This window comes from Loxodonta africana, chromosome 12, assembly GCF_030014295.1.
Source record: "Loxodonta africana isolate mLoxAfr1 chromosome 12, mLoxAfr1.hap2, whole genome shotgun sequence".
Taxonomy (NCBI): domain Eukaryota; kingdom Metazoa; phylum Chordata; class Mammalia; order Proboscidea; family Elephantidae; genus Loxodonta; species Loxodonta africana.
This window is the reverse complement of record NC_087353.1, coordinates 85,055,344-85,107,226: the sequence shown is the minus strand read 5'-3', so window position 1 is coordinate 85,107,226 and position 51,883 is coordinate 85,055,344. Positions and strand designations below refer to the sequence as shown.

The 51,883-nt window shown below is 41.2% G+C and overlaps 1 protein-coding gene across 1 annotated transcript; it reads left to right on the top strand.

Moving 5' to 3' along the window:
- The first annotated feature begins 16,663 nt into the window (after window positions 1-16,663).
- On the top strand, window positions 16,664-49,776 carry LOC100677584 (eukaryotic translation initiation factor 3 subunit C). The gene is made up of 21 exons (XM_003418836.4): window positions 16,664-16,798; window positions 16,898-17,008; window positions 18,480-18,545; window positions 18,678-18,867; window positions 19,306-19,431; window positions 19,610-19,664; window positions 19,796-19,905; window positions 20,275-20,402; window positions 33,454-33,613; window positions 33,741-33,844; window positions 34,093-34,234; window positions 34,444-34,569; window positions 34,685-34,778; window positions 35,784-35,974; window positions 36,213-36,437; window positions 43,519-43,882; window positions 46,026-46,185; window positions 46,283-46,348; window positions 46,462-46,549; window positions 46,649-46,811; window positions 46,898-49,776. Exons 2-21 carry the CDS (start codon window positions 16,908-16,910, stop codon window positions 46,978-46,980), a joined length of 2,742 nt encoding a protein of 913 aa, XP_003418884.1. The 5' UTR covers window positions 16,664-16,798; window positions 16,898-16,907; the 3' UTR covers window positions 46,981-49,776.
- The last annotated feature ends 2,107 nt before the right edge of the window (window positions 49,777-51,883 follow it).

The window sequence follows — 51,883 nt, the reverse complement described above, 5'->3', positions numbered from 1 at the left end:
ATTGTTCCTCAAGCTGTGAAACTATTCTCACTCTCCTTTTCCAAGTTGTTCCTCATCTACTAACATAAGCTCACTGCCCCCTAAATTTCCTATCTAATCTTTAGAGTTGCTATTGTCAGTTTGATTGCATATAGATAGATCTTAAAAGAGCACAATGCTCAAGACAGACATTCTTTACTAGTTAAGCCAAACTATTGTTTGGTCCCTTGCTGGGATTTGGATAGGAACTGAGTTAAACATGTGTATCAGTTCGAGGAGAATTCACATCTTCACATCTCTGCTAAGCTTAATAGCTTTCCGATTAACATGGTATGTCTCTCCATTTATTTAAGTCTTCTTTGATTTCTTTCCTCAGTATTTTGTAATTTTCAGCATAGAAATCCTGTACAAGTTTTTATTAGATTTGTACCTAAGCATTTAATTTTCTTCATCATGATTGCAAATGGTATTGTGTTTTTAATTTCGGATTCCGCATGCTTACTATTAGCATATAGAAATGTGACGGTTTTCGGTATTGATGTATCCTGTGACCTTGCTAAACTCACTTATTAGTTCTAAGACCTATTCTGTAGATCTGTCGGGATTTACCACATAGTTGATCATGTCATCTGCAAATAGGCACAGTTTTATTTTTTGCTTTTTAACCCGTATGCCTTTCATTTCCTTTTCTTACTTTTTGCTCTGGCTAGAACTTCCACTACTATGTTGAAAAAGTGATGAGAGTGGCCAACCTTGCCTTGTTCTCTATTTTAGGGGAAAAATTTCAGTCTTTAACCATTAAGTATGACGTTTGCAGTAGGTTTTTAATAGATGCTCTTTACCAAGTTGAGGAAGTTGCCCCCTATTCCTACTTCGCTGAGAAGTTTTTTTTTTTTTAAATCATGAATGGGTGGTGAATTTGTCAGATACTTTTTTGCATCAGTTGATATGATCATATGATTTTTCTTCTTTAGCTTATTAATATGGTAGATTACATTGATTGATTTTTAAAAAAATTTTATTGTGGTGAAAATATATATAACAAAACATATGCCATCTCAACAATTTCTACATTTACAGTTTAGTAGCACTGATGGCATTTTTCTAGTTGTCCAACCATTCTCACTATCCTTTTCCAAATTATTCCACCACCATTAACATAAACTCAATTCCCCCTGAGCAAAAACTCTTCCTTTTCCTCCCCTTCCCATCCATGCTAACCACTAATAATCTTTAATTTCTATTTGCTTGTCTCATATAAGTGAGATGGTACAGTATTTGTCCTTTTGCAGCTGACTGACTTACTTTGCTCAGCATTATGGTTTCAAGGTTCATCCATGTAGTGGCTGCACCAGGACTTCATTTTTCTTAATGGCTGAGTAGTAATCCATTGTGTGTATGTACCACATTTTGTTTATGCATTCATCTGTTGATGGGCATTTCAGTAGTTTCCACCTTTTGGGTACTGTGAAAATTGCTACAATAAACACTGGTGTACATGTTTACTGTTTATGTTCCTGCTTTCACGTCTTCTGAGTATATTCCTAGGCTTGGGATTGCGGGGTCGTATGGTAGTTATATGCTCAACTTTTTGAGGAACTGCCAAACTGATTTCCTCAGTGGCTGTACCATTCTACATTCCCACCAGCAATGGATGAAGATTCCAGTATCTCCACAACCTTTCCGACATATGTTGTTTTGTATTTTTTTTTTTATCATTGCCGTTCTAATAGCAGTGAGGTGGTATCTTATTGTAGTTTGATTAGCATCTCCCTAGTGGCTAATGAGGAGCCCCATTGGCACAGTGGTTAAGCACTTGGCTGCTAACCAAAAGGTTGGCAGTTTAAATCTACCAGACACTCCCTGGACACACTATGGGGCAGTTCTACTCTGTCGTACGGGGTTACTACAAGGTGGAATTGACTTGACAGCAACGGATTTTGGTTTGGGTAATGATTAATGAAAAGGAGCCCTGGTGGACAGTGTTTAAGTGCTGGGCTACTAACTGAAAGATCAGAGGTTCGAATCCACCAGCTCCTCTGGGAAAGAAAGATGTGGCAGTCTGTGTCTATAAAGATTATAGCCTTGGAAAACCTATGGGGCAGATCTACTCTGTCTGTAGGGTTGCTATGAGTCAGAATCGACTCAATAAAAAAAAATTAGCAATGGGTTAATGGCCAATGATGCCGAACATTTTTTTCATGTGCTTGTTGGCCATCTGAATACCCTCCGGTGAAATGTCTATTCAAGTCCTCTGCATTGATTTTTTTTTTTTTGGAGGGGGGAGCTACCTTTTATTCCTAGTTTGGCTGCAAATTAGCAAAATGAACTTGGAAGGTCTCTTAACTTATCTGAACAGTTTTCCTCATTTGTAAAGTGGATTTTTTTTTTTAATCTTCTCATTCACTCTCCCGAGCTATGACCTTCTAACCCAGCATTTTTCAAACTGTGATGTGATCCTTTAGGGGATCATAAATTCAATTTAGGGGGTTAAGACCAGCATTTTAAAAAATGAAAAAGACTAGAACATACTACAGTATATTACATATACAAAGTTACATATTGTTTCATAAAACTTTCATCTCAGTTACATATGTATGTGTGGGCTGGGTTGAATTATAAAGCTTATTTCTCAGGATGGGTTATGGTCAAAACAGTTTGCAAAACAGCTCTACAATCCCCAGTGCTGCAGGAGAGCCAGGTGTGCTGCAGGCCTTGGCTTCCCTTTTGCCCTGGCACCTCTACCGTCTAGTTCCTCTGACTCAGTATTCCTCAGAGCCGGGCCCCACCATGACGGAAAGATACCAAGGTCTCCATGGTTGGGATCCTGTCCTACACAAAGGTCCCCTTAGCCCTGCCAGCAAAAAGCCAGAAGGTTCAACCAATTCTGAAGCATAGATGTTGCTAGACTTAGCAAGTAAAAACACAGGCACCTAGTCAAATTTGCACTTCAAACAACAACCCATAGATTTTAGTACAAGTATGTCTCAAATATTACACGTGACATACTTAAACTAAAAAATTATCAGCTGCTTACCTGAAGCACAAATTTAACCAGGCACCTGTATTTTGTCTGGCAACCCTAAAGTGTTAAACAAGTGGTAAACAGGTTTTTTTTTTTAAACAGGTGGGAAAGTTTCAAAAGGTTCTTGTTGTTAAGTGCCGTTGAGCTGCTTCCTACTCATAGTGACCCTATGTACAATGGAATGAAACACTGTCCCATCCTGCTCCGTCTTCACAGTCTTTGCTATGCTTGAGCCCATCACTGCAGCCATGGTGTCAGTCCATCTCGTTGAGAGTCTTCCTCTTTTTCGCCGACCCTCTACTTTGCCAAGCATGATATCCTTCCCCAGGGACTGATCCCTCATGATAACATGTCCCAACTATTTGAGACGAAGTCTCACCATCCTGGTTTCTAAAGAGCACTCTGGCTGTACTTCTTCCAAGGCATGTTTGTTCATTCTTCTGGTAGTCCATGGTATATTTAGTATTCTTCTTCAACAGGATAATTCGAAGGTGTCAATTCTTCTTTGGTCTTCCTTATTCACTGCCCAACTTTCGGATGTGTATGAGGTGACTGAAAATGCCATGGATTGGGTCAGGCACACCTTAGTCTTCAAAGTGACATCTTTGCTTTTTAACTGTTTAAAGAAATCTTTTGTAGCAGATTTGCCCAATGCCATATGTTATTTGATTTTTTTTTTCTTTTTCTAATTTTTATTGTGCTTTAAGTGAAAGGTTACAAATCAAGTCAGTCTCTCATACAAAAATGTATATATACCTTGCTGTATACTCCTAGTTGCTCTCCCCCTAATGAGACAGCACACTCCTCTCCACCCTGTATTTCCGTGTCCATTCAGTCAGCTTCTGTAGCCCTCTGCCTTTTCATATCCACTCCAGACAGGAGTTGCCCACCTAGTCTCATGTGTCTACTTGATCAAAGAAGCTCACTCCTCATCAGTATCATTTTCTATACTATAGTCCATTCCAATCCCGGTCTGAAGAGTTGGTTTTGGGAATGGTTCCAGTCTTGAGCTAACAGACAGTCTGGAGACCATGACCTCCGGGGTCCTTCTAGTCTCAGTCAGACCACTAAGTATGATCTTTTCACAAGAATTTGAGGTTTGCATCCCACTGCTCTCCTGCTCCCTACATTGACTGATTTTTGATAAAGACACAAAAGCACAACTTTAAGTCTTTTCAGCAAATGATGCAGAAGTAATTGAACATTCATAGACATACATAAATAAATAAATAAACCTTGACCTAAGCCTCTCATCTAATACTAAAATTAACTCAAAATGGATCATGGACTCAGATGTAAAACTATAAAATTTTAGAAGAAAACGTAGAGAAAATCTTCAAAACCTAGGACTAGTCAAAGAGCTCTTAGACACGGAACCAAAAGCACAGACTCTAAGGGAAAAGATTGAAAAAATAGACTCATCAAAATTAAAAACTTTTACTCTGTGAAAAATCTTGTTAAGAGGATGAAAAGACAAGCTACAGACTGGAAGACAATATTTGCAAGCCATACACCTGACGGAGGATTTTTATCCGGAATAGATAACCCCCCCTAAAAAAAACCAATAAGCAACTCTTAAAACTCAACAGTAAAACAGACAATCCAGTTAGAAAGTGAGCAAAACCTAAAACCAGATATTTCATCAAAGAAGATATACAAATGGCAAATAAGCACATGAAAAAATGTTCATTACTTGTAACTATTAGGGAAATGCAAATTACACCACAATGGGATATCATTACACAACTATCAGAATGGCTAAAATAAAAAACAGTGATAGTATTAAATGCTGACAAGGAGGTAGAGAAACTCATACATTACCAGTGGGAATGTATACTGATACAGCCACTCTGGAAAATAGTTTGGCAGTTCCCTATAAAACTAAACATGCACTATTCACAATAGCCAAAAGATGGAAGCAATCCAAGTATTCATCAACAGATGAATGATATACAAATTGTGGTATATACACGCAATGGAATATCATTTAGCCTTAAAAAGAAATAAAGTTCTGTTACATGGATACATGGATGACCCTAGAAAACATGCTGAGTGAAATAAGTCATACAAACCCAGTGCCGTCGAGTCGATTCCAACTCATAGTGACCCTATAGGACAGAGTAGAACTGCCCCATAGAGTTTCCAAGGAGCACCTGGTGGATTCGAACTGCTGACCCTTTGGTTAGCAGCTGTAGCATTTAACCATTACACCACCAGGGTTTCCAAGTCATACACAAAAGGACAAATATTGTATGATCTCACTCTCTTAGTTTCTTAGTGCTGTTGTAACAGAAATACCACAAGTGGGTGGCTTTAATGAACAGAAATTTATTTTCTTACAGTTTAGAAGTCCAGAAGTTCAAATTCAGGGCATCAGCTCTAGGCGAAGGCTTTCTTTCTTTGTTGGCTCTGGGGGAAAGTCCTTCTCTCTTTTCAGCTTCTGTTCCTCTGTGCCTTGGCAATCTTTGTGTGGCATGGCATCTATCTCCCCGATTTGTGCTTCCTTGTTTCTGTTTTGTTTCTGTGTCTATCCTGCTCCTTTTATATTTCCAAAGTGATCGGCTTAAGACATATCCTACATTGATATTGTCTCATTAATATAACAAAGAAAATCCTATTCCAAATGAGATTACATTCATAGCTACAGGGGTTAGGGTTTATGTAAGAACGGCATGGTGCAGGTATCTGACCTCCTCTAACCGCGTAAAGAGGGAAGGAGAATCAAGATCAACAACCCAAGGCTGATTCCTCTGAGGCTAAGGTCAGACGTGCCTTCTCCCTCTGTCATCTTTGCCGATTCTGACACTATCTGTCCCTCCCATGGCACCCTCTACTTCTCTGCTGGATTCAATCATTTGTTGCAACGGCCACACACAACTCATAGACCATACTCACAGTTATGGGGAAGTAAAAAAAAAAAAAAAACAGGTTACAATTTAGGTTTGAGAATGCTCAGGGCAGCCTTTCTCAGGTGTTTTAGCAGCTAGGTCTCTCTTTGGCCCTTGGCCCCTGGGCCTGGCCTCTGCCCTGCTCGGGCAAGTGTTACAAAGCTCTTTCAGCTCTGTTAATAAGTGCCTGGAGGCACCCCACTCCTCCAGTAAGCCTCAGGTTGGAAGGTGCTCAGCTTTCTTTCTTCGTAGTCTGCGAAGCCCACTGCGCTGTCTCTTGCCCCTCTCCTGGTTCTGCTGCCTCTGCTGCCACAGTTTTTCTGCTGCCGCTTCTTGCTGTCTTTGGTGTTACAGCTCTCCCTTTCTGTCTGTTCTGCTGCTTCTGCTGTCTCTGTCTTCTGTGTTATAGCTCCTCTCTCTCTGTCTCCCTTGAAGGCTAGCAGGATGGCTAAACTGACCAATTTCCTTGTTAGGGTTCCATAAAACTTATTTGCATGATTCCATCTCTACAACGGTGCCGTGCATTTACCACACGCACACACACACACACACACACACACACACACAAGTAAACATACACTTACCGTGTTGTTGTTGTTGTTAGGTGCCATCTAGTTGGTTCCGACTCATAGCGACCCTATGCAGAGCAGAAGGAAGCACTACCCGGTCCTGCGCCATCTTTACAGTCGTTGTTATGCTTGAGCTCATTGTGGCAGCCACTGTGTCACTCCACTTCCTTGAGGGTCTTCCTCTTTTCTGCTGACCCTGTACTTTGCCAAGCATGATGTCCTTCTCCAGGGACTGATCCCTCCTCACAACATGTCCAAAGTACGTAAGATGCAGTCTCGCCATCCTTGCTTCTAAGGAACATTCTGGTTGTACTTCTTCTAACACAGATTTGTTTGTTTTTTTGGCAGTCCATGGTATATTCAATATTCTTCGCCATCACCGCAATTCAAAGGCGTCAATTCTTTGGTCTTCCTTATTCATTGTCCAGCTTTCACATGCATATGATGTGATCGAAAATACTATGACTTGGGTCAGGCACACCTTAGTCTTCAAGGTGACATCTTTGCTCTTCAACACTTTAAAGAGGTCCTTTGCAGCAGATTTACCCAATGCAATGTGTCTTTTGATTTCTTGAGGGCTGCTTCCATGGGTGTTGATTGTGGATCCAAGTAAAATGAAATCCTTGACAACTTCAATCTTTTCTCCATTTATCATGATGTTGCTCATTGGTTCAGTTATAAGGATTTTTGTTTTCTTTATGTTGAGGTGCAATCAGTACTGAAGGCTGTGGTCTTTGATCTTCATTAGTAAGTGCTTCAAGTCCTTTTCACTTTCAGCAAGCAAGATTGTGTCATCTGCATAACGCAGGTTGTGAATGAGTCTTCCTCCAAACACGATGCCCCATTCTTCTTCATATAGTCCAGCTTCTCGGATTATTTGTTCAGCATACAGATTGAATAGGTATGATGAAAGAATACAACCCTGATGCACACCTTTCCTGACTTTAAACCAATCAGTATCCCCTTGCTGTCTATGAACAACTGCCTCTTGATCTATGTAAAGGTTCCTGATGAGCACAATTAAGTGTTCTGGAATTCCCATTCTTCTCAATGTTATCCATAATTTGTTATGATCCACACAGTCGAACACCTTTACATAGTCAATAAAACACAGGTAAACATCCTTCTGGTATTCTCTGCTTTCAGCACTTACCATACAATTCAGCAATTGGACACCTAAGCACTTCAACCAGAGAAACAAAAACTCATGCTCACACAAACGCCTGTACAAATTACCATAGCAACTTTATTTATAATAACCAAAAATTGGAACACGTTTTGGTTAACAAACCAAAAGTTTGTTAAGCTGACTGTGCTATATCCATATCACGGAATGAACCATTGATATATGCAACAACTTGGATGAATCTCAAGAAAATTATGCTGAGTAAAAAAAGCCATTCTCAAAAGGCTACATACTATATGATTCTAGTTATATAATATTCTTTTTTAAATGTATTGAGATATAAGTCACATACAAAAAAGATTCATCCTTTCACATGTATAATTCAGTGGTTTTAGTACATTCAAACTGTCATACAACCATCATCATTATCTAATTCCAGAAGATTTTCGTCACCCCAAAAAGATAGCCAATACTCATTAAAAGTTACTCCCCATTGCCCTCCCTTCCCCAGCCCTGACAACCATTAATCTGCCTTTTGTGTCTACAGATATGCCTACTCCTGACATTTCCTACAAATGGAACCATTCAATATGTGGCCTTTTGTGTCTGGCTTCTTCACCTAGCACAATGTTTTCAAGGTTTATTCATGCTGTAGCATGTATCAGTATTTCATTCCTTTTTATTGGTAAATAATATTCCATTGTATTGATATGCCACATTTCATTTATCCATGCATCAGTTGATGGACATTTAGATTGTTTCTACTGTTTGTTCATTATGAATAGTGATACTATGAACATTCGTGTACAAGTTTTTTGTGGGCATATATTTCATTTCTCTTTTGCCTATGCATATCTAGTGAAAGGATCACAAAATCAATAAATCACTGGCCAAATTGACAAAGGAAAAGAATGAGAAGATGCAAATAACCAAAATAAGAAATGAGATGGGTGACATTACAACAGAACCAACTGAGATAAAAAGGATCATAACAGAATATTATGAAAAATTGCACTCCAACAAATTGAAAACCTAGAAGAAATGGACAAATTTCTAGAAAAACAGTACCTACTTAGAGTAACAAAAGTTGAGGTAGGGAGCTTGAACAGATCCATAACTAAAGAAGAAATTGAAGAGGTCATTAAAAAGAAAAAAAAAAACTACCAACAAAAAAAGCTCCAACCCGGACCATTTCACTGGAGAATTCTACCAAACATTCAGAGAAGAGCTGACACCAATTCTACTCAAACTATTCAGAACATAGAAAAGGAAAGAAGTTTATGAAGCCAGCACAACCCTGATATGAAGCCAGGCAAAGACATCACTAAAAAAGAAAATAGCAGACCAATATCCCTCATGAATATAGATGCAAAAATTCTCAACAAAATTCTAGCCAGTAGAATTAAACAGCACATCAAAACAAATAATAGATCACGACCAACTGGGATTTATACCACACATGCAAGGATGGTTCAGCATTAGAAAATCAATCAATGTAATTTACCACGTAAATAAAACAAAGTAAAAGAATCACATGATCATCTCAATCAATGCAGAAAAGGCATTTGATAAAATCCAACACCCTTTCATGATAAAAAACTCTCAGGAAAATAGGAGAAGAAGGGAAATTTCTCAACATAACTAAGGGCATAGATACAAAACCCACAGCCAACATTATAGTCAATGGAGAAAGATTGGAAGCATTCCCCTTGAGAACAGGAACCAGAGAAGAATGCCCTTTACCCTCACTCTTATTCAATATTGTACTAGAAATCTTAGCTGGAGCAATAAGGCAAGAAAGGGAAATAAAGGGCATTCAAATTGATAAGGAAGAAGTAAAACTATCCGTATTCGAAGATGACATGATCCTATACACACAAACTTCCAAAGACCCCAGAAGAAGGTTACTGGAACTAATAGAAGGATTCAGCAAAGTGGCAGGGTACAAGATCAACATACAAAAATCAGTTGAATTCATCTACACTAACAAAGAAAACTCTGAAAAGGAAACCAGGAGAACAATACCTTTTACAACAACCCCCCAAAAGATAAGATACTTAGGAATAAATCGAATTAGGGATGTAAAAGACTTATACAAAAGAAGACTACAAAACATTACTGCAACAAATCAAAAATGACCTACATAAATGGAAGAACACCTTGGTCATGCATAGGGAGACTTAACATTGTGAAAATGTCAATACTACCCAAATCTATAGATATAATGCAACCCTAATCCAAATTCCAACAACATTCTTTAAGGAGATGGAAAAACTAATCTTCACCTTTGTATGGAAAGGAAAGAAGTCCTGGATAAATAAAGCATTATTGAAGAAGAACAACAAAGTCAGAGGCCTCACACTTCCCCATCATAGGACCTGCTATATAGCCACAGTAGTAAAAACAGCCTGGTAGTGGTACAACGATAGACACATAGACAGATGAAACGGAATTGAGAACCTAGAAGTAAGTCCATCCACTTATGGACAGCTGATCTTTGACAAAGTGTTGAAGTCCATTAAATGGGCAAGAGATAGTCTCTTTAACAAACGGGGCTGGAAAAACTGGATACCCATTGGCAGAAAAATGAAACAGGATCCATACCTTATACCATACACGAAAAGTAACTCAAAATGGATCAAAGACCTAAATGTAAAACCTAACACGATAAAGTTCCTGGAAGAAAACGTAGGGACAAAGCTAAAGGCCCTAATACAGGGCATAAATAGACTATCAAACATAACTAAAAATGTACAAACAACAGAAGATAAACTAGATAATTGGGACTTCCTAAAAATTAAATACTTACCCTTATCAAAAGACTTCTCCAAAAGAGTAAAAAGAGAACTACAGACTGGGAAAAAAAATTGGCAATGACACACATGACAAGGGTCTAATCTCTAAAATCTATGGAAAACTTCAAAACTCAACAACCAAAAGACAATCAATCCAATTAAAAAGTGGGAAAAGGACATGAACAGACACTTCACTAAAGAAGACATTTAGGTGGCTAACAAATACATGAGGTGATGGTTGCTATCATTAGAGAGATGCAAATCAAAACTACATTTACCCCTGCAAAAATGACACCGACTGATGCAGAAATAGAAAGCAAATGCTGGCAAGGTTGTGGGGGAGATTGGCACTCTTATACACTGCTGGTGGGAATATAAAATGGTACAACCACCGTGATCAAACATCCAATCAAGATGCATTGATAATTACTGGTAATTGGAATTCGAAAGATGGAAACAAAGGAGAAGGAACAGTAGTCGTAAAATACAGCCTTGGAGATCGCATGATAGAATTTTGCAAGACCAAAAACTTCTTTATTGCAAGTACCTTTTTCAACAACATAAACAGTGACTAAACACATGGACCTCACTAGATAGAATACACAGGAATCAAATTGACCACATCTGTGGAAAGAGTTGATGGAAGAGCTCAATATCATCAGTCAGAACAAGGCCAAGGGCCTACTGTGGAACAGACAATCAATTGCTCATATGCAAGTTCAGCCTGAAGCTGGAGGAAATTAGAACGAGTCCACCAGAGCCAAAGCATGACCTTGAGTTTATTCCACCTGAATTTAGAGACCATAGCAAGAATAGATTCGACTCATCAAACAGTTATGACTGAAGACCAGACGAGCTGTGGAATGACATCAATGACATCATATGTGAAGAAAGCAAGAGATCATTAAAAAGACAGGAAAGAAAGAAAAGACCGAGCAAAATGGATGTCAGAAGATACCTTAAAACTTGCTCTTGAATGTAAAGAAGCTAAAGCAAAAGCAAGAAATGATAAAGTAAAAGAGCTGAACAGAAGATTTTAAAGGGTGGATTGAGAGGATGAAGTAAAGTATTATGATGAAATGCGCAAAGAGTTAGAAAACCAAAAGGGAAGATCATGCTTGGCATTTCTCAAGCTGAAAGAACTGAAGAGAAAATGCAAGCCTTGAGTTGCAATATTGAAGGATTCCATGGGCAAAATACTGAACGATGCAGGAAGCATCAAAAGAAGATGGAAGGAATACACAGAGTCACTGTACCAAAAAGAATTGGTCCATATGCAACCCTTTCAAGAGGTGGCCTATGATCAAGCAGGAAGAAAGTCCAAGCTGCACTGAAGGCATTGGCAAAAAAACAAGGCTCCAGGAACTGACAGAATACCAATTGAGATGTTTGAACAAATGGATGCAGTGCTGGAGGTACCCACTCAGCTATGCCAAGAAATTTGGAAGACAGCTACCTGGGCAACTGACTGGAACAGATTTGTATTTGTACCCATTCCAAAGAGAGGTGATCCAGCAGAACACAGAAATAATTGAACAACATCATTAATATCGCACACAAGAAAAACTTTACTGAAGATCATTCAGAAGTGGTTGCAGCAGTATATCAACAAGGAACTGTCAGGAATTCAAGTCGGATTCAGAAGAGGACATGGAATGAGGGACATCACTGCTGATGTTGGATAGATCTTGTCTGAAAGCAGAGAATACCAGAAAGAGGTTTACCTGTGTTTTATTGACTGTGCAAAGACATTCAGCTATGTGGATCATAAAGTATGGATAACATTGTGAAGGATGGGAATTCCAGAACACTTAGTTGTGCTCATGAGGAACCTGTACTTAGACTAAGAGGCAGTTGTTCCAACAGAACAAAGGGATACCGCATGGTTTAAAATCAAGGAAGGTGTTCTCCAGGGTTGTGTCCTTTCACCATGCTAATTCAATCTGTTGAGCAAATAATCTGTGAAGCTGGACTATATGAAGAAGAACGTGGCATCAGGATTGGAGGAAGACTCATTAACAACCTGTGATATGCAGGTGACACAACTTTGCTTACTTAAAGTGAGGAGGGCTTGAAGCACTTACTGATGAAGATCAAAGACTACAGCCCGCAGTACGGATTATACCTTAACATAAAGAAAACAAAAATGCTCATAACTGTACCAATAAGCAGCATCATGACAACCAAAACCAAACTAAACCCATTGCCATTGAGTTGATTCCAACTCATAGTGACCCTATAGAACAGAGTAGACTGCCCCATAGGGTTTCCAAGGAGCAGCTATTGGATTTGAACTGCCAGTCTTTTGGCTGGTAGCTGAGCTCTTAACCACTGTGCCACCAGGGCTCCAACGTCAGGATAAACGGAGAAAATATTGAAGTTGTCAAGGATTTCATTTTACTTGTATCCACAGTGAACGCCCATGGAAGCAGCAGTCAAGAAATCAAACGATGCATTGCACCGGGCAAATCTGCTGTAAAAAAACCTCTTTGAAGTGTTAAAAAGCAAAGATGTCACTTTAAGGACTAAGGTGTGTGTGCCTAACCCAAGCCGTGATGTTTTCAATTGCCTCACATGTGTGGGAAAGCTGGACAATGAATGAGGAAGACCGAAGAATTGATGCCTTTGAATTATGGTGTTGGTGAAGAATATTGAGTATACCATGGACTGCCAGAAGAACAAATTTGTCTTGGAAGTACAATCAGAATGCTTATTAGAAGAGAGGATGGCAAGACTTGTCTCACGCACTTTGGACATGTTATCGGGAGGGACTGATTCCTAGAGAAGAATATCATCCTTGGTAAAGGAGGTCAGCGAAAAAGAGGAAAACCCTCAATGAGATGGATTGACACAGTGGCTGCAACAATGAGCTCAAGCATAACAATGATCACCAGGATAGTGCGGGACTGAGCAGTGTTTCGTTTTGTCATACATAAGGTCACTATGAGTCAGAACCAACTTGAGGGCACCTAACAATACCATTATTTAAAAAATAGAGACCATCCATATAAAAGAACCTGGTACATTCTAGATGATTTAAAGATTTTGTGAATGTATAGTGAACTTTGTTCATTAAGACCTCCATTTACCTAGGATGCTCCAAGTGTATTTTTAATTTTTCTTTCCTAAAAAAACAAAAGGGCTGCAGCAAATATTTATGTGGTATCATCTTAAGTTTTGACCGTGCGAGATTGTGGGTACACGTTCATTAGAATATTCTTTATTTTTGTCTCAATGTTTGAAATATTTCACAATATTTTATTTTAAGAAGCCTGCTGGGTAGTGACTGGAATGTTGTGTAAGAAGGGAGCTTTGGGGGCAGGGCCTGGTCACGTTCTGTTTCTTGATGTGGGCCCTGGTTATACAGATGTGTTCACTGAGTGAAAATCCATCAAGCTAGTCACCTATGGTCTGTCACGCACCTGAATCTATGTTATACTTAAATAAAAACTTTACTAAAAATCCCTCTGCGTTAATTTGAAATTTGTAGTAGTTACTTAATAAAGGATTATTAAAAAGCAAAGAGTTGGGAAAGACAACACACAATACAGGCAAGGTCAGCACAACTGGACTAAACCAAAAGCAAAGAAGTTTCCTGAATAAACTGAATGCTTCGAAGGCCAGCGTAGCAGGGGCAGGGGTCTGGGGACCATGGTTTCAGGGGACATCTAAGTCAATTGGCATAGTAAAATCTATTAAGAAAACATTCTGCATCCCACTTCGAAGAGTAGCATCTGGGGTCTTAAATGCTAGCAAGCAGCCATCTAAGATGCATCGATTGGTCTCAACCCACCTGGATCAAAGAAGAATGAAGAACACCAAGGACACAAGGTGATTACGAGCCCAAGAGACAGAAAGGGCCGCATGAACCAGCGACTACATCATCCTGAGACCAGAAGAACTAGATGGTGCCCGGCTACAACCGATGACTGCCCTGACAGGAAACACAACAGAGAACCCCTGGGGGAGCAGGAGAGCAGTGGGATGCAGACCCCAAATTCTCATAAGACCAGACTTAATGGTCTGACTGAGACTAGAAGGACCCCGGTGGTCACGGCCCCCAGACCTTCTGTTGGCCCAGGACAGGAACCATTCCCAAAGCCAACTCTTCAGACATGGATTGGACTGGATAATGGATTGGAGAGGGATGCTGGTGAGGAGTGAGCTTTTCGGATCAGGTGGACATTTGAAACTATGTTGGCATCTCCTGCCTGGAGGGGAGATGAGAGGGTGGAGGGGGTTAGAAGCTGGTGAAATGGATACAAAAAGAGAGAGTGGAGGGAGGGAGCGGGCTGTCTCATTAGGGGGAGAGCAATTGGGAGTATGTAGCAAGGTGTATGTAAGTTTTTGTGTGAGAGACTGACTTGATTTGTAAACTTTCATTAAAAGCACAAAAAAATTTTTTTTAAAAGCAAAGTGTTTGATATGATTTTTCCTTTGCAAATGATCAGGGTCTTGGGAAGAGCAAGAAATCACTCTGAAATCAGTAGCTGTTTCTTTAGGGTGAATTTGCATTCCTTCATCTTCACTGCCTTTGATGTTCCTGGTCACGCTCAACCTACTTTAGCCTTTACTCTTAGGCTCCCTTGGCAATTTCAGTGCCTTCCATTACTGTTTCGGGAGATGATGGGATTGATGTCAGAACTGAGTGCATCTGTAGGGCAGGGGAGAGAAAGACAGAGTGAATGAGAGAGAAAGAGAGACAGAGAAGAGACTATAGAAAAAGGAGAGAGAAGAGAGAACAGGGTGACAGACAAGGGTGTGTGAAGACCTGTCACATTCTACACTAGCCACAGAATGTGCCCCCAGGTTTTCTGCCTTCAGGACTTTGTTCATGAGGTTCCCTCTACTGGAAGTGGCCCCTTTCTCCTACCTCAATCTGCTAATTCCCTCTTTTCTTTCAGTGGAGCATTGGGCCTCAGGCCAGGCACAGTGGTGAGACCACCTTTAACAAAGTAAAACGGTCCCTGCCCTGCTAAAACCCCAGCTGACGGCTTCCCCAGATCACTTAAATTTAAATCCACAGGTTTCATCAGGGCCTACAATGACCTGCATGATCTGGTATTGCCTGCCTTACTACTCCTAATACTTTACTCACCTTGGTGATAGCACACTGGCCTACTCTGTATTACTAGAATAAGGCCAAACTCATTTCTGCCTCAGGGCTTTTGCATTTGCAGCTCCCTACTTTTGGAAAAGCTCTTTCCCTAGAAGATCTTCCTCATGGCTCCTTCCTTCTTGTCATTTGGATCTCAGCTCAAATGTCACCTTTTCAGGGAGGCCCTAATCTCCCTATTCAAAATAATCTTCCTCTCTAACCAGTCACTTTAACGTTTTTATGATGTTTACTCTGGTCTTGCAGTGCTTAAGCACTGAGCTGCAAACGGAAATGAAGGCAGCTCAAACCCATCAGCTGCTCCGCGGGAGAAAGACGGGACAGTCTGCTTCAGGAAAGATTTACAGCCTTGGAAACCCTATGGGGACAGTTCTACTGTGTCTTATACAAAAAAAGATCACTATAAGTCGGAATCAACCGCACAGCAATGGGTATGGTGCTTATTACTACCCGGAATTATCTTTTGTTTAGTTATTAATTATGTCACTCTAGCAGAACGTGGGCTTTGTGAAATCTGGAACCTTGTCTGTTTTGTTCACTGCTATAGCCAATGCCTAGGACACGGTTGGTTCATAATAAATGCTCAGTAAAAAATATTTGTGGAATGAGTGAATACTAAATCAAAAAACCAAATCCAGTGTCGTCGAATCGATTCCGACTCATAGCTAATATTTATTTTATGTTTATTTTGTACGAGGCGCTATCCTTGCTTCTCACGTTTCAGGTCATTTAATTCACATAACAACCCCATGACGCAGGTGCTATTAATGACTTTATTGTACAGCTTGGGAAGACGGAAGCATAGAGAGGTTAAGAAAATTTCCGAAGTTCACACAACAAATAAGTGGCGGAGCTGGGATTCGAATCCCAAGAGTCTGACTGGAAGCTTGTACTACTAAGCAGTAGGTACAAAACATCACGTGGGCTCTTTAAAAAAGTAAACTACTGGTCCTGAGATTGTGATTCTGTAGTTCAAGGCTGAGGACCAGGTGTCCCTGTACTTCTAAATAAGACGCCAATGACCGGCCGGCTCTAGTGACTTCGCAGCAAACACAGCCCCTCCTACTCAGGTTTCAGAGCCCTATCACTGAGCCTGTCCCCGCCCCCTCTGCGGCGCGAAGACCACTGGGAGTTGTAGTTATCCAGTGTGGTTTGGCGTCGCTTCCCGGAAGTGACGCAAGGGTCCCGCCTTATTCCTCTCTGTCCGCGTTTGCGCCGTTTCGGCATCGCGGTGGCTCGCGACTTCGGCCGGTCGCTGTTTGTTGGGTCTCGTGTTTCCAGGAGGGGAACCCAGGTTGGGGTACGTCTGGGGACGGTGAGTGGTGGGGGGAGTCGGGAGGTGGCGGCCCGGACCCTTCTCGTGGCCCGTGACGCTCCGGCTCTCCGGCTCTCTCCTCAGCGTGGTCGCCATGTCGCGTTTTTTTACCACCGGTTCCGACAGCGAGTCCGAGTCGTCCCTGTCTGGGGAGGAACTCGTCACCAAACCCGTTGGGGGTAACTACGGCAAACAGTGAGTGGCGGGCCTGCGGGGTGCTGGGGTGGTTCGGGAGTGCGGGGGTTCTGCAGGCTATGGAAGGCCGTGCATGTTAGAGGGGAGTGGGGGTGAGAGCAGGGGAGGTTCTGAAGGAAGCAGGAAGAGCGAGTCGTGAGGACGTCGGGAATTTAGGGACCGGAGCAGTACTGGAGGGACGACCTTCACGCTTAGAGTTTTGGCAAGTGGGATTCCACCCTCCGGGTACCAGGAGAGTCACAGGGAAGAGGTTTCCCGCTAGCCAGGTCCGTTGCATCAGCTTCTTAACTGGCCTCCATGTCCACAGCCTCTGTGCCACCCCCTTTCCCCCTCCCGCACGCCATCGGACTAGTCTTGACCAAAACACCAAAAGTCATAATTATTCTTAGCGCCAAGAAATCCTCGGTAGCCTCTCATTGATCACAGAAGGGAATCCAAAATATTTGTTTGGTATCTTTGGGCCTTTGCCTACAGCCTTCTGACTTTGCAGGCAGGCTCTTAAACATCCCTCACTGGGTGGTGGTTTTAAAACTTTTGTCATTTACATACCTTTTTTATTTTTGCTATGTGCAACTTTTACTATTATGCCGTATGTGTATATGAACGTGTATATTCATGAGGTCCTGGGTGGTGCAGACAGTTTGCACTAATCTAAAGGTTGGTGGTCAGATGCACCCAGCGATGCCATGGAAGAAAGGTCTGGCGATCTGCTTCTGTAACTGTGCAGCCAAGAAAACCCTATGGAGCAGTTCTACCCTGTAACACGTGGGGTGGCTGTGAGTCGAAATTGACTCCACGGCAACGGGTTTGGTTTTTTGTTCTGTTTTTTAATATTCATACAAACAAAATTTCATATTACTGCCACAAGTGGAAAACCAATGATTTTATTAAAATAGAAAATAATTAGAAAAAGAATAAAATGGAAACAAAAGAATGGAGTCTGTTGCTTGTTCTGTCATTATTAAAGAAAAATATTAGTAAGGGAGGTCTTGAAGCTATTGAGGTTTGCAGTTGGCCTTCCATAGTTTGGGAAATGTTGCTTTATTATACCTCATTCCGGTTCCACCTCCTTGAAGCCTTTCCATTCATTCCACCCAAAGTACCCTTTTTCTCATTTATTTAAAGAACTCAGTACTTTTTAGCAACTTGTGTTCTCACATAATTGGTTTTCTCACTATGCAATAAATACCTTCATTTGTTTATTTTTGAGAGGTTTTTTTGTTTTGTTTTTTTAAGAGAATGTCGTTGTTACATACTCTACATTTAACAAAAGGCCTGATTGAAGTCGATTTAAAAGCTTGAGTTGTATATGATGAGGCTATGAAGAAGAACAGTCAAAAAGAAGACAGATGTGATATGTATGACCTGAGTTACTCAGTGACACCTACGTCATCTGAGAAGAGAAATAGGGATCACTTGGAAAGACTGGAACTAGGTAGGGATGTTAATGGTCTCTGTTCCTTTTAAACAGGGCGCTATTGCTGAGTGAGGATGAAGAAGATACCAAGAGGGTTGTTCGAAGTGCCAAGGACAAGAGGTGAGACTGGTGGTTTTAAAATTGTGGTAAGGCCATGGGCAAGCTGGATTTTAGGAAAGCTTAGAGCAGTATAATAGCTTGTGGGGGGCAGTCTTGTGGGCTTGTCCAATGTGTGTTGGGCTCCCAATTCAGGTTTGAGGAGCTGACCAACCTTATTCGGACCATCCGGAATGCCATGAAGATTCGAGATGTCACCAAGTGCCTGGAAGAGTTTGAGCTCCTGGGAAAAGCGTATGGAAAGGCCAAGAGCATTGTGGACAAGGAAGGTGTCCCCCGGTTCTATATTCGGATCCTGGCTGACCTGGAGGACTATCTTAATGAGGTGTGATATTGGTGGGTGAGGGGAGATCAGGATGGGGGAAGTGGGCCTGGGGCCCACTCATCATCCACTTCCAAAGGTCCTCTTTCGTCAGGGTTGTTTGCCTTATCTTCAGTGTTTTCTAGAGCACAAGAAATGGGGGGGATAAAGCAAGGAGAGGAACTTTTTATTTTATTTATTTATTAAAAAAAATTTTTTTTAGGAACTTTTTTAAAGCCAGGAATTTGATTGTTTTATTATTATCTCTTATATGGTATTTTGCACTTTTAATGGCTGTTATAGAAAGTGTCTTTAAAAGATGAGTTCGCAGATGTAGTTAATAAGTAGAACAGGTGGCGTATAACACAGCAGGATTCATTGAAGTGATGGTTGAAGCCTAAAGTTCAGAAAATATTACTTAGTCTTGGGTCACTGTTTTTCCTTTTTACCTCTTTCCTTTAGTTATGGGAAGATAAGGAAGGGAAGAAGAAGATGAACAAGAACAATGCCAAGGCCCTGAGCACCTTGCGTCAGAAGATCCGCAAATACAACCGTGATTTTGAATCCCATATTACAAATTACAAGCAGGTGGGGATACTAGAGGCAGATTATTTTGAGGCAGTGACTCTATGACTAATACTTAAAAAGCATTTGCAAATGGGAGGTGTGATTGGAGAAAGGATCATGACAGGAATGTCTGGGGTGGAGGGGTGAGATGGTGACTAGCAGGCAGGCATCCTTAATTCTCTCATTTCCCTCTGTCCAGAACCCTGAGCAGTCTGCAGATGAAGATGCTGAGAAGAATGAGGAGGATTCAGAAGGTGAGAGGGTAAACCCTTAGTGCAGACGGTTAGCAAGTCCAAAGTTAGAGTTTCCCTTGGCCTGATTTCTTAGTTGCCCTGCAGCCTTGCTCTTCCGCTGTTCTAGCTTTTACTCTTCTTTTTCTCACCAGGCTCTTCAGATGAGGATGAGGATGAAGACGGAATCAGTGCTGCAGCCTTCCTGAAGAAGAAATCAGAAGCTCCTTCTGGTGACAGTCGCAAGTTCCTCAAAAAGTTGGAGGTAAGAGCCCGGGTTAGACTGCGGGATTATTTGCCTGCCAGGGACCATTCCTCAGTGCAGGGAGAAGGAAAGATTCAGGACCCTAGGGTTGGGAGGGATGGGATTTCGTGAAGTCTAGTTTGAGGACAGACTTCCTGGTGTATTAGAGCACTAAGTGACCTAGAATCCAGAGAACTAGATTCTGAGCCTAGCTCTGTTCTTTGGGAGCTATGTGTCCTTGGGGCAAGTCATCACTTTTCTCTGGGTCTTGGTGGGCCATTCCAGCTCTTGACATCCTGATATCATGAATAACCATTCTTCTGCTCCTGAATATTCTTAGAACTAGTCAAGTCTCCCTGTCTTCCTGCTGATCCTCTCTTTTTCTCTGAGGATGAAGATGAGGACTCAGAAGATTCAGAAGATGATGAAGACTGGGACACAGGTTCCACATCTTCTGATTCAGACTCAGAGGAGGAAGAAGGGAAACAGGCTGCGCCAGCCTCAAGATTCCTTAAAAAGTAAGAAAACTGGTGGGACCTATGGCTATAGTAGAAAGGGTGAAAGGTCATTAATTATTTTGAGAGTTGTTACTGTTTCTGTGGAGTTTTTTTAGTTTGTAGAGGCCAACTGCTCCCATTTTACAGGATCTCAGTTGAGTAATTATTAGCGAAGGTCACGAAGTAAATGTGCCCTGGAGATGAGATTTGGAGGCTTCATAGCCCAAAATTTAACCGTGACTGTATTTACTGTGTGTGGACTGATTGTGAATCCCATTTTGGCAGCTGTTAGCTGGGTGGTACTGGACAAGTTACTTAACCTTTTTTGTCTTCAAATTTCTCATCTGTAAGGTAGGATGATACTCGGTAGCTGTGAGCTTTAGGGAGGTTATGCAGGAAAGGGGCTTAGCTCAGGACTGGCATGTAGTGAGTTCTCAGTGGTAGCTGCTACTGTTGTCACTTTTCCTGAGCAAGTTTTAAAATAATAGTATATAGATTACAGCAGACCTTCCTGAAATTTACTGGGATAGTCACGGAATGGGAAGGATCCTGATTTGGTTTCTGGTCCCAGTCCTTAGTCCTTTAGTGGTGTGTGACTTTGGGTAAGTTACTTAACTTTTTTAGGTCTCAGTTTTCTCTTTTCAAGTAAAGGTGATATGTGCCCCTGTGCTCACAAAAACAGGGCTCTGTTAGTAGGCAGAACTACTGCTGTTCTTTGGGTTGCTTTTCAGCTGTCAGAAGTTCAAATTATGCTGCTTCAGGAGGTAGTGAGTTCCCTGACACTACAAAGGTCTAGGCGTAGAGTGAACAACCAACCACTTGATGGACATCTTGTTGTGAAATATTTTTCACCAAGTGTTCCAGGGAACACTATGATACAGTCTGGGAAGGACTGCATATTGTATCCCCTTTTTGGAGTTCTGCATTAGAATTTGAAAAGTTCCACCAAAAATAGGTCTGCTTAACTTAGTTTTATTAACTGTTTTCTTAAACTTGCTTGATCATGAAATTCTTTTTTTTAAACCTGTTGACACCCTATAGAACTGTCAGCCTTATTGGTTCAGATCTTTTGTATCTACTTTATAATGTGGTCTTTCAATAATTGTGCATATAAGTGTCTCACCTTTGGGCTATCATACATACTATATAAAGGTTCTTAACTGAGAGAACAAGTGAGAACTTAAAATTAAATATTTGATATCACCAGAAAAGAAAACTATAGATCAGTATTTTTATGAATACAGACACAAAGATCCTTAGCAAAATGCTAGCAAATGGTATCTACAACATATAAAAGGAAGTATACATCGTGACCAAGTAGGATTTATTGTAGAAACGTAAGATTGATTTAATATGCAAAGCGAATTAATGTAAAACACTGTTTCAGTAGCTTAAAGGACAAAAACCAAATGATCATCTCAATAGATGCAGAAAAAGCCTTTGAAAAAGCCAACACCCTTTCATGATAAAAGCACTCAGCAAACTAGGAATAGGGGGAGCTTTTTCAACCTGATAAAGGGTACCTATGAAAAGGCCGCAGCTAACATAATGATGAAACACTAAAAACATTCCGTCTAAGATGAGGAACAAGGCAAGAATGTTAGTTTTTGTCATTTCTGTTCAGCATTGTACTGGAGGTTCTCACCAGGGCAGTTAAGCAAAAAGATAAAATATAAGGCGGATATCGAGATTGGGAAGGAAAAAGTAAAACTGTATACAGAGAAGATGTGATCATATATAAGAAATGCTAAGGAATTCCCAAAAACCTCTTAAACTAATAAACGAGGTCAGCAAGATCTGAGACACAAGATCAATATACAAAGATCAGTTGTATTTCTATACTTTAGCCATGAACAATCCGAAAATAAAAGAAAAATAATTCCGTTTACAATAGCATCAAAAGCAATAAAATAGAAGTTTAACGAAATGCAAAACTTTTACTCTAAAGGCTACAAAACGTTGTTGGAAGAAGATAAAGATCTAAATAAATGGAAAGACAACACATGTTTGTAGATTGGAAGACTTAATATTGTTAAGATGACGATACTTTCCAAATTGATCTGTAGGTTCAACTCAGTCCCTATCAAAATCTGCTTGGCTTCTTTGTAGAAATGGACAAGCTGATTTTGAAACTTAGATGGGGATGCAAGGAACCCAGAAAAGTCAAAACAGTCTTGGAAAAGAAGAACAAAATTGGAGGGCTTACATGTACTTCACAGTTTTAAAAACTTACTACGAAGTTAATAGTAATCAAGATAGGATCAATAAAAATGAATTAAGAGTCCAGAAATAATACCTCACGTTACGGTCAGTTGATTTTCATCAAGATGCCAGGACAATTCAATGACAAAATAATAGCTTTTTCAGCAAATGGTACTGGTACAACTTGATGCCCATAAGCAAAAGAATAAAATTGGACCCTACCTCATATCACAAAAAATTAATTCAACATTGATAAAATATCTAAACGTTAGATGTAAGACTTAAAAAGTTCTTAGAAAACATAGTTTTAAATCTTCATTATCTTAGAGTAAGCAGTGGTTTCTTAGGTATTGTAAAAATGACATGGCGGAGGCATCTGACCACCTCTCTCCCACTTTTTTACCAACGCTGACACCAGCTGTCCTTCCTACAGCACTCTGTTTCTCTGCTGGGTTCGATAATTGTTGCAGTGGCCACACAGAACTCAACAGGTCATACCCACAGTTATGGAGTTTATTAATGCGGGGCCGTGAATTACTTCATATACCCCTTCTAGTCATAGTCTTTGTGATTTCCACACAGTGTTGGGGTGCGACCGTGCAAATAAGGTGTATGGAACCCTAACAAAGGGATTGGTCAGTTTTGCCATCCCGGTAGACTTAAAATGACCCATCCCAGAGTTGGGAAGAGAAGATCTCACCACCAGGGAGCCAGTAGAGTACGCCTTTGGACCCAGGATCCCTGTGCTGAGAAGTTCTTGGAACAAAAAGACCGACAGAGCCGTAACACTGAAGATGGTAAGAAGTGGCAGGAGAAAAATGGCGGCATCTGAAGCAGGAGCCAGCAGGAGATGATATGTTGGGCTTTCGCGCCCATGGAATGAGAAAGCTGAGCGCCTTCAGGCAGGAGGCTTGCTGGTGGTAGTAGGGTGCCTCCAGGTACTTGGTGGAGCTAGAGTTGAGTGCCTTCGGGCTGAGGCTTACTGGTGGAGTGGGATACCTCTGGGTACTTACCATGAGAGCTAAAAGAACTTTGTAACACTTGCCCGAGCAGGGCAGAGGCCTGGCTGAGGGACTGAGGGCCAGAGAGAGACCTGCCTATGGGCAGGGCTAAGAAGAGGCTGTCCTGATGGAAGAACTGAATCCTGAGTGTTTCTGAACCTGAACTGTAACCTATTACTTTGCTAATAAACCCCATAACTGTGAGTATGGTCTGTGAGTTCTTTGTGGCCATCGCAACAAATTAATCAAACCCAGCAGAGAAGTAGAGAGTGCTGTGGGTGGGACAGTTGCTGTCAGAAATTGGTAAAAAGGTTGGAGAGAGGAGGTATGTCTTACCTCTACCTCATAGGAATCAGCCTTGGGCTGTTAATCTTGGTTCTCCTTCCCCCTTGCGAAGTTAGACCAGGAGATCAGATGCCCCTGCGACACCATTCTTACAGTTAGGGAAGTAACAGGTTACGATTCAGGATCAGAAACAACTCAGGATACGGTTCTTAGAGTAGGACAGTCTCTTCTCACCCATACCCACAGGTAGGCCTCACTCAGGCTCTTGGCCTCATGGCCCCTTTGCCTGCCCTCTGCCCTGCTCAAGCGTTACAGAGCTCTTCAGCTATACCAGTAAGTGCCTAGAGGCACCCCACTAATAACCCTCGGCCCGAAGGTGCTCAGTTCTCTATCTCTGTGGGTCTGCGAACCTAGCTTCACCAACAAGTGCCTGGAAACACCCTACTCTATCATCAAGCCATCTGCCTGAATGCCCTCATCTCTTGCTCTGTGGGCCAGCAAGACTAGCTCTGCTAAGTACCTGGTGGCACCCCACTCCACCAGCAAGCCACCAGCCCAAAGACACTCAGCTTTCTCACTCTTTGAGCCAGGAAGCCCACCACACTGTCTCCTGCCAGTCTCCTGGTTCTGTTGCTACCATTTCTCTATGGCTGCATCTTACTGTCTCCAGTTTTACAGTGCTCTCACTCTTGTCCCCTGAATCTAGGAGGTTGTCAGCATGGGGATCCCAGGTCCAAAGGATGCGTCCCACTCTATTTCTTCTTTTTTGGTGGCAGTGAGGTCCCCCTGTCTGCCTCGGGATGGCTCATTTTAAGCCTCCTGGGATGACAAAACTGGCCAGTCCACTTGTTAGGGTTCCATATACCTTATTTGCATGGTCTCTACCACAAGAGTGCCATGTACCTTATTTGCATTATTAGCCAGCTATCCAGTTCTATTGGTGGTCCATAAGCACCGTATTTGCATAGCCCCACCCAGTCATTTGGTGGGAGGTACAAGACCATGGCAAGAAACGCCAAATAAAAGCCATCTATTGTGTGAGCAAAATGCATGAGCAACCAAAACAAAAAATAGACAAATCGGACTTCATTGATGGACACCACCAAGAAAATGAAAAGGAACAATAAAAATTTTAAAAAGTGATAAGATAACCCACAGAATGTGAGAAAATATTTAAAGACAATTAAAAACTGGACAAAGTATCTCAGACATTTCTCCAAAGAAGTTACACGTATTGCCATTAAGTACGTGAAAAGATGTTCAACATCAGTAGCCACAGAAAAATGCAAACCAGAGCCACAATGAAACACCCACTAGGGTAGTTAGAATCAAAAAGACGATGTTGGTAAGTGTGTGGAGAAATTGGAACCCTCATAGCTGGTGGAAATGTAAAATGGTGTAGCTATTTTTTAAAACAGCCTGATAGATAACCTGAAAGTTAAACATAGTTACCATGTGATCCAGCAGTTCCACTCTTAGCTATAAATCCAAGAGAAATGAAAGCATATGTCTAGATCAAAATTTGTTCATGAGTGTATAGCAGCATTATTCATAATAGCCAAAAGATGGAAACAACCCAGATGCCCATCAATGTATTTGATCATAATGGGTGGGTAAATAGAATGTAGCATATCCATACAGTTCAATATTATTTGGCAATAAAAAGGCGCTGATGAAGAGTGAGCTAATTATATCAGGTGGACACTTGAGATTGTGTTGGCAACTCTTGTCTGGAGGGGGGATGGGAGGATAGAGAGAGAGGGAAGCAGGCAAAATTGTCAAGAAAGGAGAGACTGAAAGGGCTGACTCGGGGAGAGCAAGTGGGAGTAGGGAGTGAGATGTATGTAAACTTATATGTGACAGACTGATTGGATTTGTAAACGTTCACTTGAAGCTTAATAAAAGTTATTAAAAAAAAAAATTTATTGCAAATTTTCAATTTGATCAGGTTATGTCAAGGGTTCCAAGGTATGTATTTTACTATTTTACTAAAGTCATGAAGAATGTTGCAGCATTAGACATCATCTGGGTCAGGTAACCCAAATTCAGATGACCACGGAAGCTAGGCAAATTGCATAAGTGAATAAAGCAGTCTGGGTGTGAGAAAAATTTGTATGAAAAAAAAAAAAGAAAGAAATGAAGTGCTGATACATGCTACTATATGCAAACAAGCCAAGCACAGAAGACCATGTGTTTTATGATTCCATTTATTTGAACTGTCCAGAATAGGCAAATCCACAGACAGGAGGTAGATTAGTGGTTACCTAGGACTGGCAGTTTTGGGGAAATGGGTGACTGCTAATGAATATGACATTTCTTTTTGAAATGATGAAAATGTTCTAAAATTGATGGTGATGGTTGCACAGTTGTGAATATACATTGAAAAAAAAGAACTGTACACTTTAACTGGGTGAATTGTATGGTATATAACTATCTTAATAAAGCTATTTACTAAAATAAAAATGTAGGAAAAAAAATCCAACATATATCCAATTTGAATCACACAATCATATAGTCTACTATGCTGGGAATGGCAGCTTGAAGAGGAATGGTGTTGTATTCATCGTTACAAAGAATGTTTCAAGATCTACCCTGAAGTACAATGCTGTCAGTGGTAGGATAATATCCATACGCCTACAAGGAAGACCAGTTAATACGATTATTATTCAAATTTACCACCAACCACTAGGGCCAAAGATGAAGACATAGAGGATTTTTATCAGCTGCTGTAGTCTGAAATTGATTGAACATGCAATCAAGATGCATTGATAATTACTGGCGATTGGGATGCGAAAGTTGGAAACAAAGGATCAATAGTTGGAAAATATGGCCTTGGTGATAGAAACAATGCTGGAGATCGAATGATAGAATTTTGCAAGACCGACCACTTCTTCATTGCACATACCTTCTTTCACCAACACAAACAGCGGCTGTACACATGGACCTTGCCAGATGGAACACACAGAAATCAAATGGACTACATCTGTGGAAAGAGACAATGGAAAAGCTCAATATCATCAGTCAGAACAAGGCCAGGGGCCGACTGTGGAACAGACCATCAATTGTTCATATGCAAATGGAAGCTGAAATTGAAGAAAATCAGAGCAAGTCCATGAGAGCCAAAATATGACCTTGAGTAATCCCACCTGAATTTAGAGACCATCCGAAGAATAGATTTGACACATTGAACACTAGTGACCGAAGTCCAGACGAGTTGTGGAATGACATCAAGGACATCATACGTGAAGAAAGCAAGAGATCATAGAAAAGAAAGAATAGACCAAGATGGATGTCAAAGGAGACTCTGAAACTTGCTGTCGAACATCAGGCAGCTAAAGGAAAAGGAAGAATTGATGAAGTAAAAGCACCAAACAGAAGATTTCAAAGGGCGTCTCGAGAAGACCAAGTATTATAATGACACATGCAAAGAGCTGGAGATGGAAAACCAAAAGGGAAGAACACGCTCGGTGTTTCTGAAGGTGAAAGAACTGAAGATAAAATTCAAGCCTTGAGTTGTAATAGTGAAGGATTCTATGGGGAAAATATTAAGTGATGCAGGAGGCATCAAAGGAAGACGGAAGGAATACACAGAGTCATTATACCAAAAAGAATGAGTCAATGTTCAACCATTTCAAGAGGTGGCATATGGTCAGGAACCGATGGTACTGAAGGAAGAAGTCCAAGCTGTTCTAAGGCATTTGCGAAAAACAAGGCTTTAGGAATTGATGGAATATCAATTGAGATGTTTCAACAAACTGATGCAGCACTAGAAGTGCTCACTTGTCTGTGCCAAGAAATATGGAAGACAGCTTCCTGGCCAACTGACTGGAAAAAAGAGATCCATATTTATGCCTATTCCCAAGAAACGTGATCCAACTGAATTTGGAAATTATAGAACAATATCATTAATATTACAAGCAAGCAAAATTTTGCTGAAGATCATTCAAAAACAGCACAGCAGTATATTGACAGGGAACTGACAGAAATTCAGGCCGATTTCAGAAGAGGACGTGGAACCAGGGATATCATTGCTGATGTCAGGTGGATCCTGGCTGAAAGAGAATACCAGAAGGATGTTTACCTGTGGTTTTTTGACTATGCAAAGACATTCGACTGTGTGGGTCAGAAAAAATTATGGATAACATTGCGAAGAATGGGAATTCCAGAACACTTAACTGTGCTTTACGTAGATCAAGAGGCAGTTGTTTGGACAGAACAAGGGGATACTGGTTGGTTTAAAGTCAGGAAAGGTGTGTGTCAGGGTTATATCCTTTCACCATACCTGTTCAATCTGTATGCTGAGCAAATAATCCAAGAAGCTGGACTATATGAAGAAGAACGGGGCATCAGGATTGGAGGAAGACTCATTCACAACCTGCGTTATGCAGGTGACACAACCTTGCTTGCTGAAAGTGAAAAGGACTTGAAGCACTTACTAATGAAGATCAAAGACCACAGCCTTCAGTATGGATTGCACCTCAACATAAGAAAACAAAAATCCTCACAGCCAGAGCAATGAGCAACATCATGATAAATGGAGAAATGATTGAAGTTGTCAAGGATTTCATTTTACTTGGATCCACGATCAACAGCCATGGGAGCAGCACTCAAGAAATCAAACGACGCATTGCATTGGGTAAATCTGCTGCAAGTGACCTCTTTAAAAGTGTTGAGGAGCAAAGACGTCACCTTGAAGACTAAGGTGCGCCTGACTCAAGCCATGGTATTTTCAATAGCATCATATGCATGTGAAAGCTGGACAATGAATAAGGAAAACAGAAGACAAATTGACGCCTTTGAATTGTGGCGTTGGTGAAGAATATTGAATATCCCATGGACTGCCAAAAGAGCAAACAAATCTGTCTTAGAAAAAGTACAACCAGAATGCTCCTTAGAAGCAAAGATGGTGAGACTGTGTCTTCCATACTTTGGACATGTTGTGAGGAGGGATCAGTCCCTGGAGAAGGACATCATGCTTGGGAGAGTACAGGGTCAGCGGAAAAGAGGAAGACCCTCAGCGAGGTGGATTGGCATTGGCACTGGCTGCAACAATGAGCCCAAGCATAACAATTGTGAGGATGGCTCAGGACCGGGCAGTGTTTCGTTCTGCTGTGCATAGGGTCGCTATGAGTCGAAACCGACTCGATGGCACCTAACAACAACAACATAGTTCACCAAATTTGGGCTTGCTTTTAAATTTGCATAAAGGTTTCTTTTTATTCTTTATAGGTTATTGGAGGCCTGTCCTCCACAGTGATGGTGTTGGTGTTTTCTCCCTGTAATTGATCAGTTTTTGCTTTAAGTATCTCATAGCTAATGGTTTAGATGCTTGCAGTGTTAGAATCTTCCTCATGTATGAAGCCACTTTAATCATAATGTAAGAATTCTCTTGTCCCTTAAAATGCTTTTTGTGTTGGTATCTAGTTTGCCTGATATTAATAGTTATTCCAGCTTTCTTTTGGTTAATACCTTTTCCTGTCCTTTTATTTTGAACCTTTTCATGTTCTTATGTTTAGGGGTGTCTCAAACACAGCTGGATTTTTTTTTTTTTTTCGTTCTTTTAAAACCTTATATGATGAGCTCTGCTTTATATCTGGCAAATTAGTTTATTTATATTGTGATTATTAACATATTTGCACTTAATTTTTTCATCTTATGTGCCTTTTATTTATCTTCTGCTTTTTTATTTTTCATGTTAATAGCTTTATTGAAATATAATTGACATATACAGTAAACTACATATATCTAAAGTATACAGTTTGGTAAGTTTTGACATACCATTACACATATGAAACCATCACCATAGTCAAAATAATGCCCCTTTTGTAAACCTTCCCTCCTGCCCCTTCCCAGACAACCATTGATTAACTTTCTATCCTTAGATAAGTTTTCTTGACTTTTAAATAGACGGAATCGTACAGTATGTAATTTTTGGTGGAGCCTGGTTTCTTTCACTTAGCATAATTACTTTGAGATTAATCTTCTGTTTTTTTATTTCTCACCTTTTGGGGGGAAGTAATTTTGGATTATATTCTTTTTTCCTCTTACTCAATTTGTTCCGCTAGTTTAGAGATTACCCTTGAAAAAAATTTTCTAAACATTTGAAATTTTGCCTTGGATACCTAGAACTTTAAAAAAAAAAAAAAGTCTTAAGTTTTGTAAACCAGTGTTTTGAGGTAAGTTCTTTGAGGAAATCACATTGGAATTTCAGGCGTTGCAGATTCGGTTGACCATATGATCCTCAGAGCCCTTTGAGGCCACTGAGAGTTTGTGGCTTCTTAGTGTCAAAGAATAATTCAGAAATACTCTTACTGGTATACAAGGGAGACCAATTTTTAGATCAATTTCCAACCAAGGCAAAAGCAGGACTTATATACAAGAATAAGGGAAAAATCACAGGCAGTGTGAGAACAGTGAGTTTTGTTTGAATATTTTTGATATAAACTCATTAGCTATTCTTGAGTAAGGTAACCAGGGCTAGTGTCCATTGTCAGTGGATTTCTAGAAAACATGACAGGCTGTTCTGTAATGTCTGCTTGTATCCATGTTTAGCATCTCCATATTAAGCCAGTCTACCCTGTCCATTTTCAGCCCTCATCTTTTGGTCAAAACAAGCTCATTAAAAGGAGTGGGTTTGATCTTGAGAGCGTCAGTGTCTAATGTGGGGTTAATGGCTGTCTAGCAACATTAAAGCACCTGGATATTAGGTAGTGGATTTGGGCAGAATCTCTGAAGACAGTCACAGGTATTATAAAAAATATTTAAAACTTATATTGTATTTAATTTTGTAACCAGGCTTAACCTATCAGGGAGAATATCTTTAAGAATGAGTTTAGTGAACTTTAATCAAATGGCTTTTTTCTTAATTGGTTTATTTTTTCAAAATTATTTACCTAGGTACAATAAGATGTTAGTTACTGTACAGATTTTGTCTTGACTAGCCGGTAGTTGAGGGCAGATTTATTTAGGATTAGTTTTTAGCTAAGGAATTGACAGTAGTTTGGGACTAAAAAATTTAAACTGTTTTGTTATTTGGACCATATCAGAGGTAAATTGCAGGTTACAAATTTAGGAACTTAGAGTTGAAGTAGAAATTCTTGGACAAACTAGTTTAGTGTCTTGTACCTTTCCTGAGGAAATGCTGGTGGCATAGTGGTTAAGTGCTACAGCTGCTAACCAAAGGGTCGGCAGTTTGAATTCGCCAGGCGCTCCTTGGAAACTCTATGGGGCAGTTCTCCTCTGTCCTGTAGGGTCGCTATGAATCAGAATCGACTGGATGGCAGTGGGTTTGGTTTTGGTTTTTATGCTTCCTGATAAATTACCAATGTTGGACTCTTAATCAGGTATGGGCAACTGAGATTTTTGTTTTGAAACATGGATAATGTTTAACTGTTGAAAATATTAGCAGTGGAGAAAAGGGGGAAAAAGATTAAAATGAAAGAATAAAAGAGGAGGAAGACATAATGAAGTGTAAATCAGTTGTCTCAACTATGGATCTTGACCTGAAGATCTTTGGAGAAAGCTCTACATGTCACAAATGACCTATGGAATCTGGCAGAGATCCTGTCTACTTTAAGGCGTTATCTGCTTCTGGAGGACTCTCTTTGTGCTCCTCAGAATAGATCTCTAGTGGGACCGTATGTCCAAGTTGTTCTGTCTTAAGCAGGGTGTGTGTCCAGAATCTTAAGATTAGTAATTGTGGTTAAGAGTTCATGGATTGGAAAAAAAAAAAAGAGTTCATGGATTGTTCCTTTTCAGTGTCATTTTATGCCTAACTTTTGCTTAAGGTGTCTCTGTCACTATTAGTCAGAATCGACTAGACGGCAGCGGGTTTGGTTTGCTTAAGGTATCTCTTAATATCTTTAGTTTCCTAGCTATGTGTTTAGTAGAGAAGTATCTGGTGAAGTCCTTTTGAAAATGTAGCTTTTATTTGTTGGGTATGTAACTGACAGTACAAGCATTGCTTTCTGATATTTTCTAATAAGATGTGAATATACCAAGGTGTTAGCTATCTTTAGAGAAGTCAAGCCAATCCTCAGGTTTTTCCGTTAAAATTTCATTGTGCTTTCGAGTTGCAGAGCTTAATGTGCTTAGGGCTAGGAGTAAAACGTGAGGCCTAGGAAGATTCAGTTCTTTTGAAGTTGACAGCATTGATTTTAAGATAGCATTACCTTGTTTTATCTTCTTAGAGTTTTGAAGATGAAGTGGATCAAGAAGTTTCCATTTAGTGAACATACTTTGCATATTTACAAAGTATTTTACCTGTAAAGTGAGCTTTTACCATCAGTAATGAAGGTAAAGGAGAAAAAAAGTCCATAAACTTTTATTAAGACTTAGGACATTAGCCTTTGAGCAAGGGGAAAAAATTAGTTCAACTACCATATTTACAAATTATCACTAAAATATTCAAGTTTCAATAAAATGCAATTATAAATGTTTAAGTGGTGGCTTATGAGAATTATAAATAAGAATTAAAATATCTGTTGAGTCTTTCTGCAGAGATTTTTCACCAGCATTTATGGAAAGTTTGAAATAATTTGTTCCTGTTATTTGGGCTGTATTTGGTTACCAAACTCATTGCCGTCAATTCCAAATCATAGTGACCCTGTAGGACAAAGTAGAACTGCCCTGTAGTGTTGCCAAGGCTGTAATCTTAAAAGAAGCATACTGCCATATCTTTCTCCCACAGAATGGCTGGTGGGTTTGAACTGCCAGGTAGTTAGCCACTGATCCACCAAAACAAAACCAAAAAAACAAACCCACTGCCGTCAAGTCGGTTCCAACTTACAGCGACTCTATAGAACAGAGTAGAACTGCCCCATAGGGTTTCCAAGGAGTGGCTGGTGGATTCTACCTGTAGACTTTTTGCTTAGCAGCCAGGCTTTTAACCACTGGGCTACTAGGGCTCCTTACATTTTGTTACATAAGTATTCAAATCTAGAGGTAGTTCTTGGCAACATCAAGTGACCTAAGATGGTTTTTAGAAAGTAATAATTTCTTCCTCTCTTGTGGGGACACTTTGCTGTGTTGCACAGTTTTTTTAAATTCTGATTTTAGGTGAATCAACTGTCATGAGAAGAGAAGAGAGAAAAAAAAGCACAGTCTGGGAACAATAATTTTTTTGTGTGCAGTTTTTCTTTTTTTGTAAATTAGTTTGTGACTGGTAAAAATGTCAGTCTGGATGGGCCAACTAGTATCAAAGAAAAACAATTTTAGTTGCTTATGGATTTTCTGGAAAACCTTGGGGAGTTAGCTACAGAGCAATATGACAGATTGTTTTTGTGTCTACAGTAGCCTCGTTCGCACCTCTGCGTTATTAGATCTGATCATGTCATTCCCCTTGTAAGAATTTCTTAGTGGGTATAATGAGACAGTCCTTGGTAAGTAGCCTAGCAAATTCAGTGCTTCCTGGTTCTTGCCTCGGTTATGGTACTGGCTATGGTTAATTCTGATCTGTAGGTCATCTTGTATAGTGTAACTTGGACCCAGGACTTGGTAGAGGAAGAGAGGAAGTTCATGGGAGGAAGAAGCCTCGGAAATGGGGAGGGGACTGGTCTTTCATCTTTTCCTGTGTCTCCTCACAGGGCCCCCACCACAGAGGAGGACAAGAAGGCGGCTGAGAAGAAGCGGGAGGACAAAGCCAAAAAGAAGCATGATAGGAAATCTAAACGCTTGGATGAGGAGGAGGAGGACAATGAAGGCGGGGAGTGGGAACGGGTCCGGGGTGGAATGCCTCTTGTTAAGGTGAGGATTTTGAAGGTGAAATGTATTGGGAGAGCATACAGGTGCCTTCCTAGTCAAGTTGGGAGAAAACCTAAGGTGAGAAAGGGGGTCTTGTTGAGCTGTACAGGATGGGATGTGTTTTGCCTAGGAAAAACCAAAAATGTTTGCCAAGGGCACTGAGATCACCCACGCTGTTGTCATCAAGAAACTGAATGAGATCCTACAGGCACGAGGCAAGAAGGGAACTGATCGGTAAGATTTGTGAATCTGGGCTGTGGGATTACAGGGTAAAAGCTCTTCTTTAAGATACGGGGTAGAGGTTGGTGGGGAAATAGTCCTGCTATGGAAGGATCTGTGTGTAGCCTCAGTAGAAGAACAGTGTGCTTAGTTTATACCAGTCCAGTTTCTGCCATTTACTTTCGTTGTGACCTTAGGCTAATTACTTAACCTTTGGGGATTGATTTGGCTCCAAAGCCTCACCCAGCGCTGTGTCCCTCTAGTGCAGCACAGATTGAGCTCCTTCAGCTGCTGGTTCAGATTGCTTCAGAAAACAACCTGGGGGAGGGTGTCACCGTCAAGATCAAGTTCAATATCATCGCCTCTCTCTATGACTACAACCCCAACCTGGCCACATACATGAAGGTGAGGGCAATGAGGAGGAGCACCTGAGGGTTGCATTGGGTAGGTCAGAGGAAGGGTCCTAATGTCTTAAAACTGGGGAGCGGGGAGAGAAGGCTGTGAAAATAGTCTTGGTAGTTGACGGCGCATGGATTCCTGGTAAAGAGACTCTTGGGAGGCCTTTGGTTATTTCATCCTCACACCTCTTACTCTGTTGTCTGATCTCTTGGCAGCCGGAGATGTGGCAGAAGTGCTTGGACTGTATCAATGAGCTGATGGACATCCTATTTGCAAATCCCAACATCTTTGTTGGGGAGAACATTCTGGAAGAGAGTGAGAACCTGCACAATGTTGACCAGGTAAAGGATAGTTGGAGGCATAGAGAGGTGTTTGTTGTCTGCTTTGGGAAGACCTAGGGATTTGGGACTAAGTTCTGGGCTAATTTATTTATTCCTGCTTTGCCTTGCTCTTCAGCCATTGCGAATCCGTGGCTGTATCCTAACTCTGGTGGAACGAATGGATGAAGAATTTACCAAGATAATGCAAAATACCGATCCTCACTCCCAAGGTGAGCCTGGGCAGGTGCGGGCTTTGGTGAGAGGAAGAGTGCAGGGAATGATACTGACTTCAGCATTTTTGTAAGGATTATACTAAATGAACATGTTTGGGAAGTCAGCTTTTACCCCAGCATTCATACTGGAGGACCTGCTAAGATGGACGTAGCTGGGCCCCACTCCCATAGTTTCTGATTCAGTAAGTCTGAGTGGGGCCCAAGACTTTGCATTTCTAACAAGTTCCCAGGTGATGCTACTGATCTGGAGACCACATTTTGAGAACCACTGGAGTAAGGCGTCTGTCCACTCAGCTTGTTTAGCTTGGATCAGAGACATTGGAGTGGGAAAGAGCAGGACATTTAATCAATAAAAATGTGAGTGCCTGATGTGGCCACCAAGTCAAGGTTATAGGGAAGAACAAGGTAACCAAAGGTCTTCATGCTCATGGAGCTTACATTTTGATGCTGAAGAAAGGCAGCTCAACAGATAGCTAAAGATGATTTTAGATAATGTGAAGTGCTAATTAGAAATTCAAGTATGGGTGCTGTGCTAGAGAGAGACTAGAATGGTGGTGGCTTTAGATAATGGTTGAGGAAAGCATCTTTGAGTAGGGGCTATTTAAGGTGAGACCCAAATGATGAGGAGAGGTTAACCAGAGGAAGAATTTACCGAGGAGAATACCTGGCAGGGGAACAGAACATGAGCTTGGCATGCCCCAGGAATAGAAGGGCCAGTGTGGGTTGGAATGTGGTAAGGGAAGGGGAGGTTCCTGGGAGATAAGGGCTAAAACCACTCAAACCCTTACTGGCTAACTGAGGAATTGGGATTTTTGTTTGGGCATTGGGATGCGGGGGGGTTGTGAGCCCAGGGAGAGGATATTTTCAAGGCACAGTGAGTAAGTAGGCTTTTCAAAGGGGTGCAGAAGACACACATAGGAGTAAGGGGATTGATTAGGACAAATGGCTGGGAAGGGAGCCTGGAGGCCTGACTGAGATGAGGGTGGGTGTTCTCCCTGCCAGAGTATGTGGAGCATCTGAAGGATGAGGCACAGGTGTGTGCCATCATTGAGCGCGTGCAGCGCTACCTGGAGGAGAAGGGCACGACAGAGGAGATCTGCCGAGTCTACTTGAGGCGGATCCTCCATACCTATTACAAGTTTGATTACAAGGCCCATCAGCGGCAGCTTACCCCACCTGAGGGCTCCTCAAAGGTGAGTACTTAGCAGTGATGTCAGAGAGAAGAGGAATGTGTCTGTGTGTCCTACCTGTCTGTCAGGACTTGATAGTGAATCTCCTATTCTGCAGGGACTTCCTGAGGTGGAGCAAGGAGGGGCACTCTGAGGGATTAGAGTGAAGTTGGATGGAGTCTCATCTTTGGTTGCTAGAACCTGAGCATTCAGGGCCATTGTCTTTGCCATATGTGCTTCAATAACCTCTGCCCTCCCCCAGTCTGAGCAAGACCAGGCAGAAAATGAGGGCGAGGACTCAGCTGTGCTGATGGAGAGGCTGTGCAAGTACATCTACGCCAAGGACCGCACAGATCGTATCCGCACATGCGCCATCCTTTGCCACATTTACCACCACGCTCTGCACTCCCGCTGGTACCAGGCCCGTGATCTGATGCTCATGAGCCACCTACAAGACAACATCCAACATGCGGACCCGCCAGTGCAGGTACAGTGGGAAGGGCGTGCTCTGGGGGTGGTGTAGAGAGACAGGCTAGGCTTCTGTCCTTTCTGTGGGCAAACCAGTTCAACCAGAATAGCCACCTGTCTGGCTAGTGCAGACGTAAGTAGAGATTTGGTGTTTCAGCATTCTTTGATTTTCCTGTACGTTAACACGTGCAGCTGGCTCTCCGTATCTGTGGGTTCCGCATCCTCAGATTGAACCAACCGTGAATCGAAAATATTCTTAAAAGAAAGTTCCAAAAAGCACAACTTGAATTTGCCACAAAGCACCACACTGAACGCACGCAAATGACGTGATACATGGGCCGTAGCCACCCGCCATTTCACAGATCCTTGGTCTCTCTCCAGGATTTGCTCTTGGAGCATTGTTCATCTCTTGTCATTAGCCCCTAAACAGTACAGTACTGTACAATTATTTACATAGCATTTACATCGTATCAGGTATTATAAGTTATCTAGAGGTGATTTAAAATATACGGGAGGTTATATGCAAATACTACACCATTTTACATAAGGGACTTGGAGCATCTGTGGATTTTGGTATCCGCGAGGGGTCCCGGAACCAGTCCCCCATGGATATCAAGGAACAGCTGTGTTTTGTACTGTTCCAACAGCATTAGATTCCTCGGGAGTACAGGTTTAGATTTAACCAACGTTTGTTAAACCTACTGTGTACGTGGTTGGGATCATCATGAGCTCACCTTACTGTAAAAATAGGAAAAAGACCCATTCCTGTCTTTAAAAAGCAGTTAAGAGGAAAGGCAGGCACCCAAACGCAGTGTGATTTGTTGGGACATGATAGTGGAATAATGGAATAACGAATCTTCTTGGGGAGTGGGGGAGGTTTAATACCCTCCTATTTGTTCAGTGTAGTTAGGAGCACAGCCTCAGGACTTAGCTTGTCATGACTTCTGTCACTTACAAGCTGAATGGATTTAAATGATTCCTTTCAGTTTTCTTATCTGCACAATGAAGATGCTAATTTAGCTCCCTCAAAGTGTTGTGAGTACAAAGTGTTGTTGAGCTGTAACAGTGGGCTCAAACATAGCAACAATTGTGAGGATGGCGCAGGACCAGACAGTGTTTTGTTCTGTTATACGTAAGGTCACTGTGAGTCAGAACAGACTTGAAGGCAACTAACAACCACAAAGCACTTAGAACTGTGATCTGGTACATGATAAATATAAGCTGTTAATATCAAGAGAGAGTGTATCCGTTACATACAGTTTTTGTTAAATTTGTTCAAACAAACATTTATTGAGTAGCTTACTACATGCCAGAGAACACTGTGCTCAGCACTAGGGACATCCAGTCAGTGGCTTCCTGTCTTCCACAAGGTGCCAGAGCCTTTGAGGTACTCCAAGGAAGTGCTGCCATCAAATACCTGGCTCTCTGGTTTTACAGACGTATGTGGGGTTTTTTTCCAGTTACTGTAGTTTAAGGAGCACCTTCACACGCACTGTCTCCTCAGTCCTTAAACCAGCGGGTAGTCTTGTACTGCTCAGGTTTTAAAGTTGGCAGCCTGTGTGCATGCGTTTGTATTTATGCCTCTGAGTTGACTTTCTTTGGATGGTCATTGTGTGATGGTTCATTTGTAAAGGGCACTTTTTAATTGTAAAGCCTCATGCCAGTATTTCTCAAAACCTTAGACATGGTGCTTACCACTTCACAATTTTTGGCAATATCTACATACAGCCTGTACTGTGATGTACTAAACATTTTCTTTTAAATTGACTCTTTATACTTTCATATGTATTTGTAAAGGATACCTGATATCTCTAGTAAATGAAGAGCCACCCACCAAAAATGAAAATTAACCATAAATATAATGAAAAAAAAATTATTCTAAGTTGTTTCAAGCCTGGTTGCTTAAAAATGGAGTTATCAAGGTGTTAATTATGTATTTGTACCAAGCACGTGATCTCCAATCGTAGGAAATGCAAAGGAGCTCTTTATTTGAGTCAGTGGTATGTAATGCCCTGTCTGCCACTACCTGAAGTTACACATTTGGCACTGGTCGTGTTCTGTTCAGCTCTATAGTTACACATTATCCCTTGGTGATAGCCCTGAAGTACCTGACTCTCAGTAACATCCAGCCATGGGTGTTCCTGTGAACTCCATGCTTAAACATACCAAGCTGCTGCTGGACACAGCTGCTTGGATCCTATGACTTGTTCAAGCCTGTACTGCTAGTTCCCCCCCCCCCAACATCTTATTATGAAAACTTCAAAAATATAGAAAAGTTGGAAGAATTTCATAGCAAATACCCACTACCACAGTTCTACTATTTACATTTACTATACTTATTTTGGGAGCCCTGGTGGCGTAGTGGTTAAGAACTTTGCAGCTAACCAAAAGGGTGGCAGTTCACATCTACCAGCTGCTCCTTGGAAACCCTGTGGGGCAGTTCTGCTCTGCCGTATAGGGTCGCTATGACTCCATGGTGCCTAACTACAACAGCATACTGATTTTGGAGGCTCTGAATGGTGCAAACAATTAAACACTGAACAGCTAATCAAAAGTTTGGCAGTTCGAACTAATCCAGAGGTGCCTTGGAAGAAAGGCCTGGTGATGTGTTTCTGAAAGGTCACAGTCTTGAAAACCCTATGGAGCACAGTTCTTCTCCGCAACACGTGGAGTTGCACTGTGGGTTAGAAACAACTCATCCACAACCAGTTTCTGCCTTATATTTATTTTATCATATAACTATGCATCTGTCCTCTATTCATGCATTGATCAGTCTTATATTTGGATGCATTTCAAAGTAAACTGCAGACATAATTACATTTCTTAAATATTTAAGCATGAATATTAGCTAGAGTTCAGAATTTGTTTAGTTTGTTTTTGTTTTGAGATAGAAGTTGCCATGAAATGCACGGATCGTAAGTGAATTAGTGAACTTTTGACACAGATGGTTATGTATACCCATAGGTGGGTTATACCATCTGTGTAACCCCAAACCTCTATCAAGATGGAGAACATTGTCATCACTCAAGAAAGTCTTCTCTCCTGCCCCTTGTGGCAACCACTGTTCTAATTTTCTCCACCATAGATTAGTTCGGCTTTTCCTAGAACTTCGCATAAATGGAATCATAGGGTATGCACTCTTTGTGTTAAGGTTCTTTCTCTCACTCCGAATGGTTTAGAGATTCATCCGTGTTGTCTGTATCATTGTATTTGTTCTGTCTGCTCGCATTGTATGTGTATATCACAGAGTCTTTATCTAGTCTCCTCTTGGTGGACACCTGGTCTTTTCTCAGTTTTTGGCTATTACGAATAATGCTGCTGTGAGCCGTCTTGTATGAGCCTTTGTGTATATGTTTTAATTTCTCTTGGGTAAAAACTTAGCAGTAGAATTGCCACATCATATGGTAACTTTATCTTTAACCTTTTGAGGACCTACCAGCCTGTTTTCCAAAGCGGCTGCACCCTTTTACATTCCCACCAACAGTTCAGGTGTATGTTCAGTTTTATAAGAAATTCTGAAGTGGTTATACTGTTTTACATTCCTGTCAGTAATGTATGAGATTTCCAGTAGCTCTACATCCTTGGCAATACTTGGTGTTGTTATTCTTTAACTTCAGCCACACTAGTGGTAGTGTAATGGCGTTTCGTTGTGACTTTAGTTGGCACTTTTCTGATGACTGTTGGTAATTGTCTACTTTTTTCTGGGTTTATTGGCCACTCAGATCTTTCACAAAATGTCAAACTTTTGCTCTTTTTAAAAATATATTACTAAGTTATAGGTGTTGTTTTAATCAGTCCATCTTGGATACCAGTCCTTATTCAGATATATGTTTTGCAGATATTTTCTCCCAGTCATGATTGGCATTTTCTTAACCTTGCCTTTTGACAAAGTCTACTTTATCAGTGTTTTCTTCTGTGGTTATTATTTTCTGGGTCCTGCCTAAGAAAACTTTGACTACTCAAAATTCATGAACATATTCTTGTTTGTTTTTTTCTCTGAAAGTTTTTGTGGTTTGAGCTTTTTTGTTTAGGTCTGTGATTCATCTCAGTTTAATTTTTTGCACGTGGTATTCGGTCAGGGTCAAGGTCCCCCCGCCCCCATGGTTATCTAATTGTTACAGACCATTTATAGAGAAGATTTTCCCTTTTGGATTACTTTGGTGCCTTTGGGGAAAATGGCCTCGATGTATATACCTGGGTCCTCTGTTCCATATCACTCACCCATGTGTCCTCACACCAGCCCCACACTGTCTTGATTGCTCTGCTGTCACAGTAAGCCTTAAGGTCGGGCAGTGTGAGGCTTCCAACTTTGTTCTTTTTCGAGATTTGCTTTGGATAGTCTGGATACTTTGAATTTCTATATAAATTTTAGAATTATCAATTTCTAAAAAAAAAAAAAACCCTGTTTGGGATTATGCTTGTTTATATTGAATCTGTAGATCAATTTAGGAAGTATTAACATCTTAACAATAGTGAACCTTTCAGTCTTCACATTTACTAGGTCTTCTTTTATTTCTCTTTGCAATGTTTTAAATTTTTCATTGTAGAGGTATTACAAATCTTTTAAAAAATTATTCCTAAATATTTTATAATTTTTGATGACATTGTAAATGCAGTTGATTTTAAGTTTTATTTTTCAATTGTTTAGTTACATACAAAAGTGCTATTTTTGTAGCTTTGGCCTAAATATATTGTATATCTTGTAATCTTGCTAAATTCCTTTCTTAGATTCAGTAGTTATCAATTCAGTAGTTAGGATTTTTGACTTAAATAGTCATGTCATCTGCACATACAGATAGTTTTACTATTTTCCAATGTTTATGCCTTTCCTTTTTTAGTTTTTCCTATTTTTTTATTATTTTTTATTGTACTTTAAGTGAAAGTTTACAGCTCAAGTTAGTCATACAAAAATTTATACACATGTTGTTACATGACCCTAGTTGCTCTCTCTGTAATGTGACAGCATGCTCCTCCTCTCCACTCCGTATTTCCGGTGTCTACTCAACCAGCTTTTGTCCCCTTCTGCCTTCTCATTGCACCTCTGGACAGGAGCTACCCGTTTAGTCTTGTGTATCCACTTGTATGCCTTTTTTTTATTATTATTATTTCTCTTACCTGTCATATTGCAGTGACTCAAATCTAAGCCACCATTGTCTTCCTCCTGGTCTCTCTGCTTCTGCACTGGTCTCCCTTCAGGCTGTTCTTAATACAGCTGCCAGAGTAACTCTGTTAAATTAAGTCATATTATATCACTTACTTGCTCAAAATCTTCCAGTAATTCTTATCTTAAAATGGCTCATAGAACCTCTACTTGCCAGTACCCCAGCTTTTGTTTTTGTTTTTTGGTGTTCACATGTGTTTGTTTTTTTAATTTTATTGTGGTAAAGCATATGCAACAAAAAAATCGCCTTTTAACATCCCACCTCTACCTGTGGGTTTGGCTAGACTTTTTTTTTCCTTTTTCCTTTTTGTGGTGAGATATAATAAAAAGCTTGCCACTTTAACTTTTTAAAAATATTTATTTTATTTTTGGTGAAAATACACGCAGCAGATCCTACACCCATTCATTGGTTTCACCACGTAGCAGTCAGTGACATTGGTTACCTTCTTCACATTCTACCAGCGTTCTCGTTGTCTCTGCCCATATTGCTTCACCACCATTGACTTAGATTTACCGCCCCATAATGGCGTAGTGGTTAAGTGCTATGGCTGCTAAACAAAGGTTCGGCAGGTCCAATCTGCCAGGCGCTCCTTGGAAACTCTGTGGGGCAGTTCTACTCCGTCCTATAGGGTCGCTGTGAATCGGAATCGACTTGACGGCACTGGGTTTTTTTAAACTACTCCTCTATACTTCAGAGTTACTGTTGTGAATTTGATATAAATAATTTTTTTTTTAAATAGCACAGTGCTCAAGGCAAACATTCTTTATTAGATCAGCTAAACTGTTCATTAGTTTGAAGATGACTACAGGGGATAGCTTCAGTTCAAGATTCAAAAATTTTCTCAGGGCAACAAATCCAGGGGTTCCTCCAGCCTCGGTGGGTCCATTAAGTGTGGATTCTATAAGAAATCTGAAATTCTGTTCCTCGTTCCCCCGTCCCTTTTGATTAGGACTCATCTGTTGAGTCCTTGATCAAAACGTTCTGTAATAATAGCTGGGCACCATCTAGTTCTCCTGATTGCACGGCAAAGGAGGCAGTAGTTCATGGAGGCAGCTAGACCTGTGGCTCTGTTCCTTCTCTGATTCCTGGGTCTCTGTCTTCCTCTGCTCCCATTTTAACCATTTTTAAGAATGCAGTTCAGTGACATTAGCTACATTTACCACATCATGTTACCATACCATTATTCATTTCCAGACAGAAGTTCAGTACTCCTTCAGCATTATCTCCCATTTCTTTCTTCCCCTCAGCCCCTGGTAACCACTAATAAACTTCGGTCCTTAGGCATTTGCCTATTCTGAAGCTTTAATATAGGTGAGATTGTACAATTTTTGTCATTTTGTATCTGAGTGATTTCACTCAGCATAATGTTTCTAGTGTCTCCCAGCTTTTGACCCTGTCTCTAGCCACATTGCCCTCCTTGTTCCTGGAACACACCTGGCAGCAGTAGACCTTTGCATTACTTTTCCTTTTTTCTGGAATGCTCTTCGTCCCCCATATATCTGCATGACTTGCTCTCTCTAGTTCGATATTCAAACAATTCTATATAGAATTGCAAACTGCCACTACCACTACATAAACCCTCTTCCTAACTCTCTTGCCTGCTTAATTTTCTTCCTTAAGTTAAAGGGAATAATTATGCCAGTAGATTATTCAGTTTGATTTATGACATCCCTGTGTATAACTTAAAGGCATCTTTTACTCAATAGTCTCGGCAATTTCTCCCTAAACACCATTTTCATAGGTTAGTTATCTTGCCCTCCACTCCCCCACCCTAGAATTTAAGCTCCATAGAGAGCAGGGACTTGGCTGTTTTCTTCTCTTTCCCAGCGTATAGCCTAGTGCTGCACTCATAGGAGGTGCTTGGTGTATACTTGTTGTGTGAACAAGTGCCTTGCTTTGTGGCTGCTGCCTCTCAGGACAGTACGCTTTTGCCCTCAGATCCTGTACAATCGCACCATGGTGCAGCTGGGGATCTGCGCTTTCCGCCAAGGCCTGACCAAGGATGCGCACAATGCCCTGCTGGACATCCAGTCGAGCGGCCGGGCCAAGGAGCTCCTGGGCCAGGGTCTGCTGCTGCGCAGCCTGCAGGAGCGCAACCAGGAGCAGGAGAAGGTGGAGCGGCGCCGGCAGGTGCCCTTCCACCTGCATATCAACTTGGAGCTGCTGGAATGTGTCTATCTGGTGTCCGCCATGCTCCTGGAGATCCCCTACATGGCTGCCCACGAGAGCGATGCCCGCCGGCGCATGATCAGCAAGCAGTTCCATCACCAGCTGCGAGTGGGCGAGCGACAGCCCTTGTTGGGTGAGTAAAAGTTAAAGGGAATAACTTCGTCACTGGATGATTCAGTGTGACTTAATGAAATCTTTGCGTATAACCTAAAGGCATCTTCTACTAACGGTGCATTGTCTCTTATGTCTCAGACTATTGTAACACTCCAGATTGAGCTCTCATTCTCCCCTTCAGTCTGTATTTGTCAGTCTTCTCATGTTTATGATGTTATGACACCTTTAAAAGTTCTTCATCGCCTATAGATTAAAGTCTAGACTCCTTAGTCATTTAAGTTAAACTCTTCGTGATCTGACCCCAACATTATTTTTATTTAATATAAGCTTATATAGCACCTTTTTTCTGCTTGGCATTGTTCTGCATGCTTTACGAATAATAAATCATTTAACCTTCATAATCTTCGTTAATAACCCTGTGAGGTAGATACTATTATTATCCTTTTTCCTGATGAGGAAACCGAGGCACAGAGAAGTTAAGCGACTCATTCAGGTTTGCTGTAGCTAACTCCTATTTTTTGTACCTCTTTCACCGTTTTTCCCTTTCATGTACAATTATATTCCAGCCAAACCAAACTGTAGTAGACCCTTGGCATTCAGGAATCTAACATTGGCTCTTTTGATCATTTTTATGAAAGACCTGATCATCTGTGGGGCTGACTGAGATGTGATTTCACCAGGAAGGGAATTTGAATTGTGCTCTTCCCGTGAGCTTGGTCCATGGAAGTACCTGTGAGCCAAGCTTACTGCCCACAGCCACATCACATTGCAGATTTGCCCTACTGGTTATAGGTATGGTTGTGCTAAAGTGCAGAGGCCATAAATGAGTGTCCCTTAGGCAGATTTTGTTTTGCTCACGTAGTTAGCTTTTATTTTTTGTTTTGTTTTAATTGGAAAATCTCCAGTGAAGACCTGGATTTCCAGCATCTCTTAAAATTTTGGTGAATCTGGCATCCCTGGGCCTGCCTTTCCATGGGGCCGAAGTAGCAGTTGTGGGGACAGGCTCTCTGATTCATCCCAGTTCCTACGTTTCTCTAGTACTCTCTGACAATGAAACCAAGAAGCAGTTTCTGTTTATCCGCAGACCTGCACTATTGTTTGTTTGGTTTGTGGAGAATTATCTTTTGAACCTCTTAACTTTACCTGTTTCAAATGGGATAAACTGAAAACTAATCCAAAATGGTTGTGTACTTTTTGCTTATACTTGGCCTTATTCATGTTTTTGTTTGGCCTGATCTGTGTATCCATTTGCACTTGCTATCCCTGTTCTAAACCAAAAAAAACAAGCCTGTTGTCGTTGAGTTGATTCCATCTCAATAGTGACCCTGTAGAACAGAGTAGAACTGCCCCGTAGGTTTCCAAGGAGCGGCTGGTGGATTTGAACTGCTGACCTTTTGGTTAGCAGCCGAGCTCTTAACCTCTGCACCACCTAGGTTCCATCCCTGTTCTAGGATCTGCGATATACATGTTTCTTTACGTCTACCAAGCATTTCCTGTCTTAGAGCATTTGTACTTTATTGTGTACCGTGGCTTCCAGTTACTCATTTGTCACGTCTTATCTTCCTGCCTTGTCTCTCAGACCCAAGTCCGTAATCAGCACAGCAAACTTGTGATCTCATAGATGTTGTAATTTAGGATGAGGCTAAAAAAATTTTTTTGAGGAAAGCGAGTGAGCCACTTTAAAGAAAAATAAGCTGAGAACAGTGTAAGTGATGAATGAATATGGCAAAAATCATGAAGGTGGTATAAGAATGAGTGAAGTTTGGTAAATATTCTTCCAGTTCAGTGTTAGATATTTTTGTAGGTAAAGGAACCTTATGAGAATCTGATGAAAGCTATGGACCTTTTTCCTAGGAAAGTGTACATAAGGAAACATACAGCAATTTGTCAACGTTTTCAAGGGCTTCACCAGTCCCCTAAAGCACACTTGTGGCCTGATTTAGTCTAAAGCAAAGTAAAATAACCTTATTCACGTATTAACTTGTATAATCACATAGCTATTTTAGTGGAGAATTGAGAATAGAAGTAATCCAAACCCTTTTGTCTCTAGTCGCTTTTTTTTTTTTTTTTTTTTTGGCCGTTCTGGATTGTGGTTCTCCTTAGACAGTGCTTCTGAGAACAGGATCCCTGGTGCCAGGCTTTCCTCATTCCCAATCTTTCAGGTCCCCCGGAGTCAATGAGGGAACATGTTGTTGCTGCCTCTAAGGCCATGAAGATGGGTGACTGGAAGACCTGCCACAGTTTTATCATCAATGAGAAGATGAATGGCAAAGTGTGGGACCTTTTCCCGGAGGCTGACAAAGTCCGCACCATGCTGGTTAGGTGAGCAGAGAAGGGAGGCCATTGTGGGTGGGGGGAGGAAAAGACTGCTTGGTCTCCTTCCCTGAAGCACTTCACTTCTCTCCTCGCTCATGAACAGGAAGATCCAGGAAGAGTCACTTCGGACCTACCTCTTCACCTACAGCAGCGTCTATGACTCCATCAGGTAGGGTGGGCCTTGGGAGGGAAGAGGGGCCCCAGCTTTGTGGCCGAGAGGGGCCCCAGCTTTGTGGCCAAGGGGCCTGATTACTGCTTGCTCTCTGCCTTGTCTCTCCCCAGCATGGAGACACTGTCTGACATGTTCGAGCTGGACCTGCCCACTGTGCACTCCATCATCAGCAAGATGATCATCAATGAGGAGCTGATGGTGAGGGCCAGGCTGGTGATTGGGCAGGTGGGGTCCTGGGGAGGGTGAGATGGAGGGGTCTGATCTGTGTCATGTCCTTCCTCCGCCTCACCCCATCAGGCCTCCCTGGACCAGCCGACACAGACAGTGGTGATGCATCGCACGGAGCCCACTGCCCAGCAGAACCTGGCGCTGCAGCTGGCTGAGAAGCTGGGCAGCCTGGTAGAGAATAATGAGCGAGTGTTTGACCACAAGCAGGGTACCTATGGTGGCTACTTCCGAGGTGAGTGGTTCCATCCCAAGTTCCTGGCCCCCTCACTGTCTCTCCCCTGGTGCTGACTCTTCCCCCCTTCCTTATCTCTCCTACAGATCAGAAGGATGGCTACCGCAAAAATGAGGGCTACATGCGCCGTGGTGGCTACCGCCAGCAGCAGTCTCAGACAGCCTACTGAACTCTCCACCTCTGTCTCCATGGCCCAAATCACTCATCGTTTTAAGTCCTAAGCTATATGCAGTCATTAAAGGTCTATTTAGAGTTGCTACAGTTTCTCAACTGCACGTCACCACAGGTGTGTGTTGGACTCATTCATTTGCTGAGCGTTTGCCACATGACATGTAAAAGGCCCAGGTTGCAGAGATGATTCATACACATGCCTGACTTAAAGACCTTGCTGCTCTTTGACATGTAACAGAAAATTGTAGCAACGTGATAAATTATAACAGGAGTATGAAAAACGGGTGGTTGGTAATGTTGAGCAGGATGTGACTGGGGGGATGAATGTCAAGGAAAGAGTAATGGGGGCAGTGGTGGTGGTTGGACCCTGAGGATTGGGTGGGTGGTGGTCACCAGGCCTAGGTGTCCTTGGACCAGTGTGGATCTGGTCTTACTTGTCCATGACAAGACAAGCACCATAATTAGGGGTAAGTTTCTCCAAAAGGAGAAACTTTTGGAGTAATTGGACGTTGTCATGATGTTTACACATGTGATTGTGTCTCTGGTAATTCGTGCTTATTATATTTTACAAAACTATTGGTCTACAATAGATTGGACTTTTTAAAAATCATCCTTCATGACAGTTTGAGAAGTATTCATCTAGACAGAGGAAAAAGAGCAAAGGCACTGAAGGAGGAAAAGAATAGTATGGTTGGTATAAAGAGTACGTGGAGCCTAAACTGGAACCGTTTCATAAAACCTTTGAATGCTTTGGGTTTTTGTAGACAAAATAGCATGAATAGATTCAGTTTTAAGAAAAATAATGAAGTAGCATCGTATAATATTGGAATTTGGAAACAGCAAAAAGCAGCTAAAGACCAGCATAATTAGGATCATCGATGTAGGGGGTGAATGATTGAAGAGGCTTGTGTGTAACAAGCTATCAGGGCTGTTATAAGGAAATAACTAGAATACTATTTGTATGTTCAGGAATAAAAAAATAGCAGGTCTGCAGAGTGGGCTGTTAATGAGGTTGGTTTTACCGATGTCTGAGGTATAAAAGTAGGGCAGTTGGATATAAGAATTTAGAATTTGAATTAATTAGACTGTAGGCTAAGCAGCTATAACAAAGAGACTGCATTGATTCAAGCAAAATAGTTTATTTCTTATGTGACAGTCCAGAGGTAGACGAGTGGCCCAGACTTGGGGATAGGCAGCTTGTGTTCCACAAAATCATCCAGGGAACCAGGGTCTCATTGTCTTGTTGCTGTACCATTTCCTAGGTTGTTATCCTCTTCTACATAGTTAAAGCTGGCTCACCAGCCCAACATCCTTGTCCAGCCCCGCAGGAAGGGAAAGAGAAAGTAGAGGGCCTGGAAATTACACTGATCTCATTGACCAGAACTTAGTGTCATATCCTTACCACCCTGTAACACATTAACCCATTGCCATCGAGTCGATTCCGATTCATAGTGACCCTATATGACAGAGTAGAAATTCCCCATAGAGTTTCCAAGGAGTGCCTGGTGGATTCAAACTGCCAAGCTTTTGGTTAGCAGATGTAGCTCTTAACCACTGTGCCACCAGGGTTTCCTTATAGGAGACTAAAATGCCTCTAGGTGGGGATTTCTAATATTAAAAGAAAAAAAGGAGAGATATACACTAGGAGATAACTACAGAAGGAAGAGAACAGAGATTTTAAAGTGAGTGGTTATAAAATACGTGTGGAAAGTGGATAACATCATAGCCAACAAGCCAGCATTATTGAATGCTTACGTGCTAGATGCTTTACATAGTTTAACTTATTTAATCCTCTTAGAATAATTCTGTTGTTCCCATTTTGTAGATAAGGAAACTGAGGCCCAAAGAGGTTAAGTGATTTGCCTAAGATCACATAACTAGGAAGCGAGGGAGCTAGGTACACACCAAGGCAATCTGACTTCATGATCTATTAGTTGTTATACTTGGTGCTAATTACATTTTTGGAGTAGGGAGCATAGAGGAGAAGGAGGTCCAAGACTGAACTCAACATATGAGTTAGAAGAGTAAAAGGGAAGTCAGAGGGAGGAATGGCCAGTGGTAGTAGAAAAAGAGGAGAGGTGATAGAGAGGCTGAAAAGCCTAGGTGTCTCTGGGCTAGGCTGCATTATACTAAATTTGGCGAGTTTAGCGTTCTTTGGCAGGAGGCAGAGCCATTGTATTGCATAATTTTCAGAAGATTTCATTTTCTAGTCTGTGAATGGTGACCACAGAAGAGGGGTTGTCAAAGCTTTTTCTGTAAAAGGCTAGATAGTAAATATTTTAAGCTTTGTGGGCTACATATGGTTTGTTGCATATTCCTTCTTTTTAACAACCCTTTAAAAGTACAAAAACCATTCTTGACTAGTGGGTTGTACAGAAACAGCCCGTAGGCCACATTTGTCCCTCGGGATATAATTTGCTGACCCCTGCCCACCTCAGCGCTAGCTTTTTGGGAGGAGGCTAAACATCTCTTCCTCTGCACACCCTTCAGTTTTTTGTGAAAATCTCAAATTCACAAGCTTTTTTCCTCAAAAGAAACTTCCCAAAGTGACTTTTAAAAAGAACAGCTGAAAACTAGCAGATTTATTTGTTTTGTTTGTTTTTACTTAGATTGAGAAATTCTTTTCAAAAGAAATTGCCCTTTTGAATTTGGGCACATCTAATTGAAACACTAACAGAATCAACATTTTTTCTTAAAACAAGTTCAGATTCACAAATTATTTTCCAAAGAAAGTTTCAGGTATGAACTTGAGCACATGTAAGATGAAACGGTTCTTGTAAAAAAAAAAAAACAAGATGCACACATTCTTAAAAGTATCTTCCCAACATGAGTTTAAGCAAATTTAGATGAAAAAAGATAGTTTTTGAAAACCAGGCTCTGAAAAGTAATTTCCCAGCACGAGCTTGACCACATCTAGTCTTTTGTGAAAGTAAGAATTCTGAAAACTAACGTTACAATATGAGTAAATCAAGACCCAGAACAGAAGTTTCTGTGAAAATAAGCTTAGATTCACAAATTCTGAAACCCAGTCTGAGTTTGAGCAAATTAAACAAAAAAAACCCAAGCGCGTTGCCGTCGAGTTGATTCCGACTCACAGCAGCCCGATAGGGTGGAGTAGAACTGCCCCATAGAGTTCCCAAGGGGCACCTGGTGGATTCAAACTGCCAGCCTTTTGGTTAGCAATCGTGGCTCTTAACAGCTACACCACCAGGGTTTCCTCGAGCAAATCAGATGATAAAACACTTTTTGTTAGGGAAGGAAAAAAGCTCAGAACCAAATGATCATCTCAAAAATATATTCAAGCAAATCTAGAGGAAACACTTTGTGAAAACAAGCTTAGATTAGTGAATTCTCAAAACTAGCTCCCCAGCATGAATTTGAGCAAATAGCTGAAAGAGCTGCTTTTGTGAAAACAAGCTCAAATTTACAAGTTCTTCTCAAATGTAATTTCCCAGCATCAGTTTGTGCAGATTTAGAAAATTTTAGAAAAAGTAGTATCAGCTTTTGTGAAAACAAGTGCAGATTGACCAGTTCTCAAAAGTTGCTTCCTAATTCCTGTTGTTGACTAAAATGGACGAAGCCCACTGATTACAACTAAAAATTGGGAAAAATACAAAAAGCTGTCTGTGGACTCTGAAAAGTAAACAAAAGCAGGCATACTGGGGAGGACAGTTAAAACTTGAAGCAGCCCGTGTAGGGGTGAGTTTCCTGATATTTTTCCTTTTTCATGACTTACCTCTGAGGTCAGGCTGGCTCTCACTGAGCTGTGTGATCGTGCAGGCAGTAAAAAAAAAACCTCAGATCTGACCCAGAAAGAGGACCGACCCTTTGAGCTGGAGAACATAAAGGACAATCCCAGCCACCCTAGCCCGCCCCACCCTTAGCTCTGCTCAGGGCAAGCAGCAGTTTCAGAGCTGCAGTAGCGTGACTTGCAGTAGCTGAAACTGGGCAGAGGAAGCAGGAGAAGGGGACACTGGTGTGAAGCGGGAGAATGGCCATTTAATTTTTCTCTGGTTTGGCCCAGTATATTCTAAAAGACATCCATAGAGATACAGCTGTAGTGATGGCATGGGCAGCTAAAATCCCTACGTAAGCCTGTTTTTCTTGCCAGAGGACTGGGAAAATGGGCTCCTGTGGAGCCAGAGGGTATGTGGGAGTCCCAGAGAGGAGAGAGAGAGCAGGCAAATGGGTTCCCCTGTATCTGTATGAACTAGGACAAGTCCTAGGTCCACCTCTCAGCTATACTCAGAGCGGTATAGAAAAGGCTTTAATATTGGGACCACCGCCTGACTCATGTGGGACAGACCCAAAGCAGCATATCAGTGGCTTTGGAAACAGCTCACATTGGAACCACTGCTTGCATATAATAGGACAAGACTTGTGGTGTGAATCCTGGGTTGATTTTCACCTGCTAAAACACCAAAATACCATTTTCTAGGGGATTTTGTCAGAACCTAAACTTAGAACATAATCAAAATGTCCAGGATATAATCCCAAATTACCATGTGATCGGTTCTTAAGGAAAAATCCATTGGCATGCCAGATCTTAACAGAAGACTGCAAGGCAGCCGTTAGGACGATGCTCCATGAAAAAGGATAAACACTTGAATGTAAAGAAGTTCTTAGAAGGGGGAAAAAAATGGAAATTATAAAACTGAAAAACGCAATGTCAGATAAAAAATTTACTGGAAGCACTCAGTATGATGATGATGAAAGTGAACTTGAAGATCAACAGTAATTAGACTGAAGAATAGATGTAAGATTAAAGAAAAATGAACAGAGCCTCAGGGACTTGTGGGATATCATCAAAATGCAATCCCACTTTTGGGGTCCGAGAAAGAGGTTGGTGCAGAAACAAATAGTGGCCAAAACATATGAAATTTGGCATAAGCCTAGAGATT

Coding starts and splice junctions, on each gene's coding strand:
- LOC100677584 (XM_003418836.4), top strand. CDS start 16,908: ATGTCGCGTTTTTTTACCACCGGTTCCGACAGCGAGTCCGAGTCGTCC. Junction 19,432..19,609: donor ATATTACAAATTACAAGCAG/GTGGGGATACTA, acceptor CCCTCTGTCCAG/AACCCTGAGCAGTCTGCAGA. Junction 43,883..46,025: donor CGAGCGACAGCCCTTGTTGG/GTGAGTAAAAGT, acceptor CCAATCTTTCAG/GTCCCCCGGAGTCAATGAGG.